Source organism: Pithys albifrons, chromosome 5 (assembly GCF_047495875.1).
Source record: "Pithys albifrons albifrons isolate INPA30051 chromosome 5, PitAlb_v1, whole genome shotgun sequence".
NCBI classification, from domain to species: Eukaryota; Metazoa; Chordata; class Aves; order Passeriformes; family Thamnophilidae; genus Pithys; species Pithys albifrons.
The window spans coordinates 52,534,074-52,606,162 of NC_092462.1; the positions used below are offsets into that span (position 1 = coordinate 52,534,074).

Below are 72,089 nucleotides of genomic sequence, written 5' to 3' on the forward strand. Positions count from 1 at the left end.
TAGCAATCCCTGACAAGAAGAAGGCTGGGTAGTCACCAACATCTCATGCTCAATGTCATGCTCAATGTGTGGCTCCTCACTGACTCCCCAGACATGCATCTCCATTTTCTGCAGATGCACACAAGCATGCAAAGCCATGTTGTCAGCAGCATGCCCTCAGCTTTACTGCAGTGCATAACGGTTTTATTTGCTTTATTCATAAACCCCTCTTTGTTAGTTCTCTCTCTTTTCAGTTCAGGGGTGGTGGGGGGGGAAGCAGGGAGACTCCCTAGCAGTTAGGATGCAGAAGACTTGTAGCGATACAGTAAAGCGAGGCTGGCTATTTCAGTATGTTTAAGGGAACCAAAACATTCCCTGGCACAGACTCTAATTTAGGAATTTACAAGGATGTCATCTGTAGATACAGCAGAGACTTTGTTTCCTTGGGAATATTGTAGTAGGTCTACTGGATACCATACAAAAAGAAAGAAGGGTTTGGATCTGAATGAGAAATCTTGGTTGAAATGGCAGGGACTTCAGCTTACACTTCAGTAATTAATTATTAAATATCTGTGCTTTTAACATTAGATTTTTTAAACTGGATTGAAATCCTGATGCTTTTGTATTGCTGTGAAACTTGATTGGCAAAGTGATGAAGCAAGTCATTGAGAAATATGAAGTTTCATAATGGGAACAAAGACTCCATGTCAAAGAAGAATAAGTTCAAAAAAAGGCTGTTTTCAGCACAATAGGACTGTGATTTAATTTGGTGTGATTTATTACCTGGATAAATTTGAGGTGTTATATTAAACTCACTATTCACTACACTGTAGACATGGACAGAAAGCCCTCTTTATTTTGTTTCATAAAGATTCTCAGATCTGTACTTCAGCTATGTGATCTACAGGGCCTTCTCCCAGACAGGAGTGCAGTGCTTTAATGTGTAGGGACAGGAAACCAGCACAGTTGTGGCAGATGTTGCTGGGAAGACAAGAAGAATGTCAATTGCATTTCCCCAGAACAACCTTATCTGTGTGCATCACACATTGCCAAAAAAATCAGTGAATTTTTTCATATGTGTTTCTGTTATTACACCCTGATCCATAAAAAAAGTAATGCAATGTTTGCAAACACTCAAATGTTTCTTTTTTTCATTACTTTCAGACTTGCAGTCTAAATAAATACAAATCATCTTGTGTTTCACAGAAGGAGAACAGATTGAGGAAGTCATCAGTTAGCAATGTCACTAATTATCCATACTATACATCGGAGTTTTAATTTTCTTAGCTAAAATTCAGCATTTCAGTTTGTTAGCTAAATTCAGTACTTGCTGCAGCCTCTTTGGGGTAGAAAGAAAACTAATGAGAATTTAATTTTCTCCCAAGGTATATGATTCCCCATTTTATCTCCTGTCTTCCAGTCCTTGATTGCCTTAAGGAAAGGCTCAAAGAGGTGTGTGCAGCTTTTTGGTCTTACACATCCAGCTTTCTTTTGCTCTTTTCTTTCAAACTTCTCTACAGCGCTCTGATTAATAGCAGGGTAAGAGCTCTGGGGGTTTCATTGGGATCCATGTTCTGTTTGCTGTTTTTGTTTCAACCACATTTTCTGGAGATAAGTGACAAGGGCGAAACCTTGTCTTGATTCTTCTAATGGAGGAAAAGGTTGCATAGGGACTCAAAAAATCAGATGAAAACTAGAAAGAACAAAAATGTCATTTTGCTTTGAAATCTTACAATTTTTGGGACCTGTGTTGTGCTAGGATTTAGCAATGATGTGATTATTAATTTCTGCCTCCCTGTTTTCCTTTCTGTGCTTCTCAGAAGTGTTTCAAGGAAAGAGTTTCTATTTTTCCACTTTTTTTGGGTCAGATCATGTTTATTGCCTATACACTGGTTTTGTGACCACATTGGCCCCCACATTTACTGTGTTCATACTCACAGTGCTGCTGACAGGGAGATGATCAGAGCTACTGCAAGTGGAGTGGAGGCAGAGGGGCTGTGAGTACTTTGCCCCCAGTGGGGTGGAGCAAGGGTCCTCTGGCAGAAAAGCATCTTATGTTCTCTACTCACAGTCCCATTTGTATTTGGCTTGAGCTCAGGCAGCTCACAAATCCTATCTGTACCTCTGGCAAGAGACATTTCCATCTCACTCCAGGTGTTCTTGTCCACCTGATAAAGGTCATAGGATATGTTTCCAAGGGCAAATGGGTGAGGTAGAGGCTTTACAGAGACATGGGCCATGTGTGCACTGTGTGGAAATAAGGGTGCCCTCGAGTGCACTTCAATGTGCTGGGTGCACATAGAGATCATCCCTTTGAGTACCAGCTAGGCTGCCCTAGAACATGCCCTGAAGGTACTCCTGCAAGCAAGTAAAATGGATAGGAGGTGAATATGGCCTTGAGCTTAGACTTGTGACACTGCTGCACCACAGTGGAGTTGCACTCCAGAGATTAAGGGCTAGATTAACATTTAGGCTGGTATCTGGCTAACCTTGTGCTTGCATGTTCTTGAGATCATCAGAACTCCCTGCACAAGGTCTGTCTGGTTTGAGAGGCACTTGATGTCCTTGGCTGTTAAAGATAACATAAGTTAAGGCTATAATGCACCTATATTTTTGCTGTCAGGATGCATGCAATCCTTCCTCCTAAATGTCTCTGAGATGCCTAATACCTGCTTACTGAGGGCATTCACAGCTCCAAGTGTCTCTACCTTGCCTGAAATGTGCAGTCTGAGAGCTCGCACCTTCTGTATTGCACCTGTCTGAAAATATGAGAAGCAGGAATCCTGGCTTCTGCATGCACCAAAACCTAAAAAACCCCAAACAAACAAAACCAAACCCCCAAAACCTTTCACAGAGATGCAAGAAATTCAAGTCCTGATCCCAGTGGGTCTAAACCAGTTTCTTCTATAAAAAGTGCCCAATTCAATAGACTAAAGAAAACCCTGCAGTGGGTCTCAGCTCTTCCACTTTGTGTAAAGTACTTAAATGTTCATCCCAGATCAGTGCTCTAATACCTGGGTGTGGGTGTAGCTTTTTTCTCTCTGGCCATAAGGAGCATTTAAAAATTCTGTGCAAAGCAGTGCCATTGACACTGAAAATCCTGGGTAGCTTGCTTGTTTAGGAGACAGAAAGCATGAGATGAAATCCCTGCTCTAAGTCAGGCAGAAGAGAAGGTATCCAAACCTGAATCTTCCATCTCCATGGTGAGTTCTCTTGCCCCTGGGCTACTGGGTGTCATCTCTGCCGCTATACTCTCCTCCTCCTCTTTCCGTGTACAGTCACCGACCTGGTTTAGCTTGCCTCTGATTGCAAGAAGGAATATGCTTGCAGCCTGGACTCAGGCATCAGTGCTTTAGGAGAAATTTAACTTACTACTCATCCCTCTTCTGGCACTTCCAAGGTCATGTTCTGCGTTTTTGCACCCATTCTGCACAAGCATCTTTGTCTCCTTATGGGGCAAGGGTGTGTGAAAGGCAGTGGGTGCCTTCATGCTAAAGGGGGAGAATGAAACCTAGATATTACATGTGTATCCCTTAGTGTTTTGCCCAAGTCACACAGGATGTCTCTAACAATGGAGTGACCTGCCAGACATTCTCACTGGTCCCATGCTCCCATCTGAAATAGGCCCATCTGTCTGTCTTCTTCCTCTGGAGATCCATTTCTATTTTTGACGCTTTCCTGTGCTAATACAAGCAGATCCCCATGCTTGGATTGTTCCTCTGTTTTAATTTGTCTTTGTAAGCCTTTGTGCAGGGTTTCTGTCTTTGTTTTGTTCCGCATTTATATCACCATTAGTACTATCAACATAACCTGATCTCAACAGGACCTGATGGACTCTTCTGGGATATGTTCAACTTCTTGCAGGATAGGGCATTGGATAATAAGTGTATGTGGCCACTTACTCACTTGAAGCTGGATGATTACCGGGTCCATCCTGTAATCTCTTGATCGTCCCACATACTTTTATTTGGCAGGAGCAGAGTTACTGTTAGCCAAACAATATTGCTCCACACAATGCCATAAATTCAAGATTTCTCATGAAACTTCAGCTTTTCTGCTTTTGAAGATCATCCTGCACAAATGAAAAGGCTACATTTCAGTCTGAAGATTTCTATGGCAGAGAAACCTAATGAGGTGGGAGATAGGGTATACAGGGTAGGGCATCTCACTATCTGTTAGGAAGGGGAGGATTGATGTCCCAGTGCCAAAAGCAATGATTTATGAAGTGAGCCATGGCTGCAGAGCCTGTGAATGGTGCACATCCTCCCTGAATTCATCATATGTCTAAGTACTGTTTGTGAAAGACATCTCAGGTGAAAGGAACTTGGTATTAAAGACACCTAACTTCAGGTGGTATGTAGAGCAGGGAAGAGACAAAACTCCACATGGCTTGCTCAGCACGTGTCATGATCAGGAGAGCCTAAGAGCAGTGTTTTGGAGGGTGGCCTTGTACTCTGAACACCAACTAAAATCAGAGTGGAAAGATTGGTTTGGGTAGATTTTCTTTCTCAGGAAGTGGCAGATGATGAATGGTGATACACAAAATCACTTCATTTTTGTGTGATAACTGGGATTCAAAACACACTGGTTGGCTGGACACGAAAAAGCAGAACTGTTTGCCACAGGAAAGTCCATAGGGTTGACCATGAAAAATTAAAGCAGATTTTGCAGTTTGTAGTGAGACATAGTTACAAGTTCTCACACAAGTTTGAAATTGCCATGGTTGTAATTTTTAAGGTCAGTTACCAAAATGCAATGTTGGCTACCAAACTTTGTTGCAAAACTAACCAGCCTTTGGCAGGGAAAAAAAAATTACTAAAGGGGTCTATCTTCTGTTTACTGCAATGCTAAAGACGAAAATACCAGTTGTCCTTTTTTTTTCAGTTGTCAGTGTGTCAATTTATCATGTTTTGGGAATGTTACTCTCTGCCTGTACTGTCAGATACTCTAGGTGGAAAGAGGGACATTGGTGTTTGACTCTGGATGTGGTGGTAGTGACAAAGTCTGTGGACAGTGAACAAAAGCCAAGGTCTTGTTGATTCAAAACTAGAGTAGGCTGGGAAAAAAATAGTGATAATTCCTGGAATTTATTTGCATTGTATTGGCCAACAAAACAGGTAAGATTTCGGCTATGCATGACAAACGGGACTTTTGGACGTGCATCTTAACACCACGTCGTTCTGCATCTCGTGCCCTTCACTTAACAAGGGTTTTAGCTCTAGGAAGAGTAAGAAGGCCCCCACGTTATGCTGTTTTCCCCTCTGAAGCTCTCGAGGAGGGAAGCTGCGCTGCGCTGGCCGCCGCGGGTGGGCGAGCCCGGGATAGGCGGAGGCGGGACGGGGACAGCGGTCCCAGGGGCCGGCGAGCCGGGCCGGGCGATGCCCGGGGACGAGGAGGGGGCGGCAGGGCATGGGCGGTGCCCCCGCGCCGATGGGTCCCGGAGCCGCGTCCTGGTGGGAGGAGGAGGCAGAGCTCGGGCCGGCACTGCCCGTGGCACGGCGGGGACAGCGGGGTCCCTGCCCTGCATACCTCACTTGGGACCGGGTCAGCAGCGGCGTTCAGGCTGCAGGGAAACACTTCTGCCCTGCAAGGAACTGCAGGAGGAGATGGACATTAAAAACAAGCCGCCCGGATAACTGCATTCAAAGGAGTTAGCAGAGTCGTTCTCATGAGTGTCTAATTGCTGAAGTGTTCAGTGATTCCTGAAACTCCGGAAGAGCTGGAAATCCAGAAGTTTTTGTAGCTACTGTAAGGCCTATGGCAAATCATTTGCAGAATGACAAGTTGATTAAGACTGTGTTGAAGAAAAATTACAGGTAAAAAATATAATTAATGCCAGTCACCATTACTATAAATGAATTTGATACTGTAAATCTAATTTGTCACTTTTTTAATGAGATGGCAAGTTAGTTTGATAAGGATGATGGGAATGACTAAATTTGACCCAACATCACATGAGACAGCAATTAAGAAAGCCAAGCAATATAAAATTAACATGGCATGTGTTACGTTGATTGAGAGCTGGCCAGCTGACAAACCTTGTAATGCAAATGGAGAATCATCACAGAATCATTTGGGTTGGAAGGCACCTTTGCAGGTCTCATGTAGACCAGCCCCTTGCTCAAAGCCATATCAGCTTCAAAGGCAGATCAGCTTGCTCAGGGTCTTGTCTAGCTGAGTTTGCCATGTCTCCACAGGTGGAAATTGCATAATCTCTTATTTAGTATGAAAGTTCCTCTTCCTTAAACAGATTTGTTATGTCAGAGTTCTTTGAGAAATTATTCTTCTATCTGTGGTGTTCAGTACTTTTTCCAAATATATATATGCACAGAACTAGTGCAAATGAAATTTGCAAAGGACATTAATGCTGAAGAAACTAGCAAATGTCAAAGGGATGGTATTATAATTCAAATGCCCTTTGATTGCTTGTTTTAACATGGTTGAATATAAAGTCATTGGAGAGAGAACAAAAATCTTAGGTCATAGAGATGGCATGGAGAAATCTGGGCTGGGAAAGAGTGATGTTCAGAGGGACATGGTAAACAGGGTGAATAACTGTCTGAGCATGAGTTGGTGGTGTGGGTCATTGAAAAACAAACTTCTGTAACCCTTGAAGTTAAAAATATGAGGAAATTGGCTAGAGAAGCTTATAAAGTCTATGTCTGTGCTAATCAGTAAAGTGGGCCAGGGTCAGTTCTCTGTGTGGACAATTGGGATAGCACAGCTTGCCTCCATACACCTGGAGTCCCCTGAACAAAGTGGTTTCACCCATAATGCTTGCTTGAACAACTTGTCCCATGCTACCCCTCAAACCATACTCAGGCATTGGCTGGCAGGGGGCTGATTCACATATTCCCAAAATGTGCTATGGAACTAACCATGACATAGTGTGAGCAAATGTGTACCCGCCCATATTGCACATGCATTTAGTGTTCTCCTGCAGGCACTGCTGTTTGGTGCTTAGCACTGGTTTAACAATTGCTGGTGTTCAGTGTCCAGTCTGGGTTTTCAGAGGACAAGGAAGAATGCTGCCCCATTAGCAAGTGTGCAAAGTCCTGAAAAATGGCAAAATGTCCTTCATAATACTCATATTTGACTGTGGAGAGGGTAAAGGAGGGAACCTGTCTCTAGTCTGTGAATAATGCAGATAGCTGGGAGACTCTGATGGCCAGAAGTTGAGTCAAAACAAGTTTTGACAAGAAGAAACCTCTCAATTTTATAGTTCTAGTCTTCATCATCATGCCTAGGCTTCATGAACAAAGATTTGGGAAGGGCTCTATCCATGCTTGCTGCAAGTGAAAAGTCCTAGTCTTAAAGTAGGTGTATTCCTCATAGATGTTCTGCAGTTTAAGATGGGATTCATACATGTCCTATGGACTGTGCTATGTAGCAGGGCAGGACAGATGATCACAAGAGATTCATAATCTTTGAATCAATTAGCAAGATTTTGAGATATGAATGCAAGTTTGGCACTATTGTTCTGCCAAACAGGAGGACTTGCAGAGTTTCAAGACTTCACCTTTCATCACTACCTTAGATTGACTATATACCAACTGGGATGATTACTAGCACAGAATAGACTTGGTTAACACTTCTGCCTTTTCTATACTGCTATGGATAATTTTTATATTCTCATCTCACAATATGTTAAAGAGACAGTGTAGAATCTATTAGTCTATTCGTTATAGATTTTTTTCTTCTTAACATATTATTTTTTGTTATTGTGCTTTTATTTTTCTATTAGTCCCTACCTTCTAGGTACTAATAATTATTTTCAAATTCCTTTTTGTTTCATAGCATTTAATGTAATATCTGCCTTCACATTCCCTTCCTAAGGGAAGGATGGTTGCCAGCAGCATTTTGGAACTGTGGCTTATTGAACAAAGTTTCTCAAGAATTTCATAGAATTATTCACACATTTGTCCTTTCAAATCACAAGCTGAATAGATTAATGGTTTGGACTTCACAGTCTTTACATGTAACTCATGACATATAATCCCTTGTGCCAAAATCACTGGCACAAACTGTCTTCAACCCAGCTTCAACCAGATTTACTTTATATCTGTGGGGTGATGGCCCCTGATAAGGCCTGATGGGTTGAGGGAGACGCCTCAGCCCCCTGGAAGGGTGCTCCAGCAGAGAACAAAATCTTTCAAACTGATGAGATTAACAAAGGGTGGAGTGTTAAAAAATGACAGGGCCTCCCTTTGCGATATCTTCTATGACTACTCAAAGGAGCCCCCTCCCCTTGGGCATCTGTATCACCCCACCAAAAGATTGACTTAAGTCACACAACCACCTGAAGAAAAAAATAAGGTATAAAAAGAAATGCAGTTTAAACTGCAACAGAGAGGGGAAAATGCCATGTCTTTGTTGAGGTAGCTGCTGCAGCTTGTCCTGCCTTCTTCTACCTCCTGGAACAATGTAGGTGTAAGAAGACCATGTGCTTTCTATTTTTCTATACTTTACTTCCTTAACTTTACTTTCTTACAAAGCTTATTCCTTTATACATTCTGTCTTACATCTTATGCTAACAGCTACTTTGATTCTTATTTTATAAGCATTTCCTTTACTAACTGTGTTTTGTTACATGCTAATAATAGTAGCTTGGTTCACACTTTGCTACTTTATATTGGTTATTGCTTTTTGCTATTCTTACTTTATAAGACCAGCTCTGTTTTGCAACTATAGTAACTTGCTTTACTTTCAATGTGCGGTTTCTTTTTCAACATGTGTTGATAAAAAGCGGCTCTGCTCTTTCCTTTTGTTTTGTGTTACAGAGAGAGTGGTGTGCAAGGTATTTTATTGTCCTATGTTATTGAGAGAGTGTCTAGATAAGTGTTTTAGGTGGCTGTGGTTTTAGTTAGTAGTTCTTTGTTGCTAGTTTCTGTCTGTTGTGAAAATGGGATACATTGCTGTATTGTAACTTGAGTTTCGTGTGTTTGTCTCTGTAAAATGTGTTTTGTGCTGGTTTCTTTTGGGTCTTTTATTATCAATTAAATACAATCTTGCAGCTGAACGTTATCACTGGCAAAGCAGAACCTATAATAATTGTCACATATTTGTATTAATAAATGTTATTTCGGGAGCTGTTATGGGGAAAGTTCTAGCTATTAAGTGTGGTCCTCATATCAGAGGTTAGAAAACCTTCCAGCCTGTGTTCTGTCCAGCAGTTCGGCAGGCAGTGCTGGGTTCATAAGGCTCTAATTTTTCTGGAGGCGCTTATTGCTAATAATTTCTCCCTGGCTTAAGTGTGGTCCTCATAGGGAGGAGTCAAAAATCTTTCCAGTCTCTGTGCTGTCCATTAGTCGACAGACAATGCTGGGTTCATAAAGCTTTGATTATCCTGAGGGCGCTTATAGCTAATAACTTTATATTAATACAGTTAAGACTAGAAATCTTTGCATTTCTGTCTCCCTCCTCCCTTTCACATGACAATATCAGAGGCAATTGATCTTTAAATCAGGAAACTATTACCTGTACTTTTGCATTTGTTTGATGGCCACAGAAGACCTCCAATATGCTTCATTCGGATAGAAGATGTGAGTGATAATGCGCCACAAAACTCATTATGGATCTAGTCACGTAGCTAGCTGATTTGATTTGATAATTTGCAAAATAGACCACCTGTTCACTCATCTTGAACTTCGTAAGTGACAATAGTAATTCATAAGCTTTCAAAACAATTTTCTTCCCTAGTGTCAGCAACTTGGAGGTTAGTTGTAGGGAAGCACACCTTTAACAGGTCTGCAAAGGGAGCACCTTGGTTGGAAAGAGCCTGTGGTGGCTGAGTGGAACACACAAATCGAATGGGCAGAGCTTTGCCAAACTTTTTAGCTGTGAGTGATTTCTGAGCTGCCCACCCGTAATGATGTACTTCACATGATGTGCAAGGCCATCTCCTCTGTTCCCTGTACCTACACAGCTCCTAACAATTGGCTTTAACATACTCATCCTGCTGGGCTCTGTAACACTGTCACGTTGATCATTGTATTAACTCCAGAACCTTTCATCTGCTATCCAGCTATTGGTGTTGATGATTAGGCAATTATATTTTTCTTTTTTTGTGTGTGTTCTTTGGACTCATGACTAATTTTGTCCTCAACATCTTGATTTTAATGAGTGTTCTTTGAGTCTCCCTTCTCACTTGCTCCTTTCTTATTAGCTTGCCACCTTCCTAATTCAAACAGTGTACTTGTCTCCTAAAAACAACTTTTTCTGTGGGTGTGGAGGCCAGCTGAATGCACTGCATTCTCTTTCTATGTTTCACAATTTCAAGGCCACCTATTACTTACCTCTCTAAAAATTAGGAAACTGTTTGCCGTCCATTCTGCTTTCATCCTGATACATCAAGGATTTCTGAAAATGTCGTGTTTTCTGGTTCATTCATCTTTTGTACAGCCTCCTGAATTGACAGCAGGTCAGTCCCTTTAGGATGGGATAATGAGAGTTGCTGGTAATTAGTGCTTGCAAGTATAAACAATCATGCCCATGTGCTGAAGGGACCAAACTAATGTCAGCCAATTAAAAGCAATGAGAAGAGCATCATAATTCCTGGGCTGGTGTGAACACTGGTAGCCAGTAAACATAACTCTTTGCCTGGAAGAACTGAGCTGACTTACTCTGCTTTTGTTAATGTTACATGTCCTCTTTTGAATGCTTTCAGGTCTTCAAAGGAGTCACAATCCACAATTTGAGAAACATTACTGGAGTATGATGAACTTCATGAGACACTTGTCATTAGCGGGAGAAAACAAATCAAAGAGATGGCTCAGTCCTTGTTAAGGAAATGATATTTCTGAATCCATCTGGATCATAAATCATCAAAGGACTCTTTGCAACAGACCCACTTGCCTCTTCATACATAAATGACAATAATACCCCGTATATGCTGATAGAGCTCTCTTCTTTCCTGGAAAGGTGGTAAAAGTAATCTACACTGCATTAATGAAGTGTCAGTCTGATTCCTATTAAAGAAATGGCAGCTCTTCTGTTAGGTGGAGGTATGCAGCAGTTTATAATTTTTACAGCATTAGGATCCCACAGAGGAAGGTATGCTTTATAGACTAAACTGTGCATGGAAAGCACATGAAACAGAGCAGAAGGCTTTCCTTAGTCTTGCTGGTAAAAGAAACTTGAGACAAACTCTAGGCCAGTGTACATTGCTGCTGGCACTAGCAGTTTTTGAGAATGGCATAATTAAAAGAGGAATCCTAGAGTGGAATTACACATGACCATTTTTCAGCAAAGCTTTTCAGATGGGTCCCACACCACTGAAATCAATGGCACATTCACAAGACAGGATGGAGCTTTAGTAGTTTGTTGGCTGCAATTCTCCATTGACATTTTCTGGGGCTTCCTGAGGTCAGTGCTGTAACTAAGGATAAAGAGCAGCATATTTCAGCTATCTAAATAGCAAACTCAGCTACATTTTACTTCAAAACTTTTTCGTATTGAAAATTTAGAGAAATTGTCCACTCACTGTAAGTGAAGTTTTTGCTCAACAAATTCATTCCTTGAACGGGTGTGAGGTGTGGTTTTAAAACACTTCTAATTGTACCACTATATTCCCTTAAATAACAATAAAACAGGACTCTTCAAGGAATTAGAAATGTGTTTCAACAATGTCCCTTCTACTAGCATAGGTTTGTTGGTTTGTTATGTTTTTCATTAATACTTTACATAGAAACAAGAAAAATATTCTACCTACATACAAATACTCTGTCTCCTATTGGGAATGACATTTAATACAAATAATATCAAAACTCTCCATCACATACTGTCAATTTTTAGTGATTATAGTAAAATGTCCATCATCTGCTATGTGAAAGTTTACAAGTCACATTCTGTATGTGTGTGCTTAATAATAAGTTATTGCATTGAATTGGTGACACCAACTAAAATTTAGAAGTGAAAATAACCTGTAGATAATCAGTCCTAGATTATACATTGTCATTAATTTAGCTGTGTAAATCTAGACAGAGAAAAACCTGTAACGTATGGCCCATATGGTGAGTCAAAGAAAGGGACTTTTAGAATGGAATAGGTTTTAAATTTCAATCCAACATAAACAAGGTTAATAAAATAGCTTAGTATATTTTATAGGAAAATTGTTAAGCAAATAATTCTGGTTTTAATGCTACATGTAGGCTTTTAAAATATGAGCAAAATGCAAAGGTTATAACTTTATTTTTAGTAGTTAATTTTTATTCAAGCAAAACCATAAATTTGCTATCTGAAAATATCAATTTGGTCTAGTGAATTAATTAATTAATATTATGGATTTGTGCAGATGTAAGTCTGAGGACATTTTGAAGCAGATTATTCCACATGATAATACCAACTGCTATGCTCTTTCTGGATCACATAATTCTTCATAATTTGAGGTTGTTGAGGAGCACAGCATGAGACATGATCAGATGGAGGCCCTTAATAAACCTTGAGTGCCACAAATCAAGAGAGTACTATTTAAAAGCAGCATGGTAGGCAGCTCCCACATTTCCTTGGAACAGGAAGGGATTAATATTCTCTACACCTGTTAACGCAACCCAGCAAGGAAGGAGGGGACTCAGGGCTGGAACTGTGCTGCTGTGTGGAGGGATAATGGCTGATGTCTAGGACAGAAACAACCTCAGGGGATGGCCCGAGGTTACGACTACATTTGTTAAAAAGAAACATGAAGAGTAGGCTGAGTCTGTTTATTTTTCTAGTAGCAGCAGGAGGAATTTTAACAAGAATGTGTCTGTGGGGTTGTTGATTTTATCTGAATAATTTAGCAGGTGTGCCAACCACTCCTGTGAATTACTTTAAATCTTTTTTTTTTCTTATAAATTTGATTTCTTCAAAACAGTTTTAAAAAATCTGGCTCTTGTTAGTTGTGATTTCCCAGGTGTCACAGGGTGTGTGTGCTCTCTGTCCTGCTTTGGATTCTTAGTGCACATTTTGTGAATGCAAACTTAAATAAATTCTGGTTTTATTATTCCTTAAACAGACTAGCTGTGAAAAATAATGGCATACTTACAAAATGCCAGGAAAATTTCTGATCATTTTGGATCTTATGTCTTGAACCATGAAAACAGTGTCATCTGTGGCAATCTCCACAGAGGAGCTCTTCCCCTGTTATCTAGTTTTTCCTGTCTTGAGAGTTTCACAATGAACACTTAATGTGAACAAAAGCGATGTAATCAGGTAAACTAGGTTGCACCAGGTGTAGGATTATAAGACCTCGGTGGCATAGTTGCATTGGGCAGTGGGTGAGCCTTGTGGTGGCCTTGGCCACAGAGCAGGCAGAGGGGAGGCAAATGTGCAAATGGGTGCAGTGAAACAGCCAGAGATCTGAAGTGACATTTCCACCCCCATGCCCCGAAAGCCATCTGAAAGTTTCTTACTTCTGTTTTTTTTTCTGAATTCCCTATTTCCCTTTCTCCCCTTGAGAGCTGCAGCTCTGGCTCTTTATTCCTTCCCAGTGGTACAGGAGGAGGAAAGCACAGCTCCTTCCCTTGACAACTGATCTAGAGCCAGCCCATGAGGAGGATAGATTTTGGACACCATTTCAACTCAGCTGTTTTACTCCTGCACTTCTGATAGTGTGGTATTGATAGGCTTTGAAATTGCTTTTCACTAACCCCATACTCCCACACATGGTTTTCCCCCACAACATTTGGCTGTGACCATTAGTTTTGCCTTGGTCATGAAAAGTGTGAATCCTTTAAAATAGATTCATGTTTTTTTGTCATGAAAATGTTTAAAAGAGGTTTACAGTTTGTTTTAGTACCATGTCAACTGCGTGTAATCTGTTACATTTCTCTGATGTTGAGCTCATGTTTTATCATCTGTCTGGATTTCCTTGTGATTTTACTACTTCATTGGGACAGCAGCATCCCAGTGCCACAGAGAGAGGTGCTTTGAACACAGAGTGAAAGCAGACTGCAAGCAGCTAGTTAAGGTAGGTGAATAACTTCTGGGTCATGGCCTATGAAGTGCCTTTGATTAAATGCCTATTGTGGGTGCTCTGGAGATGTGCCCCTTGTGTTAGACTCTTGAACTTCATTTTTTACTTTTTAGAGACAAATACTGAGCATGTACTGCATCTAGTTGAGCAACATGAATACAACTGAAAGAAGCATTCAATAACAAAACACACCCTGTAGTAAATCCTGTGAGAATTAGCTAACTTGCTGCAAGTAGAGTTGACCTGCTTGTGAGGGTACTTCAACTTGAACATGGATTTTTCTGCTTATTGAACTTCTCTTTCATTATTTGCATTCTCTGTGAATTCATTGCTGTGCCCTGGGGTGGTTGCACAGATGACGTTTTAGACATGTAAATCTGACTAATAACACACCCACCCATGGCTGGCAAGCAAGAATGAAGGCTGACACCAAGGGATGATCTAATCCCTGGAGGTATCTCTGGCCTGAAGGAAAGCAGGGAGGGAAGGGAAGGGTGGCTTCTCCAATGGGTGAGCCACACTCTGTGGTGCTTGACTTAGGACTTGCTCATCCAGCAATGGACTGGGAGAAGTGAGGGCCCTTGGATAACCATGTCTGGTTTGTGAAACACCTCTTGCATAAATTCATTCAGGTTTACAGATAGATCAGCTTGGAAGCTGAAATTTTACTTTTCCCCAAGATGACTTGTTCGTGATGATCAGGATTGGGTGTCTGATGGGGGAATTTTCTTCAACAAGCACCTACTCCAGTGTAAGAACTATCCTCACCATCTCCAGTTAGCTGTGGCAAGGTAGTGTCTATGGAAGCACAACTTTGTCAAGAGATGATCAAATCAGGAATTCCTTCATGAAAGTCAGAAGAGTTCTAAATCTCAGGCCTCTGCTGAGTTGTGTCACCCCTCTATCCTAGATCACCATCCAAACTATTAGAAAAGTAACATAATGTCTGGTTCAGTTTATGATTTTAGTTTTCAGATATGACTAATACAAATGTAGAAAGATGGGAGAATTTGAAAGAAAGGACACACAAGAATACCAACCTCTTGTAAAAGTCCTTTATTGTCTCCGTTATTGATGGATTGTCCTGTGACATGTGGTGAGTGTAGAAGAAGACAATTCTGTATCCCTCACTGTTCAAGACAGGCTCAAGTCCTTTTAAGAATCCTGCCAGGCCTTTGCCTCCATTGAACATCACAACTGAAGTTGCACTGCAGTAGGTGAAATAATACCACTTTATTTGTTCATGGTTTGATGTTGTGCTATCACATACGATACCTCCTAGGAAACTGCATAGCTCTGGGAACTTGGCCATAGATACAGTGAGCTTTACTTCCCTAGCCATTTTCCTCCTTTTCTTGGCTTTTCCTTCAAGCAAATTTCTTTTTGGGTTTCTCCTCTGAGTGGCAAGCACCAGTGCTGGGCAGGAATCTGGCCCCAGGGATCTGGGAGGGGAGAGCTCGGATGCAGCCTTTCCCTCCCTCCAGGGCTGCTGCGGGTGTTCCCTTCATTACCAATCCCAGCCTGCCAGCTGGGGTTTGGTGAGGAGAGGCCGCTGCTACACCCAGTTCCTGACAGGTACATTCTCCTTTAGGGCACTCAGTGCCTCTGGCTGTGCTAGCAAACCACTGCTTCCCCATCAGTAGGCAACATCAGCCTCTACTTTGCCTGCCTCCTTTGGAGTAATACAGAGAAGAAAAGGGCTCCCCAGTTTATTTGCCTCTCTTGTGTCCTTTATAGATTCTATGACACTGATCCAGACCTCATTTACATGTAACTCACTGCACTTGTCCCTTTAAATTATAAAGGCACACAACTGTCTATAAAATGGCTTAACAGGTACCTACAGCATATAATTAGCATTGCATGGGCTCCTCATATGGGCTAGTACAAACAAGCACAGCCTTCTGAATACTGACACCAGGCACGGACTGTCTGAAGAAAAAAGCATCTGTCTGTCAGAGGCAAAGTGGACTTAAGCAAGCCCTTGTTGTTACCATGGGGTTAACACAGAGCCCCTGTAGATCTAAGTGCCCCTGAGAATGCCCCATTTTCCTTGCAGGTATGCTGCTAGGCAGAGCCTTGAGGTTTTTACACTGGCCCAGGGATTTTTGCCAGTGGGCAGCCCTGCCCAGTGACTGTGATAGATCCTTGCCTGAGCTGACATAAATCTGGAAATCTGCACTGTTTGGGCAGTGCATGCACAAATTAACTACCCCACATGTGCGCAGCTGGCCTGAAAGTCCTGAGGATTTCAGACAGTGTTGTTCTGCTTGTGTGAATCTATAGTATGGTAAGTCTGAAGTGTCCAGGATTCTGGATTTACTATGCTCATTCATGTTATTCAACTGAGTCGAGCATGCATGCTAAGCCCAGCATGTTCCTGAGCTTTCAGATGTATTGAACATCCACAAATCTTTTGTGCAGAGTATGTGCAGTCAATCTGGATGATTCCTGAAATGTTGGGTTATTAAAACATGGTCCACAGAGCTCATTCACACATATTTCCATCTGAGAAATCCCAGAGAAAGTGTTATGGAAGTCTGACTGTTAAATTAATGTAATTTTCTATCCTTAAGGGCATCTCAACTTGCCAGCAGTCGTGGTTTTATCCTCTGAAAAGAAATTCTAAAGTTATGTTTGTCTAACCTTAAATAGCTGGCAATTTATTGTTTGCATTCTCTTGTCTTTAGAGCAATTGACATGAGCCTGCTCACAGCACTCAGGAGTATCACCAAGCACCCAGAGGTAAATGCTCTTCTGGTTTTCTTCTTCAGTCACTTCATATCTATTGCTACACTTTTTTTCTTTGAATTTACTGGACTCATTTACAGGCTGTCTGCCAGGATAGCAGTGGCCAGAGTTAGGTGGGATGCTGCTAGACATGGACACTTGATCCTGTCTTAAAGAGAGAGCCATTTATGAGGCCATGTAGTGTGACACCAATCACCATAACCAACAGAGGGAAGGTCATTGTCTCATCCCATATGAGCTTGAGGAAACTGGGCTGTTTCCAGTGTTAAATATGACATGGGTGAATTCAAAGATGTGTGTCATGTCACACAACACTGAGTGTGGATCAGATCATATTTCAGTGAAAGGAAAAGCCCCTGTGGGTGCCCTTGAGAAGCAGCTCCTGGGGAACCTGGGTGCAGATACAGTGTCAGGCTGGGGTGTAGTGTGCAAGGAAATTTTCCTCCCCAAGGGCAAAGTGGGCAGTCCTGTTTCTAGGACAAGGAGGCATCTGCCAATTGATTTCTAAATGTCTGTGTAATAGAAAAAGGTTTTAAAACAATAAAGAGTTTATATCTGCTAGTGTGAGAGGATATGGAAATTTGATTGAGGAGTCAAAGTGGAAGTAAGGAGGTTTAGGAGCCCAGGCCCCCACATAGTCAGGATAGCATCTCCTCCTCTGAGCCATGGTTCTATAAAAATGGATTGGTTTTGTACCTCTGAGGTACCAGGTCAATTAGATTCATGATATAGTTGAAGGGAGCATGAACTCATGGCAGCAGGAACTCCAAGCCCTTACTTGCAATGGCCTTCAAGGGCAAGTAATTACACTTGGCTCAGTTTATGTGTCAATATTTCACAGAATTAATGAGACACCCCTCTACTGACTATATAGGTACTCTGCCCTTTAAGATTAGCTCAGAGGAGAACTGGTTGCTGCTCCTCCCAAAAGTTCAAATTCCCTAATACTTCCAGAGAGTCTTTATTTCTCTTCCAGCTAAGCTAAAGTGGTGTGAATTCAGTGAGTTACAAAAAGCGAGACACTCCCTAGTGCTATTTTCAGTCACTTTTGAGATTAGATCAAGTTGCCCTTTCCTTTGAAATGAAAGTAATACATTTTTATGTGTTTGTTGCACTCTCTATGTTACTAACACGAGAAAATCAATTTCAGGGCAGTCAGTTCAGTGTTGTACTTCTTATGGCTAATGCACTAAATTATCTCATTGAGGGAATTGAGAGTTGTGGATTCTTGAGACAGAAGGTTCTTGAGATAAAAGGTGAAAAGGAAAGGAGCAGAAAGGAGGGAAAATAAGCTGTTTAAGGTCAGGTGCTGGCTTTATTTGACATGTGTTCTAAAAGTAATATTTTGATCAGGAAGAGCATTTGGCCACTGCTGATTACTTCTGTTCTTCATAGGCACACACATCTATCTGTCCACATATATTACACTTTATTTTGAGTGTATGTGCACATCCTTCTTAATCTGTTTTCCGAGTTGAAGGTGTGCTCATTAAAAACCCTAAAAATCCACTTAGCACACCATGAAAGACAACTGATAGCTTCAATGCACTGGAACCATCTGGAATGCCGTTCCCCATCCTGGCATGTCAGAGGAAGCTTTTGGGATTCTTTGTTGTCCCAGTCTTTAGAAATTTATTAGGCAACAAGTCATTGGTTTGCTGGCTTTTCATCTAGATACCAAATGTTCCCTATCTGGGCCCTTTTCCTTTTATCTCACGCTCTGGGTGTGGGATTTTGATAGGCTCTAGTTACTTGTGAATTATCCAGGGATGGTGGGGTGTTTTTGTTCTGTGTCCTCTTTTGGATTCTTTGTGCACATTTTATGATTGGAAACAGATTTTTTTTTTTAATAGAAGACAGGAGACAGAGTGCATGGAACGTCACCTTAGACATGGGGTGAGTCCCAGCTTGACCCAGGGGGCTGCCCACTCGTCTCCTTTTTTGAAAAGACTGATCACATTTCCCCACATAATCTGCTCCCCAGGAGTGATTGTGTTTTGAGGTGTATCAGAATGTCTTACAACCTTGGCTACTCCTGTTTTTGACTTTGTAATTGTAACAGGAAAACAAACAAACCAAAACCTTACACCTGAATTCAGAGTTCTTTGAGTGGAGAAGCAGCCAGGAATTCAAGAGTCTCACATAAGCAATGCAGACACCACCATTGCATTGCAGTGATCCTTCTTTACATCCCTGCTGTTAATTAGCTGTGTCTTTTCCTTATTCTGTTTTGTACAGTCATTGGGCAATGTGATGGTTTGCTCTTGTTATCTGGTTATCTTTGAATGGAAGGCACAGTTCAGCTTTCATCTGAAGAATCTGGGTCCTATTTCTGTCTCTTTTTTCTCTTTACATTCTTTAATACTGCCTTGTGGTTGCCATTCCCTAATGTTGGGGGTTTTTCATCCTTTTTCACTTGTCTCCTAGGATATTAAGTCCCTTTTGATGCAGATAAGAATATGCACCCAAGTGCTTGGAGTTAGAGTAAGCTACCTAAAACAGACACATGAAGAAGGAATGTTTATCAGAGTTACATTTGTTTTCAACTGAGAAGAACCTTCTGAAAACCAGCTTTTTTAGTTTTAATAGATCATTCCTACTTTCTGGAAAATGGGGTTGGATCTCTTCCTTATGGGCTTGTGACAAGGAAGGAGATGTGTGTAAAACAGAAAGAGAAAATGGGAGACAAAATAAAGTCCATTCTTTTATTTATTTTTTCCATGAAAACCGAATAGGCAGAATATCCAAATGTGAATTTTTCAATTAAGATTTGAAAAACATATTTTGCCATATAGGCTGCAGCTCTTGGCTTTTATCTGCACTTATGTCAAATGAAAAGTCTTCTAACACCTGGAAGTTGAACCATATGTTCTTTACAGGAGGCAGATGAGCACAAGTTTCCAGTAGTAGAGGTGGATATGTGGATGTTCTTTTTTATCACTGGTCAGGAGTATGTCAGGTCTTGCTGTAAGATCCAGCACCTTGATGCAGAAATTATCACTGACTTGTGCTGCTTGACCAGGGGATGCAGTCTGGTCCCTTACTGGCACAGCTCTGCTCTTTGGTGTTACCACCTCTGGGACAATGGTGGCTTAGACCACCAGGTCCATGCTATAAGATGGCAGCCCAACCTGAATGCCTCCAGTCTCTCACCTTCAGGGTGGAGGGTATGGGGATGCCACCAGGGAGCACCACAGACCAGAATGGGCTGTGTGATCTCCCTGGAAGAGCAGTTAGGAGACATGGAGATGGCTGCACCAAGCCAGTGGTGCCCTGTGCCTTCCTCTAAGTGGATGCATGCTTGGCCCTGTGCTGTTGGCTAAAACGAGGTGAGATGCACAGCTTGCTCAGCCCCAGGAGGCCCCTCAGAGCCTCAGCTCTGTGCCTACATGTCTGCTGTGTGCATGCATGTCACATAAACATAGTGCATGGAGTTGTAGCAGGCATTAGCCTCTTCCCTGCAGAAACCACATCAATGCCATCAGCAAAGTCCTTTATTGTCACATGCTTGTTCTTCACAGCTATAGGATCCATGAGATGAGTTAGTGTCAAGAGGAGTTCAGGTCAGAAGGAAGCTAACATTACAGATGGAACAGGAATTAGTTGTCACCTACCATTTGGTCCAAAGTGATGGGACATGATGAGTATGATTAGTGAGCCACCATGACAAAGTGAGGAAGTAAGGAAAGAGAGACTAGTAAGGCTAGGAAGTCTTACCGGTTGGGAGGCTATATTTGTTCTTGACTCCATTAAAAGTCCTTTTTGAAGGAGTGGTTACTGGTGGCACACTTGTCTGGTGTAAGACCAGAACTTCCTGAAGGGTTTTGTCAAAAAAAAAAAAAAGAACAGTAATTGCCATGATCTACCCATAGCAGAGGGTTCTTCCAGGAGAAACAGCTGAAAAGGAAAGGCAACATCTGACTCTCTTCAACCTGTGCTGTACAAAGCAGTCTGCAAAAGTCATGTCAGTACATTGGTTACTTTCTTCTGTTTTGTGCACAAAAAAATTCGGTTCCTGTTTTGGATTAGAGCAGATGGCCCAGGTTTGAACTGATAGATTAAAAAACCCCCACACAGTCACTCCTTTAAATTTGTTTCTTCTTTCAGAAGACTGAAAACTGGGTATGAATTCCAGGGAAAGGGTTAAGTGTATCAGGAGATTGTCAGCCTGACTTTAAAACAAGGTGCTGGAGGGCATATCTTAACTTGACATGTTGCATTGTTAATTTACAGTTTGGGTGTGGAGGGACCTGCCTTCCCTTCTTTGTAATCTATGCAGGTGTGCACAGGACTTCAAAGCCTGTTGCAGTGGAGCTTATATCTGTGAGAAAGCCTCAGCTGAACAAAAATGTCTCAGGAGATGTGAGCCCCAACTCCTTGTGCAACAGCCTGCAAGTCAGTTTGTAAATGTGGATTTCTGCTGGATATTGTTTTTGCAGAGGGGATTTATCAATTTTCTGTATGCCACAAATCCCACTGCTGCAGATTTTTGGGTTTATGCTAAAATGAAATTTTTCAATGATTTTTTTTTCAATGTGTTTGAAATCACATAAGCACACTAGTCATTCTAGGGGTTTTTTGTCTGTTTCCAGATCACGTGTGAAATACTATGGAATTCTAACATTGTTTTAATTAGCAGTATTTTGAGACATCTCAGAAAAGAGATTTTTAACCGAAAAACTGATCACAGATTTTTCACACTGAGAATTCACTATTAATTATTTTTCACTGGGCAACTAAAAAGCAGCTAAAAGATTTGGACCTGTTGACTAAAGCTCTTTAAACATGAAATAGCTGAAATGCACAGAAACAGGGCATGATGAAGCACAAGTGCTCGAGCTCTCCCAGACCCTGTGTACAGTCATTATTTGTAGGAAGTGGAGCTCTTGGTAGGTTTGGCAGGGCAGGGTCCATGGTTTTGCCCACACAGGCATTTGCACACAGGTACCTAACCATTAACATGGCACATCTGAAGAGAGCAGAGATCAGTCTATCCCATTTTTTTTCTTCCAAGCTGGAGGGAAGAGACTTCAACTCTGTATTTAGAATTATTAAGCTTTTTTTCCCCCCATCTTTGACAGTAGTATAGAACAGCTACAAGAAAATTAAATGTGCCAGTAAAACTGGACTTCACAAATTTTGCTAATTCATTTAATGGCTCCAGTACTTCATTATTACTTGTTATTGTGACCAAAATTATGGAAAAAGTAATAGCATTTTTTCCTTATGGCTATGTTTTGGTCACTGATTTCTCTTATAGTTTGCTCTGTACATTTTATGTTTCCACTTACAAAATTTTTTGGACCTCCTGGAATGGAATTCAGCATTGCTATATGGCTGCAGTTTTCTACATTTTTTGGTTTTTTTGATGTTTGGTTTTGGTCTGATGAAGAATGAGACTTGCACCTGTCAAACACTTTTAGAGAAATGCACAAGGGTAGCAGTCTCTGATGGCCAGGCAGGCTGGTACACTTTCCTGTGCCATGCAGGTGAGGCAAAGGGGATCTGAAAATGGCTTGTGAAATGCTTACTTGTTCCAGCTCTTGATAATGCCTGACTGAAGTCATAGCTAGGAGTTGGCAGGAATTCCCAGTATTTTTAGTTAAAAGGTTTGTACCTATAACAGTAAAATTATGAGTTTGTAAAATGAGTTTTTTGTATAACTATGTATTTATATTCTCTTTCTGCAATTCCACTCATCTCCTAACCACCAAAGACTAATTGAATACAGAATGGTCTGGGAATTTTTTGTTTGCTTGTTTTGCTGAGGTCATGAGGCCTCATAAATGCTATGCAAGAGTTTGGGCGTCCTCTTTTGGGACAGAAAAGGTCCAGACTGAATCTCTGGCTTGACCATATTCAAATATTTTTCCTTGTCCAGGGAAGGAACTAAACTCCATGATATATGTATCCCAGGTGAATATTCAATGTACCAAGCTAGTAAGTCTCTCCAATACGAACAGTTCCATTTTGAATTAAATATTCATTAGTCCAGAAAGAGAAATGAGTTACTCTTTTGCCAGCCTTCAAACATAAAATGTCCCTGAAGCCTCTGCTGTTAATATTCACCTCATTACTCATGACTGATGAGCAGATTCCCTGATCTACTCAGTATGTCTTATTCTTGTAAAAACGAGATTCTTACTGTCTTTGAATCTTTGGAGAGTTTACAGTCATTGCATCATACTAAATAGATTTAAGACTGTAATTTCTGTGAGTGAGAGCTTAAATCACTGACCAGCTTCTCTTGGAATTTTATGGAAGCCTTGAAGGTCAGGAGCAGAGTTTTAAGTGGAAACTCTGCAAGGAAAACATAGCTTAGGCAGCTAAAATGACAGTGTTAGAGGATGCAGGTGATATCAGTGAACTGGTCAGGGATAAGAAAAGGCTGCCTAGAAAGATGGGTAAGATAAAAATAAACTGTGGATTAGGCCCCACAGTCAGTTTTTTGGGGGAACTTCAAGTTACCACAAACCCCTACATTAAATGGGGTAGATGTCCTAGGCGTGAGGGATCTCAGCTGATGGCCAAGGATGGGTGTACACAACTTGACTGTGGGGTGCCCAGGCTCCAGTTGTGCATGTTCTTATCTCTTACTTTCTGCTGCTAGAGTCAGATGAACAGAAATTGGCTCATTTTAAAGCAGCAGTCCAGTGCAAATGACTGTGTGACCTTTATAAAGGAAAATATTTGCAAGCCCCAGATTTTTTTTTAAACTTCAGAAAAATCAATACAGAACAAAAAATAAAAATATGAGAAGGGGAATTAAAAGGAAGATCAAGAAGGAAATAAATGTGGAGAGAGAAACCAAGAGAGAAAAGAACAAAAAAGAAATTGATTTTAGTAACTATAGCAGGTCATTTAGTCCCAAAATATTAGCCACTTATACCAGAGCTGTAAAGCTAATAGGTTTTTTTAGTTGAAAGAGGTTGCATATTCTCCCATCCAATGGTTGTTAACTATCTTCTATATATGAGGACTAGGCAGAATATCAAGTTACAATTAAAATTATGAAGAAATTGAAGCTTGCCAGCTACAACACTGAATAGTGCTGTGGCAAGCAGACATTACAGGTTTTTTTCTTGTCTTTGCTCTTTAGATGCAGAAAAAGTATGTATTTTTTTTTCTCTTATTCTGCACTCAGTGATGGCCAGGAAAGGGTCCTAGCTAAGGCAGCAGAAAGCCTGCAAGGAAAGGTAACAAGTAAACTTGAGGAATGTGATGAACAAGAAGCCCCTTTTGAATGGGATCCTGGACTGAAGAGAGAGGCAATATGCTGCCACCTGACAGTGGCACTGGCTGCATTACTTCTTTGCTCCCCAGCAGTTGCATTGGATCAAAGGGAGTGGAAGTCCATCTCCCTGTGGAGAAGTCCCCATCTTTCTTTGCAATTCCCTGGGGTGAACTGTATCTTGAAGTTACCTGCCCACTTGCTACCCTGTCCCAGCAGCTCCTGGCTCTGCCTGTCTCAGACTGCTGAAAAAACCCTGAACTAGGATCAACCCAGGCATATCTTGTATTTAAAAATAATTTACTGATGTTAATGTCCCATGAGATTTTCTGAAAGGTTTTGCAGACAAACATCAGCAGTGAATAATGCCAATACATAGAATAATATTGAAGTTTTAGGCACACTTTCCCACTGAGAAGCAAGGAAGATGATATGCTTTTAAAACATTTAACAACACATTGTTCCTTCTGCTGTGACTAGTCTGTCTGTGGAATGCATTTTCACAAGGTGCAGAGCTATGTTAGACAGGAAACTTATTTTAATACTCTTTTCCTTTGTGTGACCCCTTTGACCATTTAGGAATTGCACATGTGTGAAGGTAGGAAATGCAAAATGAAGCATTAGGGGATCAGCCAAACTTCAGGTCTCCTCTTTGTCAGGCTTCCCTTGTGGCTGTGGGTAATGTGGGATCCTAATAATAGGATTGTAATCTGAAGATAATTTTCTGTTGGGCAAAGCAAAATAAAACAGGATTTTTTCATTAGCAACATTGTGTACCATCAGTCAAAATGTTTAGACATGTAATTTTCTGGAAATAGAATCATAGAATCATAAACTATCCTGAGTTGGAAGGGACCCCCAAGGATCATTAAGTCAGACTCTTAGCCCTGCTTAGGACTATCCCCAAGAGTCACACTATGAGCGTGAAAGTGTTGTTGAAATGCTTCTTGAACTCTGTAAGGCTTGGTGCTGTGACCACTTCCCTGGGGAGCAGTTACAGTGCTCAATCACCCTCTGAGTGAAAAGCCTTTTCCTGATATCGTACTTAAACCTCTCCTGACACAGCTTCATGCTGTTTCCTTGAGTTCTGTCCCTGGTCACAAGAGGGAAAAGATTGGTACTTGCCCTTCCGCTTTCTCTCTTGAGGAAGTTGTAACTGCAATGGGATCTCCCCTCAGTCTCCTCCAGGATGAACAGACCAAGTAACCTCAGTCGCTCTTCCTACGGCTTCCCCTCCAGTCCCTTCACCATTTCATTGCCCTCCTTTGGATACTCTCTAGTAAACAGACAATTGCAGAAGCTGTCCTGATTTGGAGTTAAGGAGACTTGTTTTTCTGTTTACTGGATTTGTTGGCCTTACAGATCTTCAAGCATCCTATGAAAATGGCATTTCAGAGGGTACTCAGCTGCCTTGACCAGTGTCCTCTCACTGCAGCTCTGGTCCCCACTGTCTGAGCACAGTCTAATTCTAAGTCTGGTTTGATAACAAACCCTGTTTTATTGTATTTGATTCCCATGGGCCTGGAATCTGCACTGGCTTGGATGCAGCAAGGTCCTTGCAGTGTGCTGGTGGCACGCTTACAGTGCTGGGACAATTAATCTGGCTCTTATGTTTTGGCTCTGCCTTCTAATTCCCTTCTGAGAACTGGTCCCTGACTTGGCTTCAGGCCACAGCGCCAGTGCAAATGGGAATGAAAAATAATAGATTTCTCTTAAGAAAATGCTTCCTTCCAACAGACTTCTTAACTCCCCCTGCAACTGACACTTAATAATTTAAGTGGAATTTAGGACTTGCCATCTAGTCTCAGTTTGTGGGACAGGTTTTTTAAAAGATTTTTTATTTGTTATTTTTCAGGTTTCCTTCCATGCCTTCTCTGGTTATATTAGAGCTCTCTGTTGCTAGTAACTATGATGTCATGGTTATGTGACTTTTTTTGTACCATGCTGGAAAACTGTGTGAAAATTGCCTTTTTCACATCAAGGGACTGAATGAGCTCCATGGAATCTCTGCATGGTGGATCCATCATGTACTAGGTGTGTAGACCTTACAGAAAGCCCAGAGGAAACCCTGGACTATGGCAGTCTAGGTACCTGTCTACCAGCTCCAAGTACCTGTCAACTAGCCAGTCAAAACCCACTTTCAAAAAACGTTTTCCTTATGGAATTCTGTAACCTGAAGACAACAACATATGCAATATCAGCAGGAAAAATTTCATATTACAATCTAAACTCCTAAAACTTATTCAAATTAAACTAAAATTAAAAATGCTGAGTGGTTATTTAAAAATACAGCAAATACAGAAGCATATGTTTTTATTATTCTAATGTTTCATTAAGAAAAACAATCTGCATGGTACTACTTCATGGTTTTATACCCCTGCTCCCAGGTTAGGACCTGATGTTCTCTGCAAGATTTTGATTAATAATATTTAATAATATAATAATAACAAGGTTTCCAGACAAAGATGTTGCATACCATGCAGTTATCCAGTCTCCAGGAAGGTGAAAAATCCCAAACATATCCATGTGTCCTAGAACAGTGCTGCATGTTTGCTTGTGCTTGTTTGGGGAATCTCCTGAACTGTAAACTCTGAGTATTGGGGAAATTTCTCTGTTTGGTTGGGTTTTTTTTGTTTTGATTAAAATCCATAGAACAAATTTTTTTTTTTAAACAAAAGTTTAGGTAATAAAGCATTATGAAAAAGCAACAGGGGGAAAAAATGTAGCTAGAATACATATAACATTCTGTCATGCATCATTATATGAGAAATACATTCCTCGGACAGCAGAGCCATGGCTCCTTTACCTACAAGTGACAAACCCCATCAACTGTGCTACAGAAATAATAGGCAGGGAAAAATGGAAGCAGGCTCAAGATATTTTACTAGAATGCCTGGTTCCAGTGCTACTACAGTTACCATGGATGGCATGATTAATTGAACCTAGCCCTCGCAGCTTGTATGGGCGAGCAAGTCTCAAGGACAGCCTCCCAGAGTCCCAAAAAGCTATTCAAGGGGGAAAAAATTACTTTGCCCTTTTGTGCCTGGAATCCGGATGTCTGGCAGAGGGGGCAGGAGCGGAAGGGAGTTGCAGCTCTGCATTGTCCTTCTGCTCGCATTGCTGACACACCCCAATATCCTTCTGCTGCTGTACAGATCCCTTTCAGTTGCCTGGTCTTAGCATCTTTGGCTATAGGAAGAGCTGAATGGTTTCCCATGTAGTGCCCAGGAAGTCCTCTCCCTACCATTGCAACTGAAGATATCACATGTTTGCAGCACTTTCTAAAACATATAGGCTTCACATTATTTATTTTGAAGGTCTTCCTGGTTTAGACTTTTCTCTAACTTGCTTTACTTTGGTGCTCTCACCTTTGCACATCCACACTGTGTACTGCCACAGTCTCCTGAGTGGCTTTGGGTTTTTTGCAGGTACTGGAGAGCTGCTTACCTACCAGCCATTTGTGTTTTTTCCCTCCCTCCATCCCACGAATCCTGTTCTGGACAGTCCTGACCAACTGCAGCATCTGCTCTCCTTCACAATCCTTCCTGCTACTCCACGTTCCTCACTGGTATCACCCCAGTCCTGCTCCAGTTCCTGATGGTCACCAAGATGTTCACTTCCTTGTAAAATACTTCTGAGTATTCAGGGTGTTCTGGGCAGTGGTTGCAAGCTGGGGAGGACTTGAAGGACATTTTAGTTTTGTGTATGCTCCAAGTCAAGGAGACAACCCCCACACCCATGGGTGCATCATGCATGAGAAGACAGCCAGGACCAGGGCTCTGCAGCTCCAGTGGCAGCATCTCTGTGCTGATCAACTCGGAACACAATTTTGTACACAAGTCATGGAAAAACATAGCAACAATAATGGAAATTATGTAGGTTTAGTTTTAAGCCATATTTTATTCAAGTGTTCTATGGAGTGGTTACAAATATAATTCTTTGCCCTTGGCTGTGGAAGGGCTTATGTATTCCACTAACCACGGATTGCAATCACATTTTTCTGTCACTGAGCAAGGATGGGGGGAGTTTGCTATAGAAGTGTCATCAAAGTGAAAAGACCATCATTCATTTCCAGTCAAAAGAAAAGTAGTGCTGCCCATGGCCTCTCAAAGGCAGGCTGTGGTTCTGCAGTTGGCTGCTGCTGCCTGATGTGGGCAACCCACCGCTGGCCAATGGCAGCTTCTCACTATTGTGCACTCCAGGCAGACCTATCAAATCCCCTGTGCTGAGCAGGAGATGAGCATATCTTGATCCCAGCTCATGCCCCCTCCCCTTGTTTGCCTGTGTGTCATAGATTTGGGTTACAGGGACACCACCATCATCCCACCCAGTCATCTTCTGGGTTCTGCTGGGGTCATTTGGAAACTTGGGTCTGTTTAAGATGGAAATAGTTCTGCACAGAACAGTGACACGGACATGTGCAAACATACTATAACACTTGCTCCTGAATGCATCCATTAATTTAAACTAGTCTCTTTGCTCCCTTGCTGTCTAGGTTGCTGGTTCTCCTTTTGCTTGACTCTCTGTTACAGCATTATTCTGCAAAATTTCTCACCTCTCTTAACATCCTCACATTTGTTTTTTGGGCCATTCAAAACAGCAGTGAGAAGTGTTGGCCGGTGGTTTTAAAGTCTCTGTGTGGCAACAATAGTCAGTAAATGCCATTTTTTTTCAGTCTGTGATCTCTAGTGCCATGAGGATATTTCTGTATGGAGCAATTTCAATGGCCAGCTCTCTTTAATAGTCATTATTTACAGAAGTCCTGCCACACACTCTTTTACTCCTAATTTTACATTTCCTTTCATATTTTAATATGTTTTAAGGATACTCTTTTCAGCAAACCAAACAGATATGGTACATAAATGAAAGATGACCTTTATCCACAAGGAAAGGGTTCTCATGAATTGCAGGAAGTAATAGACTATATGGGAAAAGCACCTCCTGCTCTTTTTTTTTTTTATGTACAGCATTTCCTCCAAAGTCCATGACTGTAAAACAGACACTTAAGTACCTGCCAGAAGCAGACTCTTGAGTATTTCATAGTATTCAGCTTTACACAGTTCCCTGCCTTTGTCCTTAGACAAAAAGCTGCAGTCTATTAAATTTGTCTGCTCAATTTGAAATGCAGGCCATATTAAATAGACTTCATTGTGCACTTCTATAGGTAGAAAATTCTTTGGGGGTTATCAGAATGTCAGCTGCAGCCATCTACCACTATTTGGTATAAGTAAATGCTTATTTAACCAGGCTTTGAAATGGAATCTGATTGACAGACTAGCATTACTCCTTCCATACTTTCACTTTCATTATTCCACCTATTCACTGTGTTTTTCTAAAAGCCGTAAAATCCAGGCTCCAGCTTCCAAGTTATACCTCCCAGGACTGCTCTTCTCCCTCACCATCTCCAATACCTTCCAGGTTTCCGTTGCTCACATGCTCCTACCTCCCAATAATTTGGCTCTTCCTTAATGACCTCTCTGTGTTACAGGCATTCATTTACTTCCAGTCATGTATTTTTCTTCATCTTGTGATTGTTGTCTTAGTGTTTGAATAAACCAGGCCAGCTCCATCTGCCAAACCGTTATGCCAAGCACATCCTCTCCTATCAGGTAAAACAGCAGAAAATTCTTCTGCTCTGCCAGGCTGACAGGAAGGTGCTCTCAGCTGTCTAGTCCTTGCTACAAGCATTGGATACCAGGAACTGGCTGCTTAGTTCCTCTCCCTCCCTGATGCTAGTAAAATGTTCTTTTTATTTCCTTTTCCACCCCCCTAAGAGCCAAATAATGTTCAAGGAAACCCTTATCTTTCCCTTTTTTCTATATTTGTGTTGTCATAGGTAGAGTCTTGAAGTAGTATTTATGGGAAACTAGTATTTTTGGGAAGGTTAACTGTCTTTTCTGATCTAGTGCTCTTGATGTGAGCAGAGAGAGAGAACTAAGAAGCAGGCTTCACAATGCTGCTTCTTTATTGGAAGGATGTTTCTTTATCTAAGGATGTTTGATTCTTTGTAAGTTGCTGTGCTTTCTACTGAGAAAATTTTCAGACAAGAATCACATTCACAAAAAAATTTCCAAACCCAAAACCAGAATAGTGGACAACGAGGAATAAATAATATGCTTCTAGTATGAAATTTGAAGGTGTGCTTTTACCATTCAGCTGACACCTGTGTTTTTTGATTAGTTTTGATTAGTTTGCAGTCACCTCTGTCTCACTTCCCTCTCTTTGTCTGGGCTTTCTCCTGTTCTGTCACAGCTGTAGTGCAAACATATAATATATGGAGATAAGTGAATATAATAAGAAGAAATAGCCACCCTTTTGAAAAGCAGAATCATGTAAACCCCAGAATGTCATAATTGTCTCTTATAATCTCAGGGAGCGAAGAGTGCCTGTGGACACACCCATCTGACGAGCTGTTGACCAAGGAAAAATGACGCAGAGCACACTCTACACCTGATGTAAATGAAGACACAAAAAAGAAGAAGCATTATTGAGAGACAACATGGGTATTTATAGGGATCTGAGGGAAGGTTCTGGAGCTTGGATGTGATTGGGTACAACATGTTGGGGAACAACTCGTCAATGACACAAAAAGTAACCAATAGGAAACCAGGGATTAGGGCAGAGGTGGGAAGAAGAAAACTCAGCAATTAACTGGGGATAAGGCTACAAGGGGAATAAACATGAGGGGTGACAACCCTGCAGGGGTATAACAAATAAAACTTTCTGAACCAAGAACCATACAATAAAACACATAACTTTTAAACTCTGACAGGTAAAGCCCCTCATATATGTGGCTGGTGTGATCTGGGTCCTCCTCATAGGTCCATTTTCTGAAGTGCTCTTTTCAGTCCTCATACATTAAATGTTCTCCCATACCCATCCAGAACCATACTTTTGACCAAGTGCAGAGGCATGTGCATGCAGTGATTAATTAGGAATATATCTTGACATGACAAAATGGTGTGGTGTGGAAGCTTCTCTGATAGCTAAAATGCCTCAGAAAAAAAACTGGTTTAATTTATTGTAGGTTTAACACTAATGAATTGTGGTTCCTTTGCACAGGATCCTCCCTTTTTAATTCTTCTCTGCTGAAAAATGTGCCCAGAGTTTGACTTGATAAAGACAGGAAATTCTTCAATAGAGTAAAATGTCCAGTGTTGCATGGTACCAGATGATAGGAAATAACAGTTCTACTGGAGGCAATTAAGTACGTCTTTTAACGAGCTGTTCAATTGTAGCCTGTGCAGAACATTTTTAATACATTAACTTGAAACAAGAGAGAATTGAAACAAATTCCTATGTGTATCAAAAACTAGAAAATGGACTAAATACATTTTTTAAAGTTAAATCCTTATGCTTCTGCGAGACCATTACATCCACAGAATAGGAAGAAATACAACTTTAAAGTTTGCTTAGAAAATGGGAAATGTACTGTTCTGTAGTACGATTTTATTTTTTTTTCAAGAGAGCACAGTAAACTCCTCAGATGGCCAGATTCTAAACTATACAAATAAAGCTCACAATACAAAAATAACAAATAAGTTCACAAGACTAGTCTTCCTTTTCTTTTTCTCCATGACTTTTTGGGTGGTCTCAGAAATCATGTTCTTGAGTTTTAGTTCCACAGCAGATGGAACAGAGTGTTGAATCTTTAAGAAAAAATTGTTTCTCTTAAAAATGCTTGCTAAGCACTTGAATTGAACAAGCAGTCTAAGAAACAAATGACTGATTAAAATGTAAAATATATTCAGTTGCATCAATTAAAAAATTGCCAGTAATTTCATTGTTACAACTCTGAGAAATAATCTGAAATAACTCATAGATGATTGGGGGTTTGATTTGTAAACTGGAAAGTAAATTAGGACAAAGAAGGTCTACAAAAAAGGAATAAAGAACAATAAAGGAATATAAAATGTGAGGGTATCAACAAAAGCAAGACACTTTTTGAGACCAAAATTTAATTGGATTTTTTTTCAGATTTATATAGCAAGACCAAAATGCAGTCCTAATTTGACTGAAAATATTGAGAAAGTTTTACTGAATTCAGTGAACAGTACACCTTAAGAATGATTTTAAAAATTATTAAAATATTTTTCTTTTCAATATATATATTGGGCCTTTTTTAAGGAAATCACTGAGGTTGCATTTAGTTGCATTTATTTTTCAAACTATTAATGGAATGAAATAAAATATCGTATTTTACACCTTCATCCCCAAATGGTTGTTTACTTTTAGCCCATCTACAGATTTTCCTCTCATCGTATTGCACATCACCTACTGATTAATCACATAGCTCCAGCCACATCTGGGATTCTCTGCTCCCAGCTTAAGTAAAGAATTTTCTTCTGGAAGTGGGAAGATGCAGAATGTAAGCTCCCCTCCTGAAACCAACAGTGTTGTCTCTGATTTATTTGAGTAAAAAGGAAAGTAGGATTTATCCTGTGCTACTGTTTTATTTGTATGAGTGGTATAAGGAAGAGACTTTCTTGCATATGCCAATGGAAAGAGAGTTCTGTGGAGCTTCAGTGTGCCCCAGAAGCACGCCCCCACTGTACTTAGTAGTGCTGTGTAGGCAGTGGGACAAGAGAGGTCCCTAGGTGTCCCCAAGGGATCTGCTGAGCCCTCCATGGGATCCCTCTGGCCCTGCATCCACCCCAGCCAGCACCCATCCCATGCACATCCTTTTTGTGGTGAACACCTATCCCCACATCCTCAGCTGGTTGTGGCAAAACAAGCAAGGCTGGAGGGTCATTAAATACTCAGCACAACTGCAGAAGATAATCCATTTGACATCTGAGGGCCAGGGTTAAGCCCAGAGATGGAACAAATGGCTAACATCTCAAGGATTTTAAAGGTAAGGTGAGTTTAGCCAGCTGAAGATCTGGTCAGTAGCTACTTAATGAATATTAATGATAGAAAAAAAAGATGGTTAAACTTTTTACCATTGCTTTATAGTTTGAGTTCTGTCTCAGATTTAGGACCTCAGCCAAATCAGTCCTCCCGTGAAGCAGAGGCAGGAGCTTCTCCTGTGTCCCTGCTTATGCGTTACAGATCACAAAGCACTGCCATACCTGAGCAGTGGCCGATCTATGTGCATCACAGGCAGGAGTACGCATTGCTCAACGAAATAGAGGGTTCAGCTGCACTTGGGTGGGTGGGTGGGAGCAGGAGGAAAGTAATTTTCATTCATTACTCAAAACACTTCCACAAATTACATGGGAAAAAACACGGAACATTATTGCCAGGGTATACGCCAGTCTCTGTGCACTGCCTTTTCCTGATGTCCTGCCTGTGCTATACCTGCCAGCAGATGGGACAGGTGTGAGTTCCTGAACATATTTTCTCCTTTTCTGATGCTGCTGATGGTGTACTGAGGGGCCCTGATTGGCACAACCAGTCCAAGGCTCAGAGCTTATTCTGTTTTCTTTTTGCATGTGCAGAGCTGTTAGATGAGAACAGTTTAAACTCTGTTCAAAAGTCTGTGCTGATTAGCCTGTAGAACAAACTTAACATATGATCACTAGACAGACTGATAAACAGATTTGCATCTGCATACTTTTTGCTATAGGAAGTACCTGTGACTACACAGACAAAGAGCTTAAGTAAAACACCATCTAAAGCAATGCACATTTTCTGGCACTACAATTTTTTATTGAGAAGAGGAATTTAAATACATGGTAGTTCTACAGTGTTTGAGAGACTGGCTCAAGCTTGCACAACGCTAATGCAACCTCTGACCTATGTTCAGGTCAAGAAGTTTCTGAGATGATACAGGTGCTCACGCGGGGAAGAGAACACAGAAACATGTCTCTAGCCCTCCAGGTTGAACACAAGGTGAATCCTATGGTTGATGGAGACCATCAGAAGGAGCATAGTGAGGGGGGTTGGAAAGGAATGGATCACTGTGCCTTCAAAGGCAATCCAGCTCTGATACTCTCTAGGAGTTTACCACAACATTTGCCTGTGCCTACATGAGGTCTGCATGCAGCTGCACAACCCCCAGATGGAGTCTGTATGCCATGATATACCATGAGTCTTCAGAACTCAGCAGAGTTTGGGTAGGAAAGCTGTCACATGCTTTCCAGTCTTTCCTGCCTATTGTTGGTTTTCCATTACTGCACTTCTGGATGTCTCTGAAAAACCACAAGAACTTCCTTTCTTTTAGTGTTTCATCTCTTTTGCTTCAAAATGAAACTAACTAAAATGAAAAACAGCTGGATGAAAAAGAAATCTAGTAAACAAATAAACAGAAAAATCCAAACCTTCACAAACGAAGGTGATTCAAATTCCGTATCTGGTTTTGGCCAAACTGTGTGTCCATTTTTAGATATTTTCCTTCCTGTCAGTTCGTATGTTCTTTGCAAGAATAATAACATTTGCTTTCAGTCCCCTACCAGTCTCTGATCTGTACTTCTGTTTTACTGCCATTCAGCATCTACTTTGCTTCTATGCTTCTGCTTATGGCTTAAACTACAAGTTTTTGGTCACGACCTAGTAAAAAAATATGCCTTGCTTCTTTTCATTTAGGATCTGGAATACTTTTGTCACTTGGGATGATGCTAGCATGAAGAAGGTTTTTTTCTAAATCCCCTGAGAAAAATTGTGGCTCTACTACCCCATTAGCCAGTTTCTGCTGTGAGGCAGGTAAAAGGTCAATTCTAAAAACCTCACTTGAACAGAGACAAATAAGATCAATCAATAATTAACCCTGTTCATGTCCACAAAGTCCAAATTCCTGCATATAGAACATTCCTCTTGGCATATCCTGCTTGTCAGCTCCATTTTCTTGACCTGCAAGCAAATGATAGCAACAAAACCACAGCAGGTATTCTGCAGGATTTTTTATCTGCCCGGGTACTAATTTTATAAAGTAAGGACATAACAGGTATAACTCAGAAAGCAGGAGTTTCAGAGCAGGGCTGCTGGTACAGGCCTCTGGATAAATACTTTTAATACAGATTATTGAAAAATAAGCTGTTCCGTGCTAAAGGAAAGGTATTTAGGGGTGTGAAAGGGAAGGCAAATGACTGTGTGTGTAAAGGACAAAGGACCGGAGGCTGGGGAGGCAAAGTGGATTTTTCCAAAGGAAAGGCACAGCCTGGCAAGTTTTTTTTCCGCACCGCTCTCCCATTAATGCCAGTCTGTTGTGAAAGCACCACGTTTGGAGTCTCCTGGGTGCGGGACCCTCCTGCAGGGCGAGGGCAGCCCCAGCCGGGCGCGGCTGCAGCACGGGCGGCTCCGTGGGGAGCGCCCGCCAGGAGAGCCCAGACTCCAGCCCCGTCCGTGCCACGCCGCTCCTAATCTCCTGCTACTTTATGTTTTTAGCCTCTTTGTTTCCCTTGTCCTGCTGCCAGCGGGGCAGACAGTGCCGGCAGTCAGGGAGCAGCTGCCCGCCGGAGCTCGCAGCTCACGTCACGCAGGCAGCGCTGCCGGGGCAGAGCCGGCGAGAGGGTGAGGTTGGGTGAAACATTAGCCACGTCCTCTTGGCTTCCCTCCACAGCCTCTCAGATACTCCTTTATGTGCTGCTGATGCCGTGCTTGTTTGGCATTTAAAAGGTGTGCTCCGAGAGGATTTCACAACGAGCTTCCATTTTACAGTTCTAAACAAATGCAAGCTTATCACCCATGGAAATATGTGTCTCCATGAAGCCCTTCCTCTGCCCTCCCCGGGGCTTGCAGCAGAGTCACTGCAGGAAGATCAATCATGAGGACTGTGTAATCGGCTAAAAATAATGCGAGTCATAAAAGTCTGGAAACTGTTGTTCATTTTGGGATTTGAAGATTCAAATGTCGGTCGATACCAATGACTCTTGAAGCCGAACGGTAGTAGATAAGGGTCAAATGTTCTTCTAAAGTGATTAATGTGACTTGTAATCTCCTTCCTCATTGCCAGTTGCCAAAGTGTGCCTCCTTGGTTTCCCAGGTTGCAAGGAACAGGCAGATATTAATGACAGTTCATCAGGCACAGAATTTCACCCTAGATTCAGAAAAATGGTGTTGAAAGGCAAAATGAACTGTCTGTGTCACTTCTGACAGATGCCAGTCTAACTAGTTCTTAAAAACTCAATGGAGGCACTACCAGTGCCGCAGGCAACCTGTTTCAGTGTGTCCTTGTTCTTCCCATTAAAAAGCTGCTCTTTATCCAGATGGGCTAGATTCCTTATCTACATGCCCAGCCACATAAAGGTAGAGTGGCATGTTGCAACACTTCTGGTGACTTGCAGAGTGTCTTAAAGACAACACTTCCCCTGGGTCAGGGTGGGCATGGTGAGAGGAATACTTCAATAAAGCCTGGAGTGCAAATTCAAATGACTGAAATACACCTTCTGCCCAGGATGAGCAACAGAGAGCAAAGGCAGGCATGACCTTTCACAGCTTGTGTAAGCATCATAGGGTTGTATCTCAGTTTTGTGCTGGAGTTTGTAATATCGTTGTCAAAGGAGGCTAATACACTGAAGACGCCTCTAATTTGTGTGTTGTTCTTTAAGGAAGCAGGATGTTTGAGTACTCAGGGATCAAATATTTTATCTTTAATCTGGACAGGCTCTTTGACAAATTTTGTTGGCTGAAGTGTTATGCTAGTGCTGAGTGAATACTGAAAATGGGCAGAGGATTTCTTTGGATATGTAAGGACTAGGTAAATAGTCTAACCAACTTCCAGACAATTAGCAATGCTTTAGAGCTCATTTTGTTTTTGCTTCTCCTGGCATACATCAAGCAAAGGGTAGCTTGAGAAGGAAGCCAGGCCTGCAATTTGACACACACACACACAGCTTGCCAAGAGAGGACACTGCAGCATCCTGGTGGATGCATTTGCAAAGGCTTGAGACACACTCAGAAGGCTAGTCAGAAGGGATGTCTGCCTGCCACGTAGGGTTTGGATCTCACACAGGACTTTAAAACCCAGAAGTGAAAAAAACTCTGCACTCTCCAAAAAATGGGAATGGCCTTAATATCGAGGTATTTAAAAAAAGGCTATGTTTCTTTTTTTTTTTTTTTCTTGTGTGTGAGAAAGGCAGACAGTGTGTGAGAACAGGAAATTTCCAGCTGGCCCTCAGAATCTTAATTTCTAATTAATTTATTCTAGATACTACCAGCCCACATCTGCACTCTTCTCTTGCTCAACAATTAAGTTATGCAACCCAAGAAAAACCTGCTATTAATTCCTGAATTTCCAAGCTCAGTTCTTGCACTTAAGTCTTCTTGCCTATCTCCCTCTCCCACGCATGCTTGTCCTGGATTGTCCGTCCCAGGGTGGAAGAAGGCAGTGCTGGAGATGCTTCACTTTGCTGCCTCTGCTCACAGACCTGGTGCTGAGGGATGGAGAGGGAAGGGGGAACAGACCACAGGACGACCCACTTTTCATTGACTGATGCCCAGAACAAATCACCTCACATGTCCTTCTGCATAACATAGATCAAAGGGCTTCCCTGAAGTTGTTCCTGTTTAAATTATTGATTTTCTCTGAGTAAACCAGCCAAATTTAATTAAATTATGCCCAGTGATGAAGAATCTACCCTCTGTTCCACGTAAATTGTTTGAGCAGTTAATTTCTCTTCTCTGCTGAAACCACATGCCTTATTTCTAAAGCAGATTGTCTAGACAAATGTGTGTGAGATCTCACTTCCAAAGGTTTGCTTCAAATACAGGTACTTGTAAATTACACAAGTATGAGCCTTTCCCTTTGCACTACTGAAGAGCTTCAGCTTTTGGAAACTCTTGCTGTAAGACATTTTCCAGTCCTCAGTCATTTAGAACTCTCTTTTGAAACCTCTTTTGACTTGGACATGAGGCCAGGATACTTTTAAACTGAGACCAGTTACAGACTTTGTCCATAGCATCTAGAGTTTCCAGATTCATACACACAAGGATTTCTCTAGCCCTTTAGTTGAAGCAAACATTTTCTCCTGTTGGGTTATCTGCCCTAGTCTCCCTGCAGACTCACTTCTTCTAAGGACTACATTAACCTGTGAGGATGACCTGGAAGATTTGTCCTGTAATGAATGACTTTACTTTTGGCTGTACTGAAGTTCATATCAAAAATTTGTTGCTTAGGTACAGTTTGCCAAGCGTGTCACATTGCTCCTACTCAGGGACCTGATTTCTTCATTATTGACTGCTCTGTCCTTTCATGTGACTTTGGGTCTATTCCTGCTCATGGAGTTATCCAAGAACTGAAGTTAAAATACATAAGAGGAATAGAAACAAGGACCCTTCTGTCCCACCTGTGCTACTGAACCCCAAGGCTGAATCACATTTCTTAGACTTACTGCAATTTTGTCTTCCTAGTAGGGATTACATAGAGCTATGGAGTAGGACCTTTAGCTCATCTCTCCTAACTAATGAGCAAGGAGCAAATTTGCCAGGTGTGCCTTGCTACATCAGTGGCCTGTAGGCTAATGTCAGCCCAGGTGGCATTGTCATCTATCTCCTTGTTCCTGGAAGAGATGGGGAGTATCACTAGGGCTGTTACTGTAGGGAGTCTTTCCAAATAACCACATGAAACTCATCCTGTGTAATGCAGACTGCAGAGCAACCTCCACCCCCATCTCCCCAGCCCCACACTGCAGCAGTACAGGAGCCTTGTTTGGTGCCCAGTGATGGATGCGGGTCGAGAGAGGTGTGCTCGTGTGGATTGTACCACCAGTATTAGGTCCCAAAGCCAATAAAATTGAACTGCTGGTTATTTTAGAATATTGGACTCCCCCACAAGTCACAGGACCTGTCTGTGATGATCTGCATGAAATTCAAAGCTTAAGTGTATTCAGAGTGCGTTGACTAGACTGATCCCTTCATGAGACCTTGGTGCTGGGACTCTTCGTCTGAGGATGCCAGTCAGCTCAGGGCATGAGATAGGTACTGATAGCTCGGGATTTGTGAGCTGGTGGTGAATGTGGGCTGTACAGAAGCCCAGGAATGCTGAGGTTTGATAATGAGGTACAACAGGAGTTTGGGAAACATCAGGCTTGGTTGCAAGCACCTCAAACAGTTTGAGCATCCCTCCTGCTTTTTTACCCCCTCCAGGCACCTGTATCCTTTACTGGATCTAGCCATAGTGATTTTGACTGCAGACCCCATGTACTGTTTCTGTCCATAACAGGACTCTACTTGTTCAGTTTTTCTACCATCTGTTCCTCTTTAGCCATTTTCCATCACTGCAACGTTTCCCCTCAGAGAGGTCTTACTATTTCAGATCTTTGCCAAAGTTTAACTGGCCATGAACAAAATGAGCCAGATTCTGATCTCATTTATTTCAACTTCAGTAGAGTTTCTCTGGACTTGTACTGATGCACATGAGAACAGAACCTCTCCAATTTAATTTGCCCTACTGCATATTTGCTAAAAGGTAACTGTGTGTTTTGCTCAGTACAGAATGCAGGTGACAAAAAGACTGATACATAATAGATAGCTGTTACCTCCCAGATGCTGCTGCCTGGGCCGTTTGCACGGAGTGCTGTTGTCATGGCAGTGTCTCCTCCCAGAGTGCTCCTCCACCAGTTCCAAAATTACTGAGGTATTTTTTTCTTTGAAGACCCTGCTAACTTCTAGGTGTCCTACTGACTTGCAAGCAGTAAGATTTAATTGTCAACATGGTGTTAATATTCAACTATTATCAACAGGAGCTTCTCACACCTTTTGCCTAGAAGAGACAAAGAAGCCCAATGCCTATGTGTTTCTAAAGCCCTGTCAGCAGTTTGAAGCAGATTCAGGTAATATGTTGGACCTTTATCAGTCATTATTACCTGAAGTTGCCCCTGGCCCAATACTGCCCTAAAATATACTTTCCCTGGGAGCCTTTTAGATTTCTCCAACTGCAATCTCCTCATGATGTAGAGAGAGTTTGTATTGTACAAAACAAGAAACAGAAAAACTAAAACTAAGTGGATAAGAAATAGCCCAAAGGACTTAATTTCTGTTTTAATTCTAAAAATACATCAGGTCCCTGATATTTCCCACACAGAACTCCTTTCTCTGCACAAAGAGGATATATTTTAAGTGCTGTTCATCGAATAACATGTTACTATTGAATAATGGTCTGCTGTGAAGAGATAATTGTTGAGACAAAGCAAAGGTATTTATTGAGATAAATATTGAGGCAAAGCCAAGATGTTTATTTTATGAGCTCCAGACCTTAATGCAGACAAAACATATAATAGCATTAGCATTATTCCTAATGTGTTGGAAGTTTGAACATGCCCCATCACAAACTCTTGTTAATTTGGCAATGTCAGAATTGCGCCTCAAATGAGAAATGCACCCAGGCTGATCCAAGTGCCAATGCCAGAGGGCAGCTTTGTTAACTGTATCAGGGGCAATGCCCAAGTGTTGTCCCTCTTGGCAGGTGTTTGCCCTTTTGTAGCCCAAGGAGGTGGCAGAAGTGCTTCAGGCAGACCTGGCTACTCACAGGTGAAGCATCAGAAAGAATAGATTGCTTCTTTGATGGTTAAATGAAAAACTAAAACAAAACATTTGCTGACTCTTCAACTTCATCTGAGGTAATAAAACATGGGAGATATGACCAGCCTGTCATCAGATCATTATTTTACAGTTTTCAAAACCAATTTTACAGATACCTTTGAATAATTCATGCACATTTGTCTCTGAGCAGTGGTGAAGTATAGGGTCATAAAAGCACATGGGCAGCTATAAGCAGAAGCAGGGCCTGATACCATGTGGTAGAGGAGGACAACTCTGTGATACACCTGAGCAATGTGTGCAGCTGCCCTGGCATGTTTGTGTGCAGTGAGACTTCTCTGGGGACATGCTGGTGCAGGTTCTCTTTTGTGCGTGTCCTGTGGAGACTGAGAGCCATGGCTGCATTGGTTTATAGGAGGGAATCCCAGCAGGTCAGTGGTGCCCTTTTGGTCTCAGCCATGTCCGCCCTGTGCCTCACAGCAGTACCTCACAGGTTCACGGCCTTGCTGTTCACAGCAGTAGCTGGTTTTAGCATTGCTCTTGGGAGGTGTAGAAAGCTGAACTGGCTCTTTTCCATAGTTCTGTCCTGGATGTGTGAAGATAATTAAACACCTGGCTACTACTGCTTGAATTGGTCATCAGGCACCTAAATACATCCCTGGGCCTGGGCATAATTCTCTAAACCTGTTTGAAGAGGGCATCACCATCCTTGAGTATTATATGATCTGAACATATTTTCAGACTGACTGTAATGTGAATGTGTGCACCTACAGACAATATCACATCTATTATACAGAGGAGAAAGACAATACAAACTTCCTACAATTATTCTACTTCTCAAGACTACAACCTAGTTCCTTTCTTTTAAAAATAGCCAAAAATTAGGCCCAGTTAGGCCCTAACATACCCATTTTATGTCTGTGACCTGATTTTGAAAGTTACTGAACATCCAAGGTTGTCTTTCAGCATCAGCTGAAGGAATAAAAACTTCTAGATCTCCATCCGTTTAGAAAATTTAGACCATTTCCAAACAATCCAGCCTCTCTCTGTCTGTCTGTCTGTCTCTCTCTCTCTCTCTCATCTCTATTTTTGTCTCTATATCTATCTATCTATATATATGTATCTATTTATCTAAAAATCTAAAGAAAAAAACTATATAGTTCTTCTTTATTTGGATTATGATGGATGCCTCTGTTATATCTCTGTTATCAGCACTTTCCTTGTCAAACCCAAATAATAGCATTGTCCTGAGACCTGCTGATTTGGTTCCTGCTTCTGCTGTGGGATTAATTGTTGTGTAGCTGTCTGTAGTGACAGTGTCTGGATTTCCTTCAGAAGACCAGGAACTGAGGGAGGTGGTGATTCAAGACTCTTTACAACGTTTGCATATAACAAGCTGGCAATCACAGAAATGCCAAGGGAACATAATGTGATTCATGCTTTTACAAGTGCTGTGAGGTAAGCTGACCTGATTACAGAAGAGTGTATTTCTAGCTTTTCCCTTAGTTTTGGCAAGCTCCCACAAGAGTTATAATTTTGATTTTAGTTCTTCACTGAAGGTAGATATTAATTATTATTACTTGTGTTTGATAATAGTAAAAGTCTCCACAAAGATCAACAATAGTCACTACATACTCATATACACAACAACTGTCTTAGACTAGCTACAATTGCCAAAATTGGGTGGAAGGATATATACGAGCAAAAACCTTAAGAGTTTACAAGTGTGAGGTTATTCTCATGATTTTGGCATTAAACTACTTCTATAACTATTTGTATATTTAAAGAACAAATTCACAAGGAATATAGCATAAAAATAAGATTTGTATGGGAATTTCTGGTAGTTCCCTGAGTTTCAGACCTTATGACTGCTTGTACTGTGTTATCTCCCAAGCCATCTGTGCCTGTCATGCATTTTACAATACATGTTTTGTCAAGTCAAACAGGCTTCCTTAGAAAGAAAGAAAGAGGTGACATTATTATTGCCCAAGTAGGATTCTCTGTGTTTAATGCTGAGGTAGTCAAAGCTCTTTAACAATCTTACAAAATTCAATTCACATGATGTTTTTCAGAAATTAGCATTAACTTGTTTATATGAGTAAATGCATTTACAAATGAAGACATAAAGGCAAGAAGGTTTATTTTTGAGAAATCTCAGGATTGTTTTGCTGTCAACTACATCAATGAACTCCAGTAGATTTGAAATGGAAATTTTAATTATTAGATTACTTGGTGCTATAATATTCAATATTATGGTAATGAGGGATGAATTAAACACAGTATTGGATGGGGGAACCCCTACCTTCTAGACTCAAATTCACAGAGTCTTTAATTGGGTATTTGGCAGAAAGCAGTTGGATATGTATTAGAGCACTTAGCCAAGTTGTCTGACAAGATTTTGTCTAATTACATACCCCAAAAAGTAGATGTGAATCTTGCCCTCTATTTCTGATCTGCACAGATGAAAAAAATAAGAGTAAAACCAGTTGGCATTTTGGTGTGACAAATGCACTATAATATAAATTGTTTTCATCTGTCAGTGTTATAAACACTATGTTTCAAGCTGGACAAATGTGGAACTCACATTTTCAGTCCTTCTCAGACAACAGTGATTTCTCTCATGCACAGCTGAAGGTGGCAAACAGCAGTAAGAGCACGATACCTGAAATTCTCTAGAAGGGGCAGCACTTCTCTCTTTCAAAGGTTTCTAGAGTTAAAGGATATTTGCATATATTCACTGGCCCCTTCAGAATATTCGCTGTTCACACATACTCCCTGATGCTCTGCTCAGCCTCCACAGTGTGCTTTGCAGTGGTGGTGGGTGTACATGTGCCCCACAGCCACCCCATGGGGCTGGGCCTGCTGCAGCAGTGTCTTTTGGTGGAGTACCAGCTGGCACATTTCTTTTTGTTATTGTTAGAAAGACAAGGTCAAATGCAGTTGAAAGGAAGTTCTGTGGTTTGTGATGGTCTTCAGCTTAAGGGAAAGTTCATTTCACAGATTCAGAGCTCTAAAACAGTTCTAACTTCTGCCATTCTAACTTCTGCCACAAATAGTTTTCTTCTTACTATAGTGATTTCTGTACCTCAGGGGACTGTGTCTGAGAGCATTGAGGCTGATCATATTCTTCACTTTGCAACTTTCTGTGGTCTTTTGTATTGCCCATGAAGGGTCTCAAAGGCAAAGAGTCTCAACTATGCTTAAAATGCCATGAATGAACTATGCTTGAAATGGCATGAAGGACCAGGGCAGAGAGCAGGGGACAAGTCAGATTCGTTCATAGTCATCTGTGTTCTTCTACAATCTTCTGTAATATCTGGACTTTAGTATCCTGACATGTGAGTTGAAGAAGACGATCTCCCCAAACCACAGTCATAAAGAGCATCAGGAGGAGTTTTCCCATAGGGAGAGAGCCTGGCAAATGCTCCCTGCAGAAGCTGCTCCGTGTGAATATTGTCAATCAGGAGTTCAGACCTGCTACCAGATTACAGACTGACTTAGCCAACAGTGCATTGGTACTGTGCTGCACAGTGGCTATAAACTCTTAATAAAATCTTTTCCTCCATTTGTCAGAAACTTCTCTTTTACTGCAAGTCAGCTTCAGATATCTGTTCTCATACACACAGAGGCTTCTGATGTTGCAGCTGAGGTCAATAGGCATTTTGATGATGATTTTAATAAGTGTGTGCTCTGGTAACCTTTGCATATGCTATTGTGCTGCTTCTTCACCAAGACATGAATACAATGTTTGCTGTGTTTGAAAAAAATGTATTAATTATGTGAAACACTGAGCCCAGCCTAAACATCAAAAGGACTTGTAGGTGCTCATCATCCCACTGGAGGTTTGCTTGATGAAACCAGCGGTCTGTGCTGTACTATACATGACCATATTCTTTGTCCACAACTTCTGCTGGTTTGCATAGATGTAATAGATATGAAATCTTTACAATTCCCATAATTCTTCCACACATTCCTAATTGCAAAATGCATGCTTCCATTAAAAAAAAACACAATTCATGCTAGAGTTGTTTTCATTATTTGCCTGTTTTGCTCTAGTGATCATAGAAGGTGCTTCAGTTCAAGGAAAGAGAATGGAAAGGACAGATTAGAAGTTACAAAACTTGAAGGAAAAGAAAGGACTGTCAAGTCTTTGTCTTCAGGCAGAAGGTAATCCATTAATATTTACTAGAAGAATTCACAGAAGATTTGAATGAACTTTCATAGTCCTGACAATATCAGGGCTTACCAAGCACGGGGCAGTCCCCACCTCTATCACATTTAAGCCTAATGACAGCAGTGGCTCTGTTTCTCACTTACCTGTTGTGAAAATTTGGTTCACAAAACTTTTACCTCTATGTCTTTTAGGGGCTGGAAAAATCACAGAATTAAACAATTAACAGAAGTGACTACAAAGTGACTCTAAGTTGCGGAAAGATCTCAAGACTTCCCTCTACTTCCTGTTTGAGCCCTTTCTCATGAGTTGCTGCTCAAGCTCCAAAGGGAATGGAAGGCTGAAATGAAGGGTCTGTCTCTTTTGGGAAAATGCAATGTGAAGTAAATAGTGCTCTGCATAGTTGACACTCTTTTAAGCACTACTGAGAGAATGATTTGGACCCATTTGTCTCTCTTCAAATGAAATTATTGGTAGCATTAGCTGGTGAATTATTCCAAGCAACTTCAATTGGTGAAAATGACAACATTCCAGAAGGCTTATTTTAAAAATAGTGTATTGTGTAATTCTTTTTATTTGTCTGTTGCACAATCTATTTGCTGATACTTGTTTCTCTCCCTCCCTCTCTCTCCCCTAGGCTATCAAACAAAGCTGCCCAACCTTACACTCATCCATCATCCTTGAGTTATTAAGAGAATAGCTACAGAACATTTACAAGTGGATAGGATGGCTTGCTGGCTACTTTTCAAGAACACAGTCAGTGCTACAAAAACTTTGCAAGATGGCAAATTTTCTCATGTTTCCTGTTCCTTGCTCTGCTCCAACCTGCTAGAAGATATAGTTTTTTTTTTTTATTTAGGGTGACTAATCTAGGTTGATGCTAAAACTGTTGATTGTTCATATCTAGTACCAGATTATAATTTTATCTGAGTAAAATATTTCTTTCTTTGGTAACTGTTTCTTAAAAAGTCTTTGGGATACATTAGGGCAAGGAAGAGGTCAGGATAAGTGCAGACATCTGAGGGCTAGTGTTATACGACTTTCTCAAGGTAGGCTTGTAAAAATCAATGCAGGAAAGTAGAGGTTAAGAGATTGCAAATGTCTCATATGATAAGTGTAAAGAAATGAAGATAAAACACACACACTGCACAACGTTTTCTCAGTGATTAAAAGACAGAGATTGAGATGGAGTGGAGTTGCCATGTAATAATCTAAGAATCTAATCAGCAATTTAGGGTGTGCACAAAGATGTCTATGTTCCTGCAGTACAATTGACTCCCACAGCTTGAAGAGCTGGAAGACACAGTGCAGAGGTTCCATGCAGGCCTGCACTGAACCAGACGTGGTGTAGCCCTGAGTGCTGTGCCCATCTGAACATGATTATTCTGCCTTGCAGTCCCACTCAGCATATCTGCACAATACTTTGCCATGCTGTGTGGACTTGCCAAATCAGCTCAGTGCTAGCTTGGGAATCTCTGCATCATGTTCTCTGCAATTTAAATGTACCCTTGGAAATTAAGCTAATTTATCTGAGTCCTAGAGGAGCAGAGGATTGCTTCCTTAGTAGCCAGCATTGCACTAATCAAGTGGGACTATCAGAAGATCAAAACATGTCAGTCAGTCTGTACAATGACTTTGCAGACAGCACTTGGCAGTCACTGAAACTGCTCCATTTGAACGTCCTATACTCTTCTTAGTGAAAAGCGCCAGGCTCTTCATTGCTGATTTAGATACTTGCAAATCCAGAGATCAGCGAACCACTAATGATTTGTTCCCAAGAGGAAGCAGTCAGCTGTCAGGAGCTGCCACTGGGTACAGGACAATGTGGGAAGAGGTTCTGGAGTCCGGAGGAGCAGCCATTACAGTCAGCTTTAGGGAAAGGCAGAGACACAAACTCATATAGATCTCTCTTTCACTGTGGAGCCTTGTTTGCTTTACCTTTACTCTGAGTAATCAGACTTAGCCTTAGCAAGGCTGTTTGCTGATGGACACCACTATGCTCGTGGAGGCAGAAGAACTGAAGATGAGTCAGGACCATGAGATAATCCTGGCTGACCACAGGGAACTGGAGCCTGGGAGAGTCATGAGGCTTTGAGATGTGGAAAGTGGGAGCCTGGCACTAGGAAAGGGAGCATTTGATGAGATCAGGAATGTAATTTATGTAATTATAATGACAAAATTTATCAACTTGCATTTTTAAACTCTTTTCTGTTCCATTTCAGAAATTGGAACTTTTGTTTATAGTCCCCAGTAAATCTGGTATGTCAGAGGGCATTTAGTATTGGGAAAAGAAGCATAGTTACACTACTAAAACATGACTAGTTTTCAGCAGCTGCACACTGTGAGTTGCCACTCAAAAACAACACTGCTTGGTGGCTCCAGCCTGCTTGCACAGCAATTAGCTGGCTTTTACCACTTTACTTCATGTTGTGAGGGTCCTCAGCAAACTAAGCACAGCACACTGTTAGGGAGCATTTACCAAAGTTGTTGTTTATGAAGAAATATCACAAATTGAGCTACAATTACATGAAACACAGAGGATAAATTTCAGTGATAAATTATTCTACACAGGAGGGAAACTGAATGAAAACTGATTAATCCTCCCATTGTAACTTCACTCTTCTCCGCCATTTTGTCATTTCTTTTCATATCTTCCCTCTGACTTTTCTTCCCACCATATTTTGCTCTGATGTACATCACAGCTGATACCATACAGCCTCAGCAACCCTCTGCCTTGCCTTCTGGCTCTCCTCCCTGTCTTCCTCTCAGTGAGATATTTTCATCCAGAGATGTCATTTCATTAGTTAGGTTTTCCTCTGCTGCCTCTCCCTCCTGATGTGGCCTTCAATTCTAGTTCAACACTTCTAAAAAATTCCTGGTTATCAAGCACATTTTTCTTCCTCTTGTTTGTCTCCTCTGGCACTTTGTCTCCTTTGCTTCTCTACTTGGTTCTTCCATTACTCTTAGGTCATATATTTCCTCAAACCTTTCTTTGTTCTTGATCTACCTCTTCAGCTGTTGTCCTCAAACTTCTGTGTTTCACTGACACCATGAGTGCTGGATATAGCCCCAACTACAGTCTGAAGAATAATGTGTCCACAAGAAGCACTGAATGTTCATAAAAGTTCACTCTGATTTTAGAGGCAATTTCCAGTCTCCTGCTGACACATCTGATTAAAAAAAATCGAGTGCCACTTGTCTACTTTCAAATCTCTCTTCCACATGTTATTTTGGTGGTACTCCTAAGCAAAACAATCCTTCCTTTTTCCTTATGATACTTAGGAAGTAAACCTTTTATATTTGTTTATTCTGCTCACTCTTTCATTCCTACAGCAAATGATCAGTCCAAGCAAGAAAAATCCCCTCCATTTAACACTGCTAGGTTTGCACCAGCCTAGCTTCTTAGATCTCACTTCTTTGTACTCTTACCTTGTCAGCCTCTTTGTCAAACAGCTTCATGCTATCATCTCCCAAGCAGCAACCAGTGGCAAGCTCCCTGTTAAAGTTTATAAAACTGCTCTCTTACAAATTATTCCATGTGCTTCTCCCTTTGTTGTTGTTGCCTCAAAAGCAGTTCCATGTACCAGTGCCTAGGAAAACAGTGAATATTATTCTTTTCAGGACCAGACATGCCAGGCCAGAAGAGAGCAGCACATTTTGTTTTGTTCTTTGGAATTCTTAGTATATGAAAAGGATCTTATTCTGATGCTATTTTCAAATATTTATTTGCATTTCCACTCTCCCCATAGTTTTCCTCACCTTTCTCTTCCCTATGAGATCCAGAGGCATTATCATAGCATCCCATATGGGCCAAATTATGCCAACACCCAGGAGGTGTGGTGAAGGCCAATTTGGGTCATACAATTTTCACTCATTTTTCTAGGCTATCCAGTCCCGAGTTATTTCAGACAATGAGTTGAAGATAAATCTTAAGCCATTAAGAAGACAATATGACTTGCTGCTGGTTTGTTTTTAATGTGAGCAGAATTCCTAAGAACCTTGATTTCCAAGATATTTGTGTGTTTTGTGGCTTTTTTTTTTCATGGTCTCATATACTAGAGCAGTCCTTTTCTGTGCTGAACCAGGAATGGTTGCAAGAATTTCCTGTGGATTGACCATTGACATAAAATAAATGTATTAGGCCTCTGTAAGAGACAGAGTAGACCATTACTGAAAACAAAAACTGTCAGTTGACATGTTGGCTGGAATTAAAAATCCTTTTGAGTGAAAACAAAGTTCTAACTCTCCTTCTCCCTCTCTTGTTTTAATGGTGAATTTAACTGTGTCAGAGGGAGCAAGACTGAGAACATGATGCAAGAATGACCTAGTACTTTTTCTAAGAGTGCAAAATGTCTTGCTGTCTGTTGTTGGAGGCCACAGTCCATCCTCAACCAGTTGATTTATACAGGTCATCATCAGAGCTGTAAGCTCACAATGACTTACTGTCACTCTCAAAATAAGTGCATTAGAATCACAAAACACTTGAACATAAAAGCATAAATCTTGATTTGCTGTCATCAGTCCCCTGGCAGAACAGGTCTTTTAAAACTGTGGACCAGCTGCTCAGCTAGTGTAAATCAGCATAGGATGTTGTGCAGTGGAAAAACATTGGTACTGCTTAAAGGTTGTTTTAAAGAAATCAGTGGGTAACTATGTGTTTAACATGCCTACTGGGATGTATGCAAAACAAGAGTCTAATTTGCAGAGAAGAAGATTTAAATCATGTATGAAAAAAAGATACCTAGTGGCTAAGCACCAGGCAGGCTGTGTTGTAAATCTCCTTCAGCAGAGGTTTGTAAGAACTGATTAGACCAACATCTGTCACACATGGATGGATTCTGCTTCAGTGGAAGGGCTGAACTGCATGTTCTCTGGAAATCTCTTCAGTGTTTGCACAGCATGAAAAAATGGACCTCAGTGTTGAAACAGTTATGGTATTAGCAAAAAACCTTTGGCTCCTTGCTTCCTGCTCAAGACAGGCCAGAAGACGCACAGATCAGTTCAGTCCCATGTGTTAACCTCTGTGTTATTCAGCCAGGGTTTCTCAGCCTGCACTTGATTTCTGAGCACAGCTAAAAGAGGAGACAGGCAGTGCATGTAAATCATTCTAGCAAATTCACTGGCAAATATTAAATCAACCCAGTAAAATTTTAATATTTCTTTTCATGCTAAAATTAGCTATAACTGCTATTTAACTTCATAATTTACTATATTATATACATATCTAGTTATTACTGTATAGCCATAAAAACATAGTTATAAAATTGTATGCGGTAGTTACTTATTAAGTTGCTACAACAGTGATGTGGGTTTGGTTTTTTTCAGAAAAGACAGAGTCAAAGCAATGGAAAAACTTCCATTTGCTTCAATGAAAAATATGTCAGAATTAAAGGGAGAATATTAGTGTATTTTGACAAAGCAGAGCCATAGTGATAATATATAACTGGAATTCACAGTATACACTTTTCTAATGGAGTTTGCAGTTCCAGAGCACTGGATGTGAGCTTGCAAGTCCAAAGAAGCTGTAGGTGTGTTTAAACTGGCTGTGTCACAGGGCTTGAGATTCAGAACCACATGGCGAGCAGCTACCTGTCTCCAAAGCAACCATCCAAGAAGATTGTGCAGCTGCTCCCAAAGGTCAGAGCTGCCACTGCTTGCAAGGAGGTCCTGACATGCACTGGGCACCTTCAGCTCTGCTTTGCTGCTTTTCCAGAAGCACCACAGCCCACATGGCTCTGTGTCTGGGTGCTGGGAAGGACAGGATGCAGGAAGCTGGCAGCTCTCAGCCTCACTCCCTCAGGGCCCATGCCACTGTCTGTTCCCAGAGCACACCTAACACCACAGGTGGCATTTGGGTGCCTGCAGAGCTCAGCAAGGGCCAAGCTCTTTGAAAATAGACCTTGGTTATGATGGAGGAGGTAATGGGGATGGCACTACTCTGTGGGGTTAATGGTGCACAGTGTTTAAGGTGCTTGCTGGTAGTTAGGAACACCTCAGTATTAGGTCTTCCTCATCTGGAGAATCTTAAAAGCACCTTTGCAAGAGAGCAGCCTAATATGCAGGCCAGCTGCGGGAGGGGGAGAAACTTGGAGCTTGTTGAAGCTAGATCTTGGCAGAATAAATGATACATGAATCAAAGGGCCAGGAAGGGAGCAATCAGGGGCAGTGTGACAGTAGCCCAGGGGCTACAGCAGAGCTGGGAAAGGAATAAAACTTGACATATCCCCATCTTCATGGCTGTTTCTCCATCTGAGCCCATGCCAAAGACAGTCCAGAACCAGATGCGAAGATTGATATTCTTAGAAGGAGACATTAACCTTTCATCACAGGCCTAGGTTCCTTCATGTCCCTGAGCCTTTCTTCAGAATCCTTATTTCTCAGTGGCTGCCCTGAACTGTTTGGACCCACTTGAACCTCTAAGGGTAGCCATTTCTTGGCTTTTGACAGCAGGATATCATATAGTACTTGGGTACTGGCATCACCACTGTAATGAGTTTTAAAAGAAACTGCAATCCTTGGTTTCTCCTTTTTGAGGAAAGGGTTACAGGACTTTTATTGGGGAGAGCCTTGTTGTAGAGAGGTTCCAAATAAACAAATATTCCCAACTGCATTTCTCCATGATCATCCCAGTTTCTGGACAGGTGTTCACAGAAACAGGATAATATAGGTCAGAAGAGACTCCTGGGTATCATCCAATCCAACACCTTCTTCAAGCTATGGTCAAGTACAGCAAGTTTCTCAGGGCCATGCAAAGCTGAGCTATAAATATCTGCAAGAACTGAGACTCCGCAACCTCACTGGGCAACCTGTTCCAGTGTTGGATTAGCCCCACTGTGAACATTTTTGTCCTTGTCTCTAGACAGAATTTCCTTTACTGCAACTTGTGATGATTGCCACCATACTTTCACTGTGCACTTCTGAGGCAAGTCTGGCATTGCTGATGGCAGGAATTAGGTGTCTCCTTGCCAGGGTTTTGAACTGACATAGCTCCCTGCTCAGCATTGCCATTCAGAGGTGCCTAACCCTCTCTGCACACTGTGGTTTGCCAGCTAGCACAGCATTCAGCTGCTGGTCTCACAGGAAAACCCTGCAAGGTTATGCTGGATTTGGCACTGTCATGGACTAATTATATCACATGCCACTGAATTTTCATTGATGGTCTCTGTTCCCTTGCAGTTTCCCTCACTCCTGTTTAAATTTGCATAATTATCTGAGTAAAGAATCATATTCATTGTGGCCAGGTATTATTTTTTATTGAAAGAAGGAGGTGCTGTGGAATAATTAAAAGTCATCCTCAACATCCTAAATGTTTCCAAAAATAAGCAGATACTCAGGAATGACTGTACAGGAAAATAGAATCTGTTTGTTATACCGTCACTTTATGCAGCTAAACCATTTCTTTTGTGCTTTGTTTGCATTGAGATATTGGTCCTTTGTAGGTAGCAGCTGTACACCAACTGTGTGTGCAGTTCCCTCTATAAAGATTACAGAAGAAACACACAAGCTGCAATGTGGAAAAGGAGTTTTTCATATTAAGGAAAGACACAAAAGATATGTTGGATGTTGTCTGTCTATGATCCATACAGAGATTCCTCATCAAATGTGATGCAAATTCAGTCAGTCAGCCCCAGTGCCTCTGAAGGGGTTACCTGTTCATTTAGTAAATCTCATTTCAGGAGTGCCTCAGCTGGCTGGTGTAGAACTGGAACTGGTCCAAAGAGGTCTTGACTGAGACTGAGCTAACGAGTCCCAGAAAACTCATGTCTGCTCTTTGTGGACACAAAAGTGACATTATACCTGGGCAGCTATCAAGATCTGATTGTGGTGCTAGGGACCAGCCAAAGTAAGGGTTTCTCAGCCTCCTGCTTCTGGGCTGAGGAGATCTGCAGTGGGTTTGACTGCCTTTGAACCTGTCAGCTTGTGCATTTACATACTGCTATGTTTGAGCTAAAAATCCCTTTCCACTAGAATACTTTAGTGCTTTTCCATTAAACTTCCCATTTAAAGTAATTCAGGATTATAGATCCTTGTGACATGAGTAGTGGAAAGTTGACTGTTTTTTCTTCTTGTCTCCTAGGCTTTATACTTAAAATAAGCAGGAAGCTAGAAGAAAATCTCAGGGAATGTGCCTCTGTTAAATGGTGAACTGAGGCTTGATGAAAGTAGCAGCAAATAATTCACTTAAAGATAGTGGAGCTGCTCATGAATGAAGAATTTGAGAGTGGGAGCCTAACATGATAGTGGACTTTGTCCTACCAGACACATACCATGGAGAGCGAAACAGAAGCTGGCATATCTCACATCTCTGCTACCATGGAGTTTTTCAGCTGTTCCATGTCTCAGCAGAGCTTCACCTACTGCAAAGTGCTCAACCACATCCTTTCCTCCCCTTCACTGCAAGGTTAAAAGCCAGTTTCTCTGCCAGGTGGACCTGTTCACTGCCAAATATTTTTATTGCCAGTTTCTGATATTTTGAAAAATAAGATGTATTTGGTACGATATCAAAAACAAAGTGAAAAATCACAAAGGAATAGAGATGATAAGGAATGCAAAAATAACCATGCCAAAAAAACATACCTTGTATACACATGACTGGGGGTTACAAACCAGTGGTGAAAGCAAGATAATACAATCTTCATGACAGCAAATCCAACAATAATGTTAAGTGCTTCTGCCTGGTTCTTTCTTCCTCTCTCTTAGATGGATTATCTTGCTAGTGTTTGCTTTAATACTTTTCTGTAGGATTTATGAACAGTGGATTAGAGACCAGATTACAGGGCACACAACATTGGCTTGCTTCTTGTGGTATCCAGTGGCTTCTCTATACTTAAAGCGTTTGCAAGACCAGGTCTAACTTACAATATATACAAGCACTTGACATCAATCTTTTCTTCAGACTCCATGTCTGGGATGATTCAGCACTAAAAGATGAAGCCTCTAATACTGCCTTTTTCTTCTTGAGCCAGAATTTTATACCTCCTTAAAGAAACCCAGCCCCATCTTAACATAACAAGAAGTTACAAATACTCTTACCTGATGTACCGTGCTGAATACATGCATAATGTTAAATTAGCCTTTGTGGTGCTTAGAGCTATGGCTTGCGCCTGTGTGGTTCCCTGGAGACACCAGCTCTGCTGTTAGAGACAGCTCTGCTCCAGTACAAGATCTTTTAACAGAACTTACCCCTCCTTATCCATGATTGCTTAAACTCCTGCTGGTGAACCAGAAGCCTAAAGCTTATTGTCAAACATTCTTAGTAGCTCCACAAGATTGGCTGTGCACATTTGCTTGTTGACCTGGAGAACTTCCTAGGAAAACTAGCTCAGGAAAATAAGAATAAAATATAGGACAGACAAATCCATTTTAGGAATAAGAGCAAATGGTGCCTGCTTTGTTTTAGAGAAACAATTTTTAATGTGGTATTTGCACAAGTTTTCTGCTATTCTTTTCCAAATTACACTGTCACCTGTGCAGCTTCCTGTAGCAACACACAGTTGTTTTCTCAGGAAATAATTCTGCTGCTGAATACAATTCAAATATCAGTTTGAGGAAACAAAGACTCTTAAAAAAAAAGGAACTGGATGTACAAAGTAGCATGTTGTAAGGCCACATTCTTTCTAAGGGTAGCATCTAGGCTGTTGATGACACATTGGGTAAGGAAAATAATCAGCTGCACCTCTAAAGAACATTCCCTTCTTCTGCATTTGTATAATTCTTTCGGGCCTACATATAAAGACAGGATTTAATTCTTAAATCTGGAAGACCAGCTTCTTTCACTTCACATTTTAAGTGCCAAAGCCAGAGGACTGTGGTTGTGTTTTATACTTTACTACAGGACAAGGAGAACTTTTGTGGACATGATCTTTGAGAGAGGATCAATTCCAAGTAATTGAATGAAAGTCGTGGTGAAACATCCCCAGATGCTTTCTTCATGTACTGACCCCTTCCATTTCAAAAATAGTATATCTTAAGCCACAGGGCTGGGGGATCTGTTAAAGCAGTAGTATCTGCATTTTTACCTGAACATTCTTGAAAACAGTGGGAAATTCTGAGTATATTATCAAGGGTTAATTTTGTATCTCCCTGGGAACTCCTCTATAAGTGCTTTATATCAGATCTGAATGATGGTCTAACCACTCATGATTGCTCTGTAGCACCTTCTCTTCCCCCTGTCTCACCCTCAAATATTTAGATTGCTGCTAGGCTCTGTTTTGTTTTCACTGAGTGCATTCTCAGATTTCCTTAATACGGCACATGGCATGTACCTAGCCTGTTCCCTTGAATTCAGCCAGGAAATCTGCTCTGCTCCTCTCTCAGCAGATGTGCCTCCACTGCAGATGTGCTCTGGCTGCTCAGGAACAGTTCCTTAACTGCCATAAATTAAGGGTAGGTGTAGTAGGGGAAATTGAAATGGATCCTGGTTTCCTCCAAACGTGAGTGGTGAAGGAGCTTCATGTGCTGCAGAGCTACCCCTGGAGCAAGAATAACTGCCAAGAGAAAGCCAGGGCAGAAAGCTGAGACTGGAAATGACCAATGTTGTCCTAAACTAAGCCATCATCAGTAGTGAGTCACAGGTGTTTAATGATGCTCACTTAAAAAAAGTAAAATGCTGGGTATCCAGAGGCAATAAGGATGAAAAGTTTAAAAAAATTATGGCATTCAGGAAAGAGTTGCATTACTGCTCACATGGAAGCTGCAACCACAACTCCAGTTAGAAATGGATGAAACGTGGTTTTAAAATCATTTTGTAAGACCCAAGAAGGAACCATTTAGGGGATTAATTTTGAAAACATAACAATAACAAGGCATGGTGTGAGGTAACTGCAGTATATGAAGCAGTATTTGGAACATCTCATGCACTTACATTTCCAAGAATATCATGTTAACCCATGGATTAACCCAGGACATGTTAGCCATCAGAGTCATTCCTTCCCACTGCCTTCAGAAAGCGTTGAATAGCTCAAAATATTCTCTTTACTATGCCACTTAAATGTAAATGAAAACAAGGAAGGGAGGGGAAAAAAACCAAAATTTCAACATGTGGAGAAAAAACAGAAACAAATCCCAGTTAAAATCAAATGCCTAATTTCATCCTCACCTTTCCTCACTGTTGTCACCTTGGCTGGCATAGAAACAGCCTTGGCAAGGATATAAAGTTTTGCTTCTGACTTTTGAAGCCAGTCTAATGTTCTGTCTTACAAGATAACATCCTAAGACTCATATATCTGTACTTCCTGAGAAGTTTGTAGATTTGAATATGAGGGAGTGGACAGCTTGAGAAAGCCTGAGCTGTTAGTGAGTCAGGAGCCTCCTTCTCAATGTTTCCAGTCTAACCTGAAATGGATGGGATCAGAAATTGCAGAGGAAAGACTACTCCTAAGGAATTTCTAGAGAGAATTTGCAAATGGAGTTTAACTAGTAGAAGACTGAAAAAGGTTCTCTTTTTTGGTGCATGCGTTATGCTACAATCCTTTTAGATATGTCAGTTATAATTTCAGATCTTGCTGCTGCTGTTCCTTGTACTTTACTTCAAAACAACCACACTCTTCTTGCATTTGGCATTACGGACTTTTCTGTCCTATTCTTGTTGTCCCTTCTGGCAGCAAGGAGGAGGTACCACTATTCCTTACCAAGCAGCCTTGGCCTCACACGACCTGGAATGCCATGGGATTAGCCAACACCCTCAAGTGATTTAGTAGGAGCTGAGCAGCTTTTCCTTAAACAGTCCTGGTATTCTGGAAATCTTCACACTCAGCCTTTATATCACCAAAATTTGCCAAAGTACTGTGGCCTCTGTACTGCCTGAACTCAAGCCCTGAGGAATTTAGTATCTCACCTATGTGAGCCACTTCTCATCTTCTTGTGACGGGATAATGTTTGTGCCTGGTACAACTTATTCACCCCTATTGTGAAGTTGAATTTTTTAAATACCGGGGTTAATTCTCACTTGTCTATTGGGAGGAACTTCTGTGACAGGAAAGATTAGTTTAAAAAACAATAGGAACTAATTGCAATTATCTATGAAAAGAGAGCTCTTTGGTTCTGCAGCAGGAGGATATATTCCTGTTTTGCAAGCAAGAACAACACCCTTTAGAGATTAGCACTGGCCGCAGGCAAAGTCCATTTTCCTTTGCCTTACAAATGCCATTGACTACAACATTGTACCTTAGGGGAAGCTTTAAGGAAGACACCTACGGCACAATATTTAAAACAGCTCACTGGAAGTCTGGGGATGGTGGCTGGACTTAAAATTCAATTGAGTCTGCATAAGAAACAGCATCGACCTTCTTTACAACCCATATTCATCAGCGGCTGGGCTGTTGTGCTTCTGATGGGATTTCTTCATTGTATCAGGGGCAATACACTGGAAATCATGACAGAACTGGGTGCTGGGTGGATTCTGGGTGGATTTCTTCACCTCACTAATGGAAAAGGCATATTTTCTTGCAGATGTCTGAATTCTCATCAGCAAGCAAAAGATGAGAAGATGCACACTGTTTGGATGCCTCAAAGGCTGCAGAGCTATGGAAAGTAACCTCTTCGTCAAAGACAGGGAGTCACAACGCTTCCATGAGCCTTTATCTAACAGTGAAAGGGCTGAGAATATGTGAAGAACGGGTTGAGACAGGAGAAGCAAGGTTGCCCCATTCAAAAACTGGTCTCAATAAAGTCATCCTCATTGCTCTACATAGCTTTCTCCAGGCATTAGGTTTGAATCTTTTCCACTGAAATGTGGCAAATGCAAAATTGTTTTAATAGGAGAAGAATTTATCCTAGTCTGTGGATTCTATTGGTCTGCATAAAGAAAAACCTGAGAGTATGGTATAAAATTGTGGAAATAAGTGATGACAAATCTGTTTTCCTCTTCACTGTTTTTACGAAGTATTTATAAGGACAGATGGTGAGCAGCAGCAGAACATGTTCAGTTTTATCAAGACATTTGGCTAAGAAGCACAGACTGAAATGCTTTTCTTTCCTTCTCAACTTAATAATTTTAATTAGAGGCAAAAGGTGTGGTAGTCTCATTGTCTGGAGGCGTATGTGCAATATTGTCTTGATTGGGAAGGACTGGATGGGAGAGGATATCACTGCATCTAATGAAGGGTGGTGCATATCTGTGCAATCTCAGGATTTTTATTGTCTGGTAATCTAAAAAATGCAAATTCCAAATCTGCTCTTGCACAACATAAACAGAGAGACACTGAAGCTACACTTTCAGTTAGTTGTAGAAGAAAAACATGACTACAAAATGTGTGCAAGTAATATTGTGCCACTGGAGGAAAAAAGGCTTTTTAACAAATAATGGAGCATACATTTATTATCTTGAGGTAAAATTTCCAAAGCTACCTTTGTAACTTAGTGGTCTCTGCAACTCCCTCAATATTTAAATGGTTTTGAAAATCTTACTTATTAACAAGTCATTTTGAACTTCATATGATCTGTCTCTAAGGACATCAAAGTATTTTGGAAATAGTAATTATGGATCATATGCTCTAACCAGGTCTGATGGTGTTTACTTACCCTACTTATCTCTGGTCATGTTCTAGCTTTTTCATAAAGCTGCTTGCACAGATGATGATGTACATTTTGTCCTTTACCAGTTCTCCAAGCTCCAATGCAGGAACTGCTTCTCCTGATTTTGGATACTGCATTGGGAGGGGTACCAGTATTGGACTGGTCCCAAAAGAAAGCAATGAAATGAGATTTGTACCCTGAGTAGCCCTGGCACCATGTTCCTACTGTGTATTCCCTCACTCATGTATGGGTTATGAAAATATTCAAAATGCCTACATTCACAAACATGCTTTTGTTAAGCACTGTGTGCTTCGAAGATTTTCTGTGAGAAGCTAAATTGTCTTCTTGCTTTGTCATCACAGTCCTCATTAAGATGTCTGATATATCCACTACAAAGAAACATCACAGTATTTATGCAGAGTACTTTCTCACCTTATCCTGGGCTGCATCAAAAGAAGTGTGACCAGCAGGTCGAAGAGGGTGGTCCTGCCCCTCTACTCCACTCTCATGAGAACCCACCTGGAGTACTGTCCTCAGGCCTGGGAACATAAGAAAGAAATGGGCCTGCTGGAGCAAGTCCAGAGAATGGCCAAGAAGATGATGGGAAGGACGAGGCACCTCCCCTGTAAGGAAAGGGTGAGAGTTGGGGTTGTTCAGCCTGCAGAATAGAAGGCTCCAGGGAGATCTTATAGCAGCCTTTCAATACTTAGAGGACCTACAGAGGGACTTTTTACTAGGGCATGCAGTGACAGGACAAGGGGGAGTGGCTTCAAACTGAAAAAGAGTAGGTTTGGATTAAATATTAGGAAGAAATTCTTCACTATGAGGGTGAAGAGGCACTGGAACAAGTTGCCCACAGAAGTTGTGGTTGCCTCATCCCTGACAATGTTCAAGGCCAGGCTGGATGGGGCTCTGAGCAACCTGGTGTGGTGGAAGGCGCCTCTGCCCATGGCAGGGGGATTGGAATTAAATGATTGATCCCTTGCAATCCAAACCACTCTATGATATTATTCTATAGCCTAACTATAAATCTGCCACTGACTTTGTGAAACTATTTGTTTACCATGATAGTAAATCTTTAAAGCAACAAAATCATTGATTTTATAAGATCTTACGGAATGTTTTCCCTTACTGATTGAAGTTCACTTCTTAAGAACTATTTTAAGGATTGTTATCTGCTTTCTGGCTCTAAAAAGGCAATACATCTCTATCAGTCATTATTTTACTACCTTTTAGTCACTACTGTTCAGAAGAAAGCTCAGTTCACTGTGCAAAAGTTACCAGAATTACTTCTCTTTTTGACTGGAAACGTTTTTTGTGTCCCATGTGAATATAAATCTCTGAGATTTGTGAGAAGTCTCTAACTGCACTGCACTGCACTGCATTTCATCGCTGCCCAGTGGGGACAAATCCTCAGCAGGGAAGCACAGCCAGCATGGCCTGGGCCACACACCTCGGGGCAGGAGCTTGAGCAACAGGAGGTTTCCTGCACACTGCTCAGGTGGGAGGTCTGAGACTTTGTGTCCAAGCACAGACACTGACCTCTCACAAGCTGCATTATCCTCCTAGCAGGATAAATGTTCTAGTCCTTATGGTCTCCCAGGCAAATGATATATAGCACAATAAACCATGGTGGGTTGTTACATAATACATACTTTCAAACACTAAGTATATGGTTAAGCTTTGGCAAGGAGCACTGGTAAAATTCCTGATTACTAGATGGAACAGAGTAGTAAAAACAAAATAATCCAATTTCCATCATTTGCTCCTTCCGTCATGGACCTTTCCAAATATCAGATACATGAATGAACGTGGAGGAAGAGGCAGCTATGTTTTCTTGTCATGGCAGTGCTTTGGGAATTGCCAGTCCTTGACAATCTGCAGTAGACCAGAGGCAGCAAATAAATCAAGACCAGCCTCTGGAAAAGATATAGGAACAATATTCCTAATATCAAGCTGTTTGCATTTACTAAACCATAACAATACTGTGTAGCTCACCTGTGCTGGTTGCCCAAGTTGTTAGACACCAATGATAATAAAAAACAAATTAAAGACAGATCACAGAGTATAATAACTAAAACTGAGAATTTCAGTCTGGTTTTACTTTGGTTGTTTTGGGGGGGATACTATTTTTAAAATTTGTGTGTTAACACATGCTTTTGTCAGTTCAAAGTCTTTAGACTATAAGCTCAATGCCATCAAGATCCTAAGTCAAAGTCTTGTGATGCTTTGTGATGCTCTATCAGCAAACCCTAGTGGTTTACAGCAGATGACCTTTTGTCCTCTGAGGAATTGTTAGAGGCTGGTGGATGCAACTCCAGCATTAAACTAGGTGTGGAGATTGGCCTGAACTCTCCCCTAATGTGCTCTCCCATGGATGGTGTCCTTTCTGAAAAAAGAGATTTTACTCATGTAGTATTTCTTGCTTCTTCCACATCTGAACTCAAGGAGAGCAGAGCTGGGGAATCTCCAATAAACTGTGCCAGTTTTCTGGGGACCCCACAATTATTAGCATATAAAAAGGACAATTCTTTTGAACTATGTGTTTGTTGGTTATATTTGATTAGAAGAGCAGGTCAATGTGCTAAGGGAAGTGAAATAAAATAGTATTATTTCATGTTTGAAAATGCTTACAGTACCTACAAGATGATTGTTTGGATGAGATGCTGTTTTACAGACATTCTTCTTCTATTTGTAACTGGTTCTTCTATTTGTAACTGCTAATAAGACATTTTAATATATAAAAGAGTAATTGTAAATACTAGTGTAATATCTAAGATCTAGGTAAGCAAACCCACATTCAAGTGCAATACATCTCGCTTCATTGAGGAAGTGCTCTTGCTGTAGAAATCCCTGGATTCATAATTCCTGGCAAGGGTAAACTTTCTGCACAATATGTTTTCTACACATGTTTTAAAGGCCTACTTCTATAAGCAGGTAGCTTCAGATTGCTCCTGTAGGCAGACTGCCACATGTATGGAGGTTTGTAGGTCTGATCTGAAACAGCACAGCTGGCACTACTCCACTACCTTGAGAAGAGCTACTTTGGTTTACATGCGGTGAGATGCTGGCTCTGAGCATCCAGCATGGTTCATGCAACTGGTCAAAGATGAAAATGCAGATTGTGCTGGCTTACAAGAGTAGGAAGGAAGTATCTCCTATAGGGTGTGTCTGATCAGTTATGTTTCATCGATGCTGTGTATTGCTTTGAAAGAGAGATAAACACGTTGCTAGTAACAAACCCATCTCACACCACCTAATCACCTGGTGTAAAAGCTGTTGAAAACAAATTTGCTTGTTCTTGTGTGTCAAAGTATCAACATCAAATCTTAACCTTTCCTGAGAATACAGCACTCTTGTCATCACTCGTTCTTGTTGCTTCTCCTACTGATTGTGGCCACATATCAGTAATTAAATATCTTCCCAACCATAAGCTGATTTGTAGGTAAATGAGTCAGATTTTTGCCTCTTGCCCTGCCCTTCTACCTTTAATTTGAGCAATATGTGACTCTACAAATGGATCCATTGACTTCATACCGCTACTATGGAGTGTCAGGTCAGCATTGGATGCCAAACTAATTCACATGCTATTACACAAAACACAGCATGTGGGTTACCTGTAAATTTATTTCAGATAAGCTGTAATTAACACAAATCAGCTAGCTTTGTTATTGGTGATAGAAAAATAATGGATATTCACTTTTGGGGGGAACTTTTACTTTTCTGCTGTTGCCTGGGACTGACTGGTGACATGGGTGATGGATCTGTCAGAGTGCAGTCAGAATACCTGTGTAAAATGGGCCATGGATTATGTCCTGCAAGCTGCTAGCTGTACCCTGGCTACTGCTGCATGGATTTCACAGGGGGCTCTACTCCACTGCTGCTAAGGAAACACAAGTGCTTTGAATTATCTTTTCTCTGGCCACCCACCTTCCTTGGTGCTGGGGTCTCAGAGTTGCTCTTCTGGAGTCCAGGGCTCCAACTGTGAAAGATGTTCTTCTGGAGAGCTTCCCAGCTCAACCCTGAGAGCAACAGCTTGATACTGAGCTTGTTGTCTCCTTTCCAGAGAGGCTGAAAGGAGGGTAAAGTCAGCAGAGGATGGTGCTGAGTAGGCAGTTTTGGAGGTAAAGAATTCCTTTGTGACTGCATGTTTACAAGTATCAGGTAAAATAATTGTCTGAAACTTGACTATGAACCCTACATAATGTGGGAAAGGTAGCTTTCTGGCATGGGCAATGTTGTGCACTCACGTAACATCATCTTGAAAGTGTTCAGGGGCAGGATAACAATAGGGCATTGCTCCTTTAGGGAAAAGAAAAAGGAAAAAGGGTGCACCCTGCAAGAAGTTGTTGGGCAGAAACCTAACAAGACTTATCTGAACACAGTGACTGGGGGCAGCTAAATGTTTAATTTCTCTTTTTATTACAGCTGACAGGATTGTGGAAAGAGTAGAGTTGATGCCTGGGTGCAGCTAAATGTTTAATTTCTCTTTTTATTACAGCTGACAGGATTGTGGAAAGAGTAGAGTTGATGCCTGGGTGCAGTTGATGAGCTACGCCTCCCAAAAACTGGGCTAGTACATTCAAGCTTTGAGAGACTGTCCTAGTTCAGCAGATGGGGCAAGTTTATCACTGTGTGGGGGTGATCAAAGCTATGTATAATACACTCTCTATTAATTTTCCAAGAACTGTTAACAATGGACCATTTAGAGCAGCTGCCCAGGGCACACCCAACTCCTCAGGCTGTGAGCTGGGTGTGAAAGACACCTGTGAGATAAGAGCTGTGATAACTCCCCTCTAGGGAGTCATTAGCACCTTCACACCCAGCCTGAGGGGGCGTGTCTGCTAATGGTCCATCAACAATTCCAAAATACCCCAACTCAGAGAGTTAGATCACCCACTGTATAGCTCCCTGCCCTGGGGAGGTACTGGGTGTTCCCCTCTGAACCTGAGGGTACATAATCTTGGGGTTTGAAGACCTCAGGGACCACTCCTCACATCCAGAGGAGGACCAGAACCTCAACAGGAGGAGACCACCACTCTTGACCAGACTGCAACCATCATCTGCACTAACAGGTTCTTCACTTCCTTTTGCTTTGGACTTGGTAATCGTGTGGGTTTCAGTACAGGGGCTAACAAACACCATTGTGCTGGGTTATATGTCTGGGTTTTGTGGGTTAAAACATATTTCTCTTTGTGCCATTGCATTTATTGTAATATTGCTATTAAATTGTAACTCTGGTTTATGATCTCCTTTGTGTTGGGTTCATTTCTCCTGCTAGTTTACCTTTAAACCAGCACAGAGACACATGCTCTCTTTCTCTCACATGTATCCAGTACTGACTGTCAGAAATTCTTACTCACTGTTCAGCCTCTTTGGCTTTATATTTTCTCTTGTATAATTGCTGGTTTTACTTCTAGGAAGCTGTAACTTTTAGGTCAGAGCACAAGCTGTTGGCTGTATATGCAGTAGAGATGCTGAACAGGCATGAAACAGGACAACAGTCCCAGTAAGTACCACATACCTAATCTACTCATGTCCATACAACACATAATGCAAGTGTGACTTCTACAGCACTGCAGGAGTATTTGGCTCTCCTCATACTACATGTTTCATAGGCAGCTTTGCCTCTGGCATCATCTCATGCTCTGTGCCTTGATAAAAGGGCGTGTGTAGGGCAGCCCAGAGAGAAAAACACTACAAATTTGACTCAGCTAGCTCTGAAGGATGAACAGAGGAAAGTTAGCATTTAATTTTTGGTTACTGCTATAACACATACCAAAAGCCAAGGTCATACACAAAGCACAGGCAGACTTTCACAAGCAATTATTTTAATTCCATTAACTGATTTAATGGTTGAATTGTCAGAGGGAAGTCTATTTACTGCAACAACTGAGGTAAATATGACTGATTGACCTTGTTGGCATCTGCAATTTAATTTTTTAATATTGTCCTTTCAGATATAGATTTCAGGTATCAGAAGAAATATAAGAAAGAAGCAGCCATTTGACTAAGACTGACATCATATGTACAGCAAATAGAAAATTTAAGTCACATTTGGGACTAAAGAGACTAAGGAAACATTTGTTATATATAAAAAAAGTCCTTCTGTGATGTAAATTCCTAGATTGTAACTGTTTATCATCCTTATTATACGATATATGAATGGCAAGATGAAGTCATATAAGGAGTATTTGCTGATTTTTTAAAACTGAACTACATAATGTATATATGCACTTGGCATGCCAAAAACATTAATAAAATTATATTAAGTAAACTCTATGTTTTGGGAGAGGGAATTCAGCTGGAGTAAAGCATAATAGCCATTAAGTTAATACCTGTAATTTAGAAAATGCTTCTGTCATAAAACTCTGTCTCTAGTATCCAAAAGAGAAGTGAAAATTATGTTATAGCGAGTTGGTTGCAAGAGCGTTACCAAAAGAAGAAAAAATACAGAAGTCCTTCAGTAAAGGAGTATAGAGAGTTACAGTAAAGTAACAGGAACAAATAACCAAGTTTTTAGACATATCTTACAGACCCAAAATTTTAACCTCTATTCAGTGAAAAGAAGAAATCCCGTGCTTATCAGTTTATGTTAATTTTCTGTCTATGTAACTATCCCTCCTTTCAATGGCTCTCAACACACATTCCAACCAGGCAGCTGTGTCAAAATAAGGACATGGATGGTATTGTCTATAAACTGGTATCTTGAATAGTCAGGAATGGTTTTAAAGTCACAGGAGTCTGTAGAGCATGTAAAAACAGTCCATGTGAGAGGCTTTTCGAAAAGTTACTAAATAACTGCTGAGATGAAAACCATGGTGACACTGGAGAACTGGAAGCTCTTACTCTTACTAGAAAAAGGCTAATGTTACACCTATCTTTAGTCAAGGCAAGAAGGAGGACCTTGGAAGAGGAATTAAGGCTCGCCTCAGCCCTGGAAAATCCATGGAACATGAGTCTTGAAGATAATTTCTAATCACATATAGATGGAAAGATAAACCAAGGGTAAATCCTTGACAAACCTGACTGCAGTCTGTGATGAAATGACTGTGTATACTAATGGAAGAAAAGTGCAAGATGGAATATATTTTGACTTTAGTGACAATTGGACATGTCAGAAGCAGGTGAGAAAACTGAACTTCTCAGAGATGACAAATGATGTAACATGTAGCTATAGCCACAAAGTGGAGGTTCAGGCTGGGCATTACAAAAAATGTTTTCATTAGGAGAGTAGTGCAGCACTGGGAAGGCAGTGGAGTTTCAGTCCTTGGATGCTTACGGGACTCAACCAAAGTCTCAGCTGACCTGATTAACCAGTACTGGTGGTAGTGCTGCTTCCAGAAAGAGGCTGGAGTTGGACCTTCACAGGTGTCTTTTGACTAACATTTCTGTGACTATGTACTTGCCATTGACCTTCAAGCAGCACTTCAGCAAAGCCAGAAGTGAACTACTGTGAACATCATACCTTGTATTACTTCATATGGCATAGTGCAGACACACATGTCATGACTCTGTTCAGACTTAGGCCCTTGCTATTGCAATTGTGACATTCCTGGCTCAACTTCAGCAGCACTTTGTGTGGGTGTAAGAACTGCTGAAGTTCCCTGTGTTGGACTGCAGTGGGAATCCACATGCCAAGCAAGCCAAGAAGGGAGCTTAAGACTCCCTCTTTCCTCTAACCATTTATTATCTGCAGCATCAAGGAGAAAGTGGGCTTCCTAAAGTCATCTGCTTTATCAAGTCAGTGCCATCTCCTCTTGTGCAGGTTTGCAGGACAGGGCAAGGCTAGGTGGAGCACTGATCCCTGCCCAAATGCTGTCACTCCCCTCCCTGGACACCCTGCCTGTACCAGCACAGAGCACCCCACTCATGCCACTGTGAAAAGCCCTGCACAGCCCAGAGGGAACCAGGGACTTGAGTGAAACTCAACGCCCAGATGTGCTTCGTAGGTTGTTTGGGCAACATCATTCCTCTTACTGGTGGAAAGCTGTGAAGCAACAATGCAGCAAACAGGAAATGATTCACCAGTTTTCTGCACACATCTCGGACGATATTTGTGCTACAACAAATACACCATTTAATTTTGCCCTGGAAAGTGTTTATAAAATTAACAACAAAGAAACACCATTTTTACCTTTGAAGAGCTACATATGCCTGTTTGCCCAGATATTGCCCAGATATTTCCTGCATTGAGTTGTTTACTGCAACACAGTGTCTTATTCTTCACTGACTAACTTTCCTTACAGAACCTGCCAAGCACAAATTAGGTCAACCTAAGCAGCAGTATGAAAGGTAATTAGCCAAAAACTTTCTTAATTAGTGCTGTTATTCAGGGTGGGGAGAGCATAGCTCACAGCAAATTGGGGTAGGGCGCTTTGGTAGAGACAGACGCTTTCTGAAGAAAGGTGGGTCTAACATTGGACTCCTGCCCAATATATTTAGAAATTTTGACTGCAATGTTTTATGACCAGAGTGAGAACTGTAATTTGTGCCTGTGGGGTGCTCTGCATAGAACTACTAGACTGCAGTAAGACAACAAAAAATGAACTAATCCTTCTTATGGACATTTTTTTGCAACTATAGTCAGCGATTCCAGGTCTTCAGGCACTTTGTATCAGAGTCAGAGTAGCATTGGGAAAAGACTGTTTTCCTCCTGCCCGAGGCATCAAAGTGCATTGCTGCCTCTGCATAGCAGCTCCTGTTGGGCTGCCTGCCCAAGGCCTGGCATCCTTAACATGGTGGCTCTCTCTCCGCGGTCCAGTTCAGGACTCCACTTTGCAGGGGATACAAAAGGCAGATCAATACAGCTTCCAGTGAGCAAGCCCCTATAACACGTATGCCATGTTATTGGAATCTTAACTCTCAGACAAGCCTGGGACTAAAGAGGAAATATTAAGTTAGCTTGGTGCTTCTAAAGATGGTCAATTCACAAGGAACTTGTGCTAGCTCTCATCCAAGCAGTATTTGGATGAAGAGAGATTCCTACTTTTTGTCATCAAGCAACTTTCAGATTCTCTCCCTCTCTCCTTCAGTCAGTATAAAACACTGACTAATTTTGCTTAAATAAAAGAAAAAATGCTAGCCCAGATTTTAATTTCTGCTACTTGCTCAGTTTTGGCTACCCTTACAATCCATCTCCCATCTGGAGTGAACAAAATTATGTGCATTTTCAAATGTACAAATGCTGGTAGGTAATTATGCAGGACAAGTTACTGATTAATAATTCTGATTAATATGTAATGCACTGATGAGAATTTCATGGAATAAAGGGCTAAAGATCATATTAGTAGATATAGACTGTAATAAAAAGCATGCCAGTGCCAATATGGCAAAAATAGGCAAGGATGCAACTAACAAAGCCCCAAAAAGCAATGATTTTTGCACTGGCTGTGCATGAACCAGCTCAATTCTGAAAGCAATCTAGCTGTGTTCAGGTAGTTTTGCACTCAAGCTAATAAAGCTTTGAGAGAGAAATGTTAATAGGATAATGTATGCAAATTCACATCCCACTGGGTGAGCTCATTATAATGCACAGCAGAACCACAGATCTGCACTAAGTAAGGTCCATCACTAAGTTTTAAAATATGGTCTAAGTGTGGTATAATCTTTGTGTTGATCAACGACACAGATGGTTTTGCATACTGTAAAGATCTTGAGAGTTGCATTTTAGCAGGAAAATTCACCTCATTTTAAGGACAAAGAACACCTGCCTAAGGGCCATATACTGAAATCTCATCATCTGGACAGTACAGCAAGTCTCAGGGTTTGCCATGATTCTTAGGTAGGCATGATTCCCTAAGAAAAAGCTGTTCTCGGGTATCTTAGGAGATATCTGATATCTTGGACTGCAGTCATGATCATGCTCTTTCAAAAGCTGAGAAGGCAACCATTTTCATACATAGTGTGGAAGAGCAAAGGAACTCTGGTTATAAAAAGGTTACAGCAATGAAGCAATAAAAATGTTATTCAAGTTCATTACCTAGATAATAACTTATTTAGACTTATTTTAGTTTTGTATAAGGCCTGTAACCATGGCCACTAGCAACTTATCACAAAATGTAAGTTGTGTGTACATCTTAAAACTAGCATAATTTGAATTTATCAGTGACTCCTGTGCATCCAGTTAGCAAGAATGAATGTGGGCAACTCAGAATTAAATATATAAATATGTATTTAAATAAGCAAATTAAAAAGGCATGATCTTCAGGTAAAGAAACATACTTCTGAAAGGACTGATGCAGAATGCGTCCCTCAAAATCTCTCCCAGAAACTTCTTCAGAGAGGAAACAGTTACCTTCTGGATTTTCAGCATTTATTTTAGGTGAAAAAGGAAGATTAGAAAAGGATCTTACTGGGCTGAGGCATCTTTGTGCCCTGGTAATGAGTTCAGTTCTGTTAATTGAAATTGAGAGACTTTCAATGACTTGGACAGTGATTACAACTCAGACATCAGGAAGAAATAGTAAGACTGCATTTTGAGAACTTAAAAGTATAATTAAAGGCCCTGTTAAGAGATGCTTACCAAAATGCCAATGTTAATAACTAACTTTCAGTGACCTTAGTATAACCTACTTTCTAATACTCTGAAAACCTGTAAAAAAAGATTGATTAATTCTGTAAGATCTAGTGGACATTCTTTTTTTAGGTTAGTGAAAAATGTTTTATAGAAAATACTACATAGTAGGCTGTTCTGTGAATATTTACATTAAAATTGCATCCTTACTTCTGATTTTAACATTTTTTCATTGCATTGTCTAGGCGTAAAAGCATCAAAATAGATCTAAATTGATATTTCTCCTTCAAGTTTTATTCCTGACTTTATTAAGTTATGTGGACGTGCTGCTCAAGGACATGGTTTAGTGGCGAACTTGACAGTGCTGGGTTAATGACTGGATGTGATGATCTTTAGGATCATTTCCAATCAAAATGATTCTATGATTCTACCTTAGTCTTTACAGAAATGCTTAGATGCCTATTTAAACAGACTTGTCGTCTAACTCCAATCACGAGTGAATGTTTCACAGAGAACTTTGATCATTGGCTGTGAAGCAGCTTTGCGCTCACAGTATATGCATTTTCCCCTTTATGTAAATCTACCTATCATTTGCATCAAATATCTGATAATGCTGTTGAAACAAAGTATATCATATGCTTAGAAACATAGAGAGAGCTTCAGTGCTTGTGTTGACAGCCTTTCTATATGAGTTTAAAAATCAATCCTTCCTTAAACTGAGGATTAGCCAGCTACACAACAGTGATCAGTTTTGTAATATGTGAAATATGTGTCCAATCTAATAACTAAAGACTGCCTAAACAAAAGAAAGTGTTCAAAAAGATTAGTGGATTATTGACGGCTCACACAGTCTGATGCCACTTTTCATGCTCCTTGGACAGCTTTTAGCGTGTCTCAGCTGCTCTCTTTAAGCATGGAAAATAATGCAGGAGTTTGAGAGGGCTGTGCTAATGCTTTGAATGAGAAGGCTGTTTGGTGAACTGGAGACATAAAAGGCTTTTCTTTTTCATTGGAAGGATTTTCTACAACGGCTGGAAGAGCTTCTGTGCTTCAGTCAATTCATACTCAGTTAATACATATCATCCCCATATAACTATTGACTGTAGAGGCTTAACAAGCAGATGATGATGTACTCTCATAGTTTCTTGTAAGTCAATGTGCACCCTGCTTTTCATTCAGACTTGCATTAGCAGATGCAGCCAGAGGGACAAGATGCTTATTGGGGCTGGCAACCCACAGCGGCACAGGTAGTACTGGGAGGGGTACATGCTCTCAGCCAGAAAAAAGGAAGAGTTTGAAGGGTTAGGCTAGCAAAGACATGGACAAAATGATCTTTCATGACTACAAAATTCATCAAATTTGCTCTTTTTTAACTGGAGACCAGTGGAATTACACTGCTCCTGCCTTACAATGTGTGGGTAGTGCTACTTGCACAGCATCTTCAATAGCCTGATTTTATATACTTCAAAAAGTGAATCAATATGTTTCTAAATGATGACAACTATCTACTTCATGTGAGATCATCACCCACAGCACACTCACATACTGAGATAATGATAGTTTTGACAAGAGGCTTTAAAGGTTTGAGTTAAAGTGGTACAGTCTGCCCTTGATGTCTAACCACCTGCCTAACCAATTCTGGGAATTCTGTGTAGGAATGTTGTGACTATTCACAAATTATTGCAATTAAACCTGAATTCTTCTTTGGAACAGGTTTCTAAGGACTAGTGATACACACTTTGCAGGAGTCAATACTTCCTTAGCTTAGTGAAGAAATTATCAGCTTTCTCATTGCCAGTGCACATCTTTACCTGCAACTTCGATTGAATGGGAAATCTGCCCTCCCGTAACTCTTTATGAAGCATCCAAAATAGGTGCTCAGATATCATTTTCCCTCTTACTCTAGAATTGCAAGTCAACCACCCTAAAGTGCTAACACTTTTAAAGCCTCTAGCACTGTTTCAAGAAAAAAACAGGGATGTTTATTGTGAGGCATAACACAGACCACTTCTGTTTACGCTGCAGGCCACTTTCACAGTTCAAGGAACAACTCTGTCCGGCCACATCTGGGATCATGTACTGATGTTATATTGCTCAGAAACAACATATTGTCTTAGTAAGTACAAAGGCAATAGTTCCTTAGCAGAAGGGACTGCACAGTTGTTGCCAAGAAGGTTCAAACTTGTCTGTAATATTTCCATAAGTTCTCGCTAGTCGCAGCATTTCTGCAAAACTGGACAGGGCAGATATTTAACCTGTACACATTTCAGTGCATAAGACAAACCCATGTCATTGGATGTGTGGTTTCACTTGTGGACAAGATGTACCTGAGACACGTGCAATCCCACAAAGACAGATTTGGACTTCTTTTCCTATTTATGTTTTGCTTTTTTTCCATATTCTGTGTACTGCTGTAAGCAGCTGACAAGCACGTAAGTTGTCATTAATTTATCTTAAAACTTAAGGATCTGAATGTGTTGCAGAGAACCTGAAGAATGCCTGCAGAAGTCCTTTACAGTTAATCTAAATCTAAACCCACTACTGATTTACCTTCAGTTTCAACAAACCACTATTGCATCAGCTGATTGTGGGACTATCTTGCTTTCTTTCTTCTCAAGAGCAATTTGTCAAAAATTAAACTGTTTTAATACCACTTAAAGTTGATTTAAAATATTGCTTTCCAAATTATCATTTATTAAGGTTGTAAGAGAAATATGGCCACTTCTGCCAATACAAGAATGGATAGGTTGTAAGACAGTCTAGCCTGATGTTATCAACTTCCCACAAATCATTGCTTGGTTGTCAGCTTTCACACTTTCTATAAGCTTCTTTGAAAAATTGACTTCTGAAAATGAGTTTTTCTTAGTCTGCCACAATATTTTTGAATCTTGACTTCAATGTCAATTTTGAAAAATTTTCCATCTGTCTCTCAGAGATGACTGAGTCTGTGGGCACATCACTTTCCTTGTTACTTCTGCTGTGGGACACTGGAGTCTCCAGTGGGTACTGTTGCAGTCTTTCAGTCGTGCAGTGAATGAACAGAACACATTTCTGATACACCTACAGCACAACCTCCACAACATGCAGCCAGGTTTATATAGTTATAGGCATTCACAGTTGTTCTGCTTTTCATCTCCTTGCTCCAAGGTCCAGTAAGAGGGAATAGCGCCATCAGTTTCTAATGCTAGACACCCTAATCATTCTGGCCAGCTAATTACTGATTAGATAGGAAAGTGGTCCCTATTAGACACATGAAGATGATCACCTGTTGTCACATCCCAGGCAAAAGCTGCTCAGTGTAAGTGCGTGCTCAGTTATCACCATCTTTAGTTCCCCTCTTCTTTGTGAACCAGTTACTTTGAGCACTGAGAAGGACAAGACATCATTAACTATGATGAAATGTTGGCCTTTCCTGTTTTGAAATGTCTGAGAAAAATGTGTGAGGGTGGGCACTACCTTGATCCTGGGAATGTGGAGACTCCTTTATTCCAGTGAATATCTTCAAGCATCTTCCCCTGGACTGTAGCTGTGGTCTCATGGATCCAGGTGAAGGATCAGC

The 72,089-nt window shown here is 41.1% G+C and overlaps 2 long non-coding RNA genes across 4 annotated transcripts; both read left to right on the forward strand.

The window, feature by feature from the left end:
• The first annotated feature begins 5,420 nt into the window (after positions 1-5,420).
• On the forward strand, positions 5,421-32,339 carry LOC139671910 (uncharacterized). 3 transcript variants are annotated; one of them, XR_011697813.1, is made up of 5 exons: positions 5,421-5,795; positions 10,646-10,982; positions 13,854-13,924; positions 16,621-16,675; positions 30,285-32,339. It is a non-coding gene; the product is annotated as an uncharacterized lncRNA (long non-coding RNA). The 3 variants fall into 3 exon arrangements; XR_011697812.1 differs by having other exon boundaries at positions 13,857-13,924; XR_011697814.1 differs by having other exon boundaries at positions 10,646-10,899; positions 13,857-13,924.
• A 2,332-nt stretch (positions 32,340-34,671) lies between these two features.
• Positions 34,672-44,483, forward strand: LOC139671911 (uncharacterized). The gene is made up of 3 exons (XR_011697815.1): positions 34,672-34,737; positions 39,533-39,622; positions 44,385-44,483. It is a non-coding gene; the product is annotated as an uncharacterized lncRNA (long non-coding RNA).
• The last annotated feature ends 27,606 nt before the right edge of the window (positions 44,484-72,089 follow it).